Consider the following 72,089-nt stretch of genomic DNA (forward strand, 5'->3'; position numbering starts at 1 on the left):
CTCCAACGTTAAAGATCTTGGTGTGTATTTAGACCAGACATTATCTTGGTCTGTACAAATAAAAGAAGTCAGTAGGAAAATATTCGCTGCGTTGAGCTCATTACGGCTACTCAAATCTGTACTTCCAATTCCTACCAAAATTATGCTAGCAAACTCTCTCCTTTTATCAATTCTAGATTACGCAGATGCAAGCTATCCTGATCTGACCGAGGACCAACTGAACAAACTTGAGCGACTTCAAAATGTTGCTATTCGATTCATATTTTGCCTATGAAAATATGACCATGTCTCCGAATATCGTTCAAGACTCAAGTGTCTTCGCCGGAACCTGCATATTCTTTTCCTTCTGTACTGTGCGCTATTTAACTATAGTTTTCCTAAGTATTTAAGCGAAAAATTTGATTTTCTTGGGGATCCTTCTTTATTAAGATCTAAGCGGTACCTAACACTCAAAATGCCTGTTCACAAAACAAAATTCCTGAACAATTCGTTTACTGTACAGGCCATAAAGTTATGGAATGCCCTACCGATAGATTTAAAAAAAGCTCCATCAATTTCTGCTTTTAAAAAAGCCGTAAAAAACTATTACCTAAATAATAATTTAATTAATTTCCTTTATATTACATTTTTAGTATCTTAAATATGTATTAGTGTATAATAGAGATATATATTATATATATGTATGTATGTAGTATGTATAAGTATTAGTGTGTAAATATTTGCATGTAAGTTTATGACTGCACCGCCTACGACGTTGATTTTAAAAATTCTCTCTCAGATTGGGTTGTCTGGAAGAGATGGCTAATTAGCCATAAGTCCGCCCATTGTACAACACTTTTTAGTTTTTACGTTTTTTATTTTTTACTTTTATTTTACTAATTTTGTTTTACTTTTATTTCTGTGTGTTTTGTTTTGTGGTGTACAATAAAGTATATTTCAAAAGGTGGCAAACGAGCAGGAGGCTCACCTGATGGAAAGTGACTACCACCGCCCATGGACATCTGCAACACCGGGGGGCTTGCAGGTGCGTTGCCAGCCTTTTAGAAAGGAGTACGCTCTTTTCGTGAAGGTTTCCAAGTCGTATCGGTTCGGAAAAACTGCCGGCGAAAGCTGGTTCCATAGAGTGGTTGTGCGAGGCAGAAAATGTCTTAAAAATCGCACTGTTTTGGATTTTCGGACATCTAGGTGGTGCGGGTGATATTTGTAATTTTGACGAGATGTCCGAAGGTGAAATTCAGTAGCCGGGATTAATCCGAACAATTCCTCGGAACATTCCCCGTGAAAAATTCTGTAGAAGATGCAGAGCGATCCAACATCTCTACGCAAAGCCAAAGGATCGAGCAGATCGGAAAGGGCTTGATCGTCAATAATTTGAGCCGCTCTACGTTGGATACGGTCAAATGGAAGGAACTGTTACTGGAGAGCACCCGCCCAGAGGTGAGAGCAGTACTCCATGTCAGGCCGAATTTGCGCCTTGCATAGTCTTAGACGATGGGCCGATGTGAAATACTGTCTTGCCTTGCTGAGCACACCGAGCTTATTTGATGCCAATTTGGCTTTGCCTTCCAATTGACCGCGGAACTGAACGAGGCTTGAAATATCGACGCCAAGTATTCCGATACTAGCTGTGGCGGCTAACGAAATGTTCTCAAATCGTAGAGATACGACGAATGGTGTTATTTTAGCAGTTAATGCGCAAACTTGCGCCTTTTTGGGGTTGAAATGGACTTGATTTAGCCGGCCCCAGTTCGAGACTTTGTTTAACGAAGACTCGATTTCAGACACAAGTTTGTTCCGGTTTTCTTTGACGTTATCCCGAGAAATATTAGCACGCCCGGTGTATGAGGTGTCAACGGTATTGTCGTCGTTCCTGATTTGCAACAAGTCATTGATATGCAGAAGAAGCAGAGTGGGTGATAGAACGCAGCCTTGTGGAACACCAGCATTGAAGAATTTTAAGTCGAAGCATGCACCGTCGACAACAACTTTGATGCTCCGATCTGCCAAAAAACTGGTAATTCAATTGCATAATTTCCCGGGAAACCCATGGGAAGGAAGCTTCGAAAGAAGCGCTTTGTGCAACACGCGATCAAAGGTCTTCGCTATGTCCATGCTGGCTGCTAATGACTCCCCCTTGCTTTCAACTGCTTCCGCCCATTCATGAGTCATGTAAACTAGAAGAGAGAGTGCATGGTGGGTGGGGATTAGGAAATCGGTACGCTGACGGCGAGGCACTTTTACAAGCTGCCTGTGCCTTCGACCTGGCTATAACAAACACGTGGTTTAAGAAAAAAGAGGAACACCTAATAACCTACAAGAGTGGCCACCACGCGACACAGATAGACTACTTCCTAGTGAGGCGGAGGAGTCTATGCTGTGTCAAAAACTGTAAAGTGCTGCCAGGCGAAGCATTAGTCGCCCAACATAGGCTTGTGGTGATGGAGGTTAAATGAAGTGTCTCCCCCAAAAACAGCCAACACGGCCCCCTCCAAAGACAAGATGGCGTATGTTAGAGAATGATGAATTAGCTAGTAGATTTAGGAACCATATAGTGGAGAAAATGATAGAAATGAATGAGATGGAAGAGAAATTGGTAGATGAATGTTGGAATGAGATGGCCAGGTACATAAGGAAGGTCGCAAAAGACGTGTTTGGAGAGTCGAAAGGAAAAGGTCTGATGGATAGGGATATATGTCGAAGTGCGAAATGTACTGAAAGAGAAGAAAGTGGCATTTAAAGAATGGCAGGTTGTAAAAAATATGAATATAAGTTCAAAAGATGAAAAAAATGAAGTTTACAAGAAATTTCAGAGGAGAGCAAAGAAGGTAGCAGCAGTAGCGGTAGCAGTTGCCAGAGCCAAGGCCCAAGAGAAGTTGTACAACTCACTGGATAGCCCTAGAGTCCAGAAGGAACTCTACCGAATTACGAAAGAGAGAGAAAGACCATCGAGAGATGTAACACATATCAAATACATGAAAGATGAGGCTGGTAAGGTGTTATGTAGAGATGAGGAAATAAAAGAGCGATGGAAGATTTATTTTGAAAAGCTTATGAATGAAGAGAATGACTGGAATGGGATTGTCCAAGAGGCACAAGTAAATAAGGGGTTAGTAAGAGAAATAAGCATGGATGAGATAATGACAGCAGTCAAAAGCATGGAAAATGGGAAGGCTTTGGGTCCAGATGACAGAATGGACGGTGTTAAAGACTGAGGGATGTATGTGGTTGACTTTATTCTTCAATAAGTTGTTGTATGAAGAAACCATCCCTCAAGAATGGTGCAGTAGTTCGCTAATGCCCATCTTCAAAAAAAAGGGGATGTACAGGATTGCAACAACTATAGAGGGATAAAGCTCATGTCACATACTATGAAAGTATGGGAGAAGGTAATAGAGAGAAGATTGCGAGAAGAGAGTGAAATTACCCAAAATCAGTTTGAGCTTATGTCAGGTCGAGGGACAATGGACGCTATTTTTGCACTCCGCCAATTGTGCGAGAAGTACAGACGTGCTCACAAGAACCTGCACATGGTGTTCATTGATCTCGAGTAAGCCTATGATAGGGTGCCTCGTGAAGTGATGGTGGGCAATGAAAGAGAAAGGTTTGCCTGGGAAGTATGTGGAGTTAGTTCGTGCTATGTACAGGGGATCCTGTACCTACGTCCGATCGTCTGTCGGCAACACCGACCAGTTCAGTGTGGCTGTAGGGTTTTTTTTTTTTATTTATTTATTTATTTACTAAGAAAAAAATAACAAATATTTCATATAATCAGTGCAGCATAAACCACAGTCGGTTTTACTGTGCTCTGACGATTCTTAAACAGTAGTTAGTAATAATAATAATAAAAGTTTACAAAAGACAAAACACACACAATACAGCTGTTATAATTTTTTTTTTTTTGCACAAAGAAGATTTGTACTACGAATAATAAAATATACTTATTATAAATATGTGGGTAAATTGATTTTATTTTTATATAAAAACAAGTTTGACGCTGTTTTGCTCTCCTATACAGGTTGATCTAGAAAGTATTTTTTAAGTACAGTTTTATAATTTTTATGATTTATTTTTTGTTTAATATTTCCAGGTAAATTGTTTAATAAGGTAGGAACAATATATTCCAGAACTCGTTTCCCGTAAAAATTTGAATATCTAGGGATCTCCAATGTTTGATTTATAATGTTTCTAGTATTATGACATTTTTTTATTTGTAATTTTGAATTTAAGTATTGTTTTGATAATATTGTATATATCGCCGCGGATATACCAAAGCGTAACACATTAGTTCGTAAGTCTTAATTATCTTATTGTAATATTTTTATCCGAAACTACCCGTTTATTATAATAAGTAAATTTACTGAACCCTATTATTATCAAATAGCAATTAAATGATTTAAAGTTAAATTTTGTTTAGATTTAAATAGTTTTAATTTTTGAACTAACACCAACTACTTACTATTTAGTATTTATGAACTTAAATGGATGGCATTTTGACTAAGGAAGTAGGTAACTGGGTTTGCATTTTATTCAGTATGCTTTCTCAACTGTTTTAGACCTTTGTAAAATCATTTCATATTTTGAAATGATTTATTACATAGTAATTTAAATTATTTAGCTACTTAAAAACATTGTAAAAATAAATGAGTGCAATAACGAATTGACTTTTCCACCTTACAAGCTTCGAGAGTAGGGATGCGTGACACGTGCACTCATTTATTTAAGATCGAACGCCCAACGCTCCGGCACTTTTGCGTTGGGCACTCGAGCGGTAACATCTCCCCTGTTATATTGTGTTCTTGTTTTAATTATTTTAATCAGTTATAGTTTATTGTTAATTGTTAATCGTTAAAGTGTAAAAAGATTGTTATTTAATAAGTTTTAGATTTTAAGGTTAATAAATTACATCAAATTATAAGTCAATCATTATTTTTGTGATTTCATTTCATTAGTTTTAAGAAATTATTCCTTTCTATTGAGTAATTTAAAATGAATGAAAATAGCATGACCGATGGTTCCCAAGGAGCCAACGGTCATGATATTTTAAAAAATTCTATTCCTAATGAAAATCTGACATCAGAAGTGGGATCGCTCCAGCGATCCCTTTCTGCCGGCCGTTATGTTACAGATCCTGATTTCATCCCAGGACCCTCTGATGCTGAGGTTCCTGCAGCACCTACACCTCAACAATGCAGTCAAGCGATACCTACGGACCCTGTGTTACTGCCATCGACCGGTAACTTTATACCTCCCCAATTCTTTCTGCAGATGATGACGATGATGCAGAACATGAGCGATCGTCTTCTACAGAAACCGAGTGAAAGGGTAAGGATTACCGATATATTTTTGCCCTCCTTTGACCCCGATGGTAGCGTTGGTGTCCGTGAATGGTGCAACCACATCTCTACGGCTGTTAGTACGTATCAACTTACTGATTACGACATCCGGATGAAAGTGAGTAGCTTGCTTAAAGGACGTGCTCGGGTGTGGGCTGACAACTGGTTAGTCACTACTTCCACTTGGGAAGAACTTCGTGATACAATAATAACAACTTTTGAGCCGGAAAATAGGTACTCGAAAGATATTCTTAAGTTTAGAGAACATATTTATAGTCCCCATAAGGATATTTCGGAATTTTTGTCCCAAGGTTGGTTATTATGGAGACGTGTTACCAAAGACAAATTAGACAACAGTGATGCAGTGGAAGCAGTTATTGGAATGGTAAGCGATGAACGGTTGAGAATAGAATTAATGAATGTTAGAGCTAAGACTGTACCTGAACTGATTTCCGTGGCATCTTCCATCAGAGCTAAGCGCCCTACTATGCCGCCATCTCATTCAGATATACCTCAAAAACGAACTAGGTTCTCTCAGGAACATAGAAACATTCCTCGATGCAGCTTCTGTAATAAGGTAGGTCATGTCTGGCAAAACTGCCGGAACAGAAACGAATCCAACTGTCAAATAAGACCAGGTACTCCATCTAGCAGTACGACCTCAACCACTGCCATCAACACAAGTAAGTTTTGCTCATTTTGTGCTAAGCCCGGTCATACTTTTGATACCTGTTTTCGTCGTGAAAAACAAGTTACCTCCAACGTAAATTCTATAGCCAACGGTAACGAAACTAAGTTAAATACTATGTGTATGTATGTTGGCAACATTAAAATTAATACCGTTTTTGATAGTGGCGCGGAGTGTTCAGTGATGCGAGATACTATCGCTAAAAAGCTTCCAGGACGTACGAATCTGGTAGTAAATTATTTACGTGGATTAGGCCCGGTACCCGTTATATCAACAAGTACCCTACAAACTGTTTGTGTTATTAATGGCATTAATGTAGAAATACTTTTCCACGTACTTCCCGACTTTGAAATGACAACTGACGTATTGATTGGATCAGACTTATTGTACAATACCGGATTGAGGGTAATTATAACTCGCAACACAGCGACATTAGTATCTCAGCCCCAAATCATGCACGTTCGTTCAAATAGTTCAATATTTAGTAACTGTAACCATGACTTATCCGACCAATCTGAAATTGATCAATTGTTATCACTGCTGTGCAGATATTCGTATCTTTTTACCAATGGTTTTGCCAAGACTCGTGTCAATACCGGACAGCTAGAAATTCGCCTGAAAAATCCGAATAAATACGTCGAACGAAAGCCATACAGACTTACCCCCATTGAACGCCAAAAGGTTAAATCTATTGTGTCAGAGCTAATTGAGAATAACATCGTTAGAGAGAGCAGATCCCCTTACTCCAGCCCGATAATTCTAGTAAAGAAAAAGAACGGGGACGATCGAATGTGTGTTGATTACAGAGAATTAAACTCTAACACCATTCGTGATCATTATCCACTGCCTCTTATAGGAGATCAAATAGACCAATTAGCAGGTGGTAAATACTTCCATACACTCGATATGGCATCTGGTTTTCACCAAATCCCAATTTCCCCTGAATCTATAGAAAAAACGGCATTCATAACACCCGACGGATTATACGAATATTTGACTATGCCATTTTGCCTTTGTAACGCACCCGCTGTGTACCAAAGGTGTATTAACCGTGCTTTAGGACCACTTCTCAACCCTGGCAGTGCTGACAATGGTATCGATAGCATCGCACAGGTCTATATTGATGATGTTATTAGTAAAAGCTACGATTTTCCCTCTGGTCTTTTATATCTCGAAAGAATTTTTATTGCATTAAGAGATTCGGGATTCTCCATTAATGTCGAAAAATGTTCATTTTTTAAGCGATCTATTGAGTATCTTGGTAACGTAATAGAAAACGGTAAGGTTAAACCAAGTCCAAAAAAGGTTGAGGCGCTTTTAAAAGCCCCCATTCCAACCTCTGTGAAGCAAGTTCGGCAATTTAATGGCCTCGCAGGTTATTTCCGCAGATTTATTCCGGATTTTGCACGCATAATGGTTCCCTTGTACAACTTAACAAAGCAAGGAGTTAAATGGTCCTGGACACATGACCATGAAGAGGTACGTCAAAAAGTCATCCATCATTTAACTTCTAGTCCTGTACTAACGATTTTTAGGGAAGGCGAACCGATTGAACTTTATACCGACGCTAGCTGTCTCGGATTCGGAGCGGTTCTTGTGCAAATAATCAACGGTCGACAACATGTCGTGGCCTACTTTAGCATGCGGACGACGGAAATCGAAAGCAGATATCACTCCTACGAGCTGGAGACACTAGCCGTAGTGCGAGCAATCAAGCACTTTCGACACTACCTCTACGGGCGTAAGTTTAAAGTGATTACGGATTGTAATGCTCTTAAAGCTTCGGAACATAAAAAAGACCTCCTACCACGGATTCATAGATGGTGGGCTTACCTACAGAATTTCGAGTTCGAAATAGAGTACAGGAAAGGCGATCGAATGCAGCATGCTGACTTCTTCAGCAGAAATCCCAGCTCCTTAGCAGTCAACATAATGTCAAGGAATTTGGAATGGCTTGTTGTGGAGCAGCATCGAGACCCTTGGCTTAGACCAATCATAGACGCCCTGCACAACGGCGAAACAGTACCCGGGTATACTCTCGAAGACAACGCTCTTAAGTATGAAAGGACAGACCAGGTATTAGGTGCACAAAAGCTTATTGTGGTACCCAAATCTTTTCAGTGGAGTTTGATAAATACGTTTCACACCGCTTTAAAGCACACGGGCTGGGAGAAAACTCTTGCTAAAATAAGAGAAACCTATTATTTTGACAAGATGAACACCAGTATCCGAGAATTTGTCGATAATTGTGTAGTATGCAGGACATCTAAGCAGTCTTCCGGGGCAACACAGGTACAGCTGCATCCTATACCTAAGCCAACAGTACCATTCGAGGTTATCCACATGGACATTACTGGGAAGCTCGGGACATCTCAAGATCAGGAATATGTCGTGGTCACTATCGATGCCTACACCAAGTATGTATTGCTTCGTTACGCTAACGATAAAAGCCAGCACAGCGCACTTGGAGCCCTAAAACAAGTGATACACCTATTCGGAACACCGAAGCAGATAGTGGTGGACGGTGGACGTGAATTCCTTGGTGAGTACAAGAACTATTGCGATAATTATGGTATAGAAATACATGCAATAGCACCGGGTGTCAGTCGAGCTAATGGCCAGGTGGAACGCATGATGGCCACATTAAAAAATGGTTTAATAATGATAAAAAACTATGAGGTGGCTGAGTGGCATACTGCTCTGGAAGGCCTACAGTTAGCATTTAATTGTACGGTACACAAAACAACTGGTATCGCTCCAATCACACTGCTGACCCGACGTCAGAACTGCGTACCACCAGAACTATTAAACCTGGTAGATTTTGACAATCAGACACTTGACTTTGAAGCAATTCAGAGGCATATCGAACACAGGATGGTCGAAGCAGCTGGTAAAGACAAAGAAAGGTTTGGAAGAGGAAGAGCAAGGATACAGAGGTTCCAAAGAGGGGATTTCGTACTGATCAAGAATAACCCAAGGAACCAGACTTCACTTGATCTCAAGTTCAGCCTGCCTTATGAAATCCATCGAGTACTCGATAATGACCGTTATCTTGTAAAGAAAGTTATAAGCCATCACGGACGTCCTAGAAAAGTAGCTCACGACCAACTACGTCGTGCACCACAACCGGGATGCAGTAGCGAAAGGCTGATGACCGTATCGCCATCTAACGAACTTGAGCCTGTACAGAAAGAAGCCCAACCAATCGACGACCAGGAAGCTGGACCGTCGGGATTCTGCACTGGACCATCGACTCAACCAGCAGATGCTGACCGTTCCTCCCAAATTGACTAATAAACTTTTGCTGTGTGATCAAACTATCTTCTGGTCCATAAATATTTAAAAGTGGCTGAGTTATCTGGCTTAGTATATTTAAAAGTTGTATTTGGCGTGCGGATCCGACCCATAACAAAATGTTGTTGACGATGTGGAGGCGTCACACAACCAATTGATAAAATATTTAAAATAAAAGAACAACCCTACTGTTGGGCAAATATTGATAATAAGATTTAATACAAAAAGAACAACCCTACTGTCGGGCAAATATTGATAAGATTTAAAACAAAAGAACAACCCTACTGTTGGGCAAATATTGATAGTAATATTTAAAACAAAAGAACAACCCTACTGTTGGGCAAATATTGATAGTAATATTTAAAACAAAAGAACAACCCTACTGTTGGGCAAATTTTAATAAAATGAATGTTATGTGTGTTCGAGTGATACCTCAAAGCCATGCAAAATATCAAAAAGATGTTATGCTTCGTTTCGGCGACCCATAACCAAAATTAAAATTCTAGTATTGTAATAATCAAGCACATTTCAAGTGTGCTGGTTGTTATAATGTTGGAATATTGAGCAGATAACACAGATAACACATGCATTTATAATTTGAAAAACAAATGAATTAATATTGCATTACAAGTTACTAAATTATGAATTAAACATTAATCAATGATAAACGCCTAGGTTTACTGTGGAAGAACCTAGCCAAATCAAAATAAAATTGTTTCATTACGGATACACGGCGCAGAGCACGCACCGCACATCAGTATGGCCGTATCGCCGCGGATATACCAAAGCGTAACACATTAGTTCGTAAGTCTTAATTATCTTATTGTAATATTTTTATCCGAAACTACCCGTTTATTATAATAAGTAAATTTACTGAACCCTATTATTATCAAATAGCAATTAAATGATTTAAAGTTAAATTTTGTTTAGATTTAAATAGTTTTAATTTTTGAACTAACACCAACTACTTACTATTTAGTATTTATGAACTTAAATGGATGGCATTTTGACTAAGGAAGTAGGTAACTGGGTTTGCATTTTATTCAGTATGCTTTCTCAACTGTTTTAGACCTTTGTAAAATCATTTCATATTTTGAAATGATTTATTACATAGTAATTTAAATTATTAAGCTACTTAAAAACATTGTAAAAATAAATGAGTGCAATAACGAATTGACTTTTCCACCTTACAAGCTTCGAGAGTAGGGATGCGTGACACGTGCACTCATTTATTTAAGATCGAACGCCCAACGCTCCGGCACTTTTGCGTTGGGCACTCGAGCGGTAACATCTCCCCTGTTATATTGTGTTCTTGTTTTAATTATTTTAATCAGTTATAGTTTATTGTTAATTGTTAATCGTTAAAGTGTAAAAAGATTGTTATTTAATAAGTTTTAGATTTTAAGGTTAATAAATTACATCAAATTATAAGTCAATCATTATTTTTGTGATTTCATTTCATTAGTTTTAAGAAATTATTCCTTTCTATTGAGTAATTTAAAATGAATGAAAATAGCATGACCGATGGTTCCCAAGGAGCCAACGGTCATGATATTTTAAAAAATTCTATTCCTAATGAAAATCTGACATATATTTAATTTTAGTAGATATTGGCATTACTTTGCAAAAATTAAATAACTGGCTAGGGTCGTTTCGAAATTGGTTTTTAATTTTTTTGGGTACAATAGTTTTTAATAGTTTTAGTTGAAGGTTGTAAATACGTTCGATATTTGTTTTAAAGGTTAGGCCATAGCTACTTAGTCCGTATGATATTATTGATTCACCAAAAGATCTGTATAGCATTAATAAAATTGAAAAGGGAATTTTAGTTTTAATTATTGTTAATTTAGCTAATAGGGCTCTTAATTTGTCGCATATACTATTCATATGATCCTTCCAATTTAAATTACTATCAATGATTACTCCAAGATAGCGTTGACTTTTAACTGTGTCAATGCAAGAACAGTTGCAGGAATCAACGTATGGTTTGTGAAAGCATTGATGACTATGAGCAATAATTTTTATATTTCCAGTGTGTCTGTTGTGACTTGAACTTGTACATTGCTTTTGTTTTTTCTTGATTGATTACAAGACCAACGTCATGAGACCATTTCGCCAATTGATTAAAATCGTGTTGTATTTGTTTCGTTGCTTCTTTTATATCGCGATGAGCTGACAAGAGACATGTATCATCAGCGAATTGGTACATTTCGCATTGCCTGATGACATTTCCGAGGTCGTTAACATAAGTTATATAGTGAAGGGGACCTAATACTGAACCCTGCGCTGTTCCTTCTGTCACTTGTATCTCGTCACTAATAGTGTCAGAAATTTTAACTCTGTACGTTCTGTCAGTTAGATAATTACGGCACCAGTTTAACAGTGGATCTCTAATACCGTTGTCTTCCAATTTCTCAAGTAGTGTGTTATGTCGCAATGTATCAAAAGCTTTCGTATAGTCAACAAAAACTACCAAAACGTGTTTTTTATTATTTAAATGTTTATTAACGGAATTTGTAAACATTGATAGTAGTTGTGTGGTACTTTTCTTGGGCTGAAAACCGAATTGATTATTATATAATATATTATTTTCTTTATAAAATGTGTATATTTGTTGGCTAATGAACTTTTCCATAATTTTATCGATTATAGGGAGAATAGTTATTGGTCTATAATTTTCAAATTTATTACCATGTCCTCGTTTGAATATAGGTCTTACAATGCCAGATTTTAGATCTTTGGGATAAAGTCCTGATATGACACTATTATTAATAAACTTTACAAGAATAAAAGTAAATGTTTCATATAGTTTTTTTGATATCAACTGCTCTAATATTATCTATTCCAGCCGTTTTATTGATGTTAAGTGATTTTATGATTTTTGAGACTTCATATTCGTTAGCTTTAACAAATCTACACGTGACATTTACTGATTTTTTATAATTATTTATGTTTAGTAGTGGAATCTTGCACGAAGGAATTATATTTTTTACGCCGTTATCAAAAGATTTTGCGAATTGATTAGTTATATCTTGAATTGAAGTTGATTTTTTGTTAAAAGATTGTAATATTATTCTATCTAAGCTTTTTTTTATTCTACCTGTTAGTGAATTTAATAACTGCCACAATTGTCTATAATCTTTTCTATGTTTATGTATTTCTTTTTTATAGTATTTATTTTTAAAGTAATTAATTTTTTTATTTGCATAATTTCTTGCTTTATTATATTGAAGTTTTAGTATCATATTGTGAACATCCTTTTTCCATTTTTTGAATAGGTTATCTCTGAATTTACATGCCTTAATTATACTTTCATTTATCCAATTATTATTTATACGCCTAGGATTATTGATTTGATTTTGATTTTTACTTTTGATTCGTTATAACAATTATTAAATTTATTTTTAATTAATTCATATATTTCTAAAGGACATTTCAAAGATTCCACAGACGTCCAGTTAATATCGTTGAAAAGATTGTTTAGACGGTTATTATTAATTAATATTTTGTATTTTATTCGATCATTCTGTATAGGCGTTGAGCCAACGCAGGCCAATGCAATCATCCGATGGTCCGCTAGTACAGTGTACGAGCGCTGCTGTGTATAGATCTAGTGAACGGGATTTGATAAATATGTGGTCAATACATGATTTACAAATTTTATTATTACATAATTCAACTCGTGTGTAATCTGAGATCCCGCACACTAGACCTAGGCTAGACATCATATTTATATAGTTATGTTTTACAGGATTATTTGATTTTAAATCTATATTTACATCACCTATTATGAGTAAATCGTTTTTACAATGGAAACTTTTCAGGAGTTGTTCAAGTTCTTGTAGAAATGATTGTTTGGTGTAGTTAGGTGGACGATAGATTGCGCACAGTGTTGTAGTACAATTGTTTGGTGTTTTAATTTTAGCTAGAATACATTCAAAGTTATTTGTTTGTGATTTAATAATAGTAGTCTTAATTTTTTTATTTATATAGATAATAATTCCACCGCCTTTTCTCTCTTTACGCAACGCTGTGTGCATTTCATACCCTTCTAAATTATACATATTACTTATTGAGTCAGTGATGTTAGCTTCAGTTACAACTATGATATCCAGAACTTTATTACACATATTAATGCTTTGTTCTAAGGCTGAGAAATTTTAAATCATGGACCTTATATTTACATGAACACAAGACAAGGTTTATAGTATTATTATTAGGTATATTCTTTATAAAATCATACAAATTTGAACAATTATAAATTTCAGTTACCTCCTCGTTGATTTCATCCATTTAGGCACAATTTAACAAAACTAATACAAATATAGAATGATGAATAACCAAAGAAATTACTAATCTACTTATATAAGCTTATTGATATCTTCTAGTGACCTCAGTATGATTTGCTCGGAGTCGCTGTTTTTTCGTACACGAATTATTCCTCTTTTACACCATATAAACTTGTAGACGTCTTTTAATTTCTGTTTTGCATTCCATAGCAATTTTTTATTGTAAGGCGTAAGAGATTCTTTCAAGAACACAGTTTTATTACATGATTTTTCACTTTCGTTGACTATTATATCTTTAACTAAAATTTTCGTAGATTTAGATACAGACAACCATTTATGAACGGTTTCAGTATTTTTCATTTTTATTTGAATTGTTCCGGTGTTCTCTTTTCGCGTTAAACTATCGGCTATAATCTTAATTTCTTTGTCATCAGAGGTCGGAATATTAAAAACTTCTAGCTGATTATTTAATTTCTGTTTTCTATTTCATGTTGACGTTGCTCTAAAGCGTTAATTCTAGTTTCTAAATTAGAATTTTTATTCATTAATTCTGTATTTTTTCTTTTTAATTCTTGAATTGATTGCTTACAAAACTCAATATTTTCCATTATTTCATCCATTTTATCGCTCTGATATTTATTTATTTATTTATTTATTATGTTTTGCTAGCGGATGTTACATAAATTACACACCAATGAAATCATGTACAAAATAAGATACATTATGTACACCCATTCAAAAGCAAAAACTGCATGCATAGCGTTCTTGCTCCGATTACAATTATATAATTAAATATTAAAGTGCTTGATTAACATTAAGTAACAATATTTCGACATTGAAAGGAGAAAAAAAAAAGAAAAGTGAAGAACAGAAATAACAAAAACCACATTACAAAGTACTATAAGTTTACATATTTACATTTATATGCTATTGTAACATTCTTTCTGTAATAACTTATGATATATGATATTGTAATGATTTCATAAAATCCTTCATCTCCCGTTGTATAGCTTTTTCCATTTCCTTTGTCATTTCTTTCAAAAGTTGTTTGACGTTCTTGGAAACTTCCGCTGAATCTTGAGACGTTTCTTCGTCTTCGTTCTCCTCCGGTATGAAAAAGGAGCTACGCCTAAAGGAAGAGTTATGACATTCTTGGCATGTCCAGTCCAAATTTTCAGCAGCACGTAGTGCAGCAATTTGTTTGTTGGTAAGACCTGAGCATGAAGTATTGCTATGAACCACTTTCTCACATTTACTACATTCTAATCCAGGACTTCTTTTTGTAATATTTTTAGAACATTTATCGCACAAATTCATATTGAGGGTACTTCGAAGCTGAGAGCTGACTGACTGACTGTTGCACCAAGGGTCGGCTCTAAGTCCTTACCTCTTCCTGCTGATTATGGACGCTCATACAGGAGGAGGCACCCTGGTGCATACTTTTTGCCGACAACATTGCCGTACTGGTTCGTGAAGATGGACCTGAGATCCAGAGCAGATTGGAAGATTGGCATCAGAAACTGGAGAATGTTGGCTTGAAAATCAGTAGAACGAAGACTGAGTACATGTTCTGCGATTTCGGCGGTCTCTCCGGTCCTGAAGCCATAGCGCTTGATGGCGTGGCCCTTCCAGTCTGCTCCGAATTCCGGTATTTCGGTTCACTTATTCAAAGCAATGGCGAAATAGATCAAACGGTGAAGCACAGGATTAACACAGGGTGGGTGAAATGGGACAGGCTTGCTATCTTCTAAAATATTAGAGATATCGCATTTTCTCACTGCACATTTTCGCTTTACTTTTGTTTATTTTAATTTATTTTAATCGTTTATTTCATAGTTTTTCACATTTTAATTTTTCTATTATAATTTCGCTAAGTCCTATCCGTTACGTAGTACTAAATTTTTTCATATAAAATTTTTATTCGATTTTGACCGCAATTTTTCGTGAAACCTACTCGGATCCACACCCAGATTATCACCCCGCACTCGTTTTCTCGATTTCCACCCGGGAAATCGGAAAAAAAGACCCCCCACCGTCCCACCTGTCATTTGGTATATCGACTCAGAAAACCTTGTAAAGGAAATTCAAAATTTTGTTCTATTTTTTTCAAATTAGACTCTCGTTTCGGTTACACATTAGGCTAACTTTTAACTTTTAATACGGTCATTTTCTTCTCCAGCTGATGATCCTTACACAAAAATGACGCAAAAGCATAAACAGAACCTATGGACCGTACCTGTCGTGCGGGATAATCTAGTCTGGGACCAGATTTGTTAAATCCAGATGGACTCGGAGATGGAGACCGCTTCGGAGGCCTGTGTTGAAAAACATCGACCGCTGGAGACGGACGACTCCGACTCCGGAAACGAGGGACACGCTGCCCACCGCCGCGGCGAAGTTAAAGGTAACGGCCTCACCCGGGCTAAGGCCGAATTAAAGGAAAAAGAGGAGGAGGAACGGGAAGTTGCCTTCGAGAGGGCGCTCCGTAGCCGTGCCTTTAAAAAGGCACCAACCGAAAGAAAGGACGCAGTAGTGCTATCATCGTCGGTAACAAAAAACATGGCGGACCCGGTGACGCTCGGAGCGGAGGAGCTGCACGCGGAGGCGGAGCGTAACGTAGCCGCTATCCTCACGGTTGCCAAAAAATCGGGCAACCTCAAGGGTGGCTACATTAAAAGCCTGAAGGAATCGGCTGCCGCCTTACAGGCTATAGTCGAGGTCCTCTCTTCTCGCACTGAGGCGGAAGAGACACGGCGTCTGCAGGCGGACAATAGCCGCCTGCGCCGGGAGGTCGAAAACCTCAAAGAGGACCTGAAGGCTCACAGGAGGGAGTTTGCCAACATGAGGGCGACCATGACGGCTTCGAGTGGGCCTTCTGCGGCCACTCCATCCACCGATGCAATGATTGATGAACTGAGAGAGTTCATCACGATCTCGATCGGTGCGATGCTGGACGCCAGACTCCCTCCCCCGAGAGTAAGCAGTCCACCAGCTACAACCGTAGAGCTGGACATGCCGAGGCCTTCGATGCCACCCACGGCTTCTGCTCCCAAAAAGCAGAAGCAGTCCAAAAACAATAGGACAACTCCGGCTGCAACGGTACCACCGGCAGCTAGGACACCCGTCCCTTCAGCTCAGGCTGGTACGGGGCAGGAGGAAAGTTGGGCCACTGTTGTCCGGAAAGGGAAAAAGGATAAGAAACCTTCCCCACCAGTGGTAAGCAAGTTCATAACCACCCCGGCGGTAACATCGAAAAAGGGCAAAATATCCATGTCCCGCACCGCTGCCGTCATCATCTCTCTGCAGCCTGAGGTAGAGAAAAAGGGAGTGACGTACGCCCAGGTGCTAGAGAAGGCCGAGCAGAGCGTCGACCTGGCGCAGCTGGGCATAGGGGAGGGCATCAAGATCCGCCGCGCTGCCACCGGTGCTAGGGTCCTAGAGTTGCCCAAGTCGCAGAGTCAGCAGGCTGGGCGACTGGCGGATAAGCTCCGCGTCGCCCTGGACGGAGTGGCCAACGTCGTTCTACCCGTGAGGATGACCGAGTTGAGGATCACGGGGCTGGACGACTCCGTCACAAAGACCAAGTTGGCCGCAGCCATAGCCAGGGTTGGCAATTGCCCCGTTGACTCTGTCCGGGTTGGGGCTGTCGGCACAGGTCCTACGGCAGTGGGCATGGCTACAGTGAGGTGCTCAACGGCGGCGGCTAAGACTCTGGCCAATAGTGGCAGGTTCCTAGTAGGATGGAGCTCTGCTAGGGTCAGGGTACTGGAGCAGCAACCTTTTCGCTGTTTCCGGTGCTTCGGCCTTCGGGCACACGAGAGCCCTCTGCCCGTCAAAGGTTGACAGGAGCTCGCTGTGCTACAGGTGTGGAGGTGCGGGACACCTGGCACCGTCGTGTTGGTTGGCTGGGAGGCTGGGAGGCCCTCAGGGCACTCGATGGGTGGCAGGTACTACAACCCTCCCCACACAAAAGGCAAGGCGGTCCAAGGAACCAGGACCGCCCCCCAATTGAATGTAGCCGTCAGGCCTCGGAGGAAGCTCAACGAACCAAAAAATGCACGGACAACTGAGCTTCCTCCAAACGAATGTATATCACTGCGCCGGAGCGCAGGACCTGCTGCTGCAGTCCATGGCGGAGTGGCAGGTAGACCTGGCGGTGGCCTGCGAGCCCTATTTCGTCCCTCCCCTACCTCACTGGCTGGGGGACTCGGACGACACCGTGGCGGTCCTCACGAGGAGCGGAACGGGCCCCCCCTCTCACTCATCGAGAGGGGCTCGGGCTACGAAGTGGTGGGGGGGGGGGGGGTACGTCGTCGTCGGTACGTACTTCTCTCCTAACCGCAGCCTGGCTGAGTTCGAGACTTATCTCGGCTTAATCAGAGCTGCGGTGGCAGGCAGTCGCCGAAACCGATATTGGTTCTCGGCGACTTAAACGCGAAGTCGCGTGCCTGGGGCAACCCCGCCACGAATCCGCGAGGGAGGGCCGTCCAGGTGTAGGCCCTGCTCTCCGACTTTTCCCTTCTCAACAGGGGGCAGGTTCACACCTGCGTGCGACATCACAGATGACGCACGGGGTTCCGTGGTGGACGTTTCGTTCGCCACCCCTGTCGTTGCACGCAGAGTGGTCGACTGGAGAGTGGAGGAGGAGGTGGAGACTCTATCGAATCACCGTTACATCCGATTCGAGATCTCCACCTCTCGCAGGCCGGCGGAACCCCAGAGGGTGCCGACGACGCTGCAGAGGTGGTCTCTCGGCAAGGTCGATCGAGAGCTGGTCAAGGAGGCCGCCATCGGACAGAGGGCGCCAGCGCAGAGGGCGCTGCACGGTGCCCCGATCTGGGTCGACGCCCTCACCGCTGACAACCGGGCCCTGCTGCGGAAGCCGCAGAGGGTCATAGCGGTGAGAGGCATCAGAGGGTACCGTAAGGTGTCGTGGGCTGCGGCGACACTTCTCGCGGGCGATCCGCCCTGGGAGCTCCAGGTGGAGGTACTCGTGGGGTGTACCGGTTCCGGGTCGAGACGAGGAACCGCGGCGACACAGGGTCGGCGGAGGTCGGGCGGATCAGGGCTCTAGCCCAGCGAGCCCTGATCGCCCGATGGCAGGAGGATCTGGGGTCACCCACGGCGGGCCTGGCGACAATGGAGGCGATCCGCCCCCACTTGAGTCGCTGGGTCGAGAGAAAGAAGGGCACACTCACCTTCAGGATGACGCAGGTACTTACCGGGCACGGATGCTTCGGTAAGTACCTGCATGGGATAGCGCGGCGGGAGGTGTCACCCTCCTGCCACGAGTGTGGTGTGCCAGTCGACACGGCGCACCACACCCTGAGTGAGTGTGCTGCGTGGGGGCCCCAGAGGCACACCCTTGCGGCGACTATGAGCGGAGACCTCTCGCTGCCGAGCATCGTCAACGAAGTGCTCGGTAGCGAGACGTGCTGGTCGGAGATGCGCTCCTTCTGCGAAAACGTGATGTCGCAGAAGGAAGCCGCGGAGCGGGAGCGGGAAGAAGATGCCGCAGACCCGCTCCGCCGAAGAAGACCGGGGAGGAGGAAGAAGCGCTACGCGCACCTTCTCCCTCCGCCTCAATAGGCGTCGCAGGGACTAGGGGGGGTCTCAGTACCCCGAGAACTCCCTCTAGGTGTTAGAGGCCCGCATAGGTGGTCCGACCGTCAGGGCGTCACGGTAGGATGCGCAAGCCAGGGCTGGGACTTGCCACCGATGGGCATTCTGCGGTGGCAATTCCCAGCCCTGGTTTGGTCGTTTCTGCAAAACAGCCTCACGCCGAAAATGGAAACGTTACCATGACTGGGCTAACGCATCGGCGTCTCGTGATGTAAATACCAGCGCATTCAGAAAGGAATATAACTCTGCCTCTAGGTCCTTCAAATATGTGATTGGTAAGGCGAAGATGGAGTACATTGGCAGAATTGGCGAGAGACTGGTGCGTCTCCCTTCAGGAACACGTGCGTTCTCGTCACTCGCTAAGGCTGTTCTTGTGAATTTCTGTCAGCCTTCCTTTCCATGTTTTCCATCCACGCCGTGGAGTGCCGGGCTTAGAATAGCACTCCCCCATCTCTTCCCGTGGGTGTCGTAAGAGGCGACTAAGGGACGGGGAAAAGGGGGGATGGGCAGCAGCGTCTCCCCCGTAAACAACTATCCCCTACTGCGCTCGCCAACACGCCAGCCCAGCGTGGCGAGTATGGGCAAATCCTCCTAAATGGTAGATGCGTTTAAAAAAAGGCCCCCAGTTACCGGCAAGCCCGCTTGGCCCGAACAAGGTAGCGGTCGCGGTATCGGCAGGGCAGGGGGTGCAAAGAATCACCGGTTCATGGCAGGCTACCATAAAAGACGACTACATATGGCAACGTATAATGGACGCTCGATAAGGCTGGACCATCACCTCGCCGAATTAGAAGTAGAGTTAAGTCATATAAACTGGCATATACTGGGGTTATCTGAAGTCCGAAGACAGGGGGAGGACACGATAACTCTAGAGTCCGGTAACTTACTCTACTTCCGCGAAGGTGATAAACTCTCCCAGGGTGGTGTCGGTTTTCTGGTCAAAAAGGATCTCATTAGCAGCATTGTAGAAATCAATAGTGTGTCGAACCGGGTAGCGTACCTTGTCCTAAAACTTTCCGACAGGTTCTCCCTGAAGGTCGTACAGGTATATGCGCCAACTTCGGCATACTCTGATGATGTGGTAGAAGCGATGTACGAGGACATCGCAAAGGCCCTCAACAACACCTCGAAGGCCCACTGCAATGTTGTTATGGGAGACTTTAATGCTAAAGTGGGAGTACAAGATAGAGGTGAACCGAAAGTCGGACCTTACGGCTTGGGCTGCAGAAATCACAGGGGGCAAATGCTGGTAAAATTTCTCGAAGCGCAGGGGCTCTTTTTGATGAATTCTTTCTTTGAAAAGAAGCCCCAGATGAAGTGGACCTGGCGAAGCCCCGATAACGTGACAAGGAACGAGATAGACTTTATCATTTTGAATAAAAGGCACATATTTAGAGATGTCTCAGTGATCAATAGGTTTAATACTGGTAGTGATCACCGCTTGGTTAGAGGCACTCTAGGTATCGACTTCAAAGCCGAAAGATCGCGAATGATGAGGTCTACTCTCCGACCTACCATGCTCCAGGCTGCTCAAGGCTCCGAAAAGTTCCAAATGGAGCTTCAAAATCAATTCACCGCGTTGGAAACCGTAAGCAGTATTGATGAGAAAACCGACACGCTGGTCAAAATACTGCAAAACACATCCCGCAAGTGTTTTCCGCCACAGAAAAGAGACAGCGCACCAAAACTCTCTGCTGAGACACTCGAGCTCATGAGGAAACGACGAGAACTACCATCGTTTTTGTCAGATAAGGCCTTAAACCGAACAATAAAAACGCTGACGCGGCGCGATCTCCGATGCTCCAATACCCGCGCCATCAAGGCTGCGATTGAGCAAAATCGGGGATCGAAAGTGTTCGCTCGCAAGTTTGGGAGGCCGCGTCTGACGAAACTTAAAACTGAAAATGGTAAGGTCGTTACCTCAAGGCCTGAGATCGTCGGAGAAGTAGAGAGGTTTTATGGGCAGTTGTTCTCTTCAAGATCGGATAAACCTGTGGGAATCAGTATTGATGACCAGCGCGCCCCTCTTACGCGCCATTATTCCGAGGAGCTCCCGGTCGTTGACCAAGGCGAGATTAGGGCGGCTCTAGAACAGCTTAAAAACAACAAAGCTCCGGGAGATGACGGAATCACAACAGAGTTGCTTAAGGCAGGCGGGACTCCGGTCCTGAAAGAGCTAGCAAGCCTCTTTAATTCCGTCATCCAACATGGCAAGACCCCGGAAACGTGGAGCGGGAGTGAGGTGGTACTGTTCTTCAAAAAAGGTGATAAAACCCTCTTGAAGAACTACAGACCAATCTCCCTCCTGAGTCACGTGTATAAGCTGTTCTCAAGAGTCGTCACGAACCGTCTCGCCAGACGACTTGACGAGTTCCAGCCCCCAGAGCAAGCCGGCTTTCGATCAGGCTACAGCACCGTAGACCACATCCATACTGTTCGGCAGATTGTGCAGAAGACCGAAGAGTACAATCAGCCGCTGTGTATGGCTTTTGTGGATTACGAGAAAGCCTTTGACTCCATCGAAACCTGGGCAGTGCTCGACTCATTGCAGAGATGTCATATCGATTGGAGATATATCGAGGTACTGAGGTGTCTGTACAACGCCGCTACAATGACTGTCCACATCCAGGACTGTAAGACGAAGGCGATCCAACTGCGCAGAGGGGTGAGACAGGGGGATGTAATATCCCCGAAACTGTTCACCAACGCGTTGGAAGACGTCTTCAAGACGCTGGATTGGACTGGATATGGAGTCAATGTAAACGGCGAGTGCATCTCACACCTTCGATTTGCCGACGATATCGTCATCATAGCAGAGTCGCTGGAACAGCTAACCGAAATGCTGCGTAGCCTAAGCGATTCTTCCCGGCGTGTCGGTCTCGGTATGAACTTGGACAAGACCAAGGTCATGTTCAATAGGCATGTCGTGCCGGGGCCGATATACGTCGAAGGGAAACCTCTCGAAGTTGTCAGTGAATATACCTACCTAGGACAGGTCATTCAAGTCGGTAGGAACAACTTCGAGAAGGAAGCCGATCGAAGAATTCGCTTGGGATGGGCAGCATTTGGCAACCTTCGTCAAGTCCTCACGTCGTCTATACCGCAAAGTTTGAAGACGAAAGTCTTCAACCAATGCGTCTTACCTGCCATGACATACGGTGCCGAAACGTGGACACTGACTGCGGGACTAGTCCACAAATTCAAAGTCGCTCAGCGGGCTATGGAGCGAGCTATGCTCGGAGTATCTTTGAAGGATAAGATCAGAAATGAGATTATCCGGAAAAGAACCGGAGTCACCGACATAGCTTGCAAAATTAGCAGGCTGAAGTGGCAGTGGGCTGGTCACGTATGTCGTAGGACCGATGGCCGTTGGAGCAGACGAGTCCTAGAGTGGAGACCGCGAATCGGCAAACGCAGCGTAGGGCGCCCTCCAGCCAGGTGGACCGATGACCTCATGAAGGTGGCGGGGACCGACTGGATGCGGAAGGCGGAGGACCGGGAGCTGTGGCGCACCTTGGGAGAGGCCTATGTTCAGCAGTGGACAACGATTTGCTTTTGATTGATTGATTGATTGATTGATTTCTTTCCATCTCTGCACAAAGACGGTGAGTCATTGGCCCATACCGCGAAGGAGAAAGCTGATCTTTTAGGCTCTCTTTTCGCATCGAATTCGACTCTGGATGACCAAGGAAATTCACCACCAACAATCCCGCGGTGTGATACCACGATGCCGGGGGTTAAATTCCGGCAAAGTGCAGTTCGTAAAGCACTTTTTTCCTTGGACATTCATAAGTCGAGTGGACCCGATGCAATTCCTTCAATCGTGCTACGGACATGTGCTCCCGAGTTGGCACCGGTCTTAACGCGTCTTTTCCGACAATCTTACGCATAAGCCGTCGTCCCGATCTTCTGGAAGACTGCTTTGGTGCATCCGATTCCCAAAAAGGGGTACCGCTCAGATCCGTCCAATTATAGGCCTATAGCCATCACCCCCTTGTTCTCCAAGGTAATGGAGTCCATTGTAAACTGTTAGCTCCCGCGGTATCTAGAGGAGTATCAGCTGATTAGTGACCGCCAGTACGGTTTCCGTTGGGGTCGCTCAGCCGGTGATCTTCTAGTTTACCTTACTCATAAATGGGCGGAAGCACTTGAGAGCAAGGGGGAGGCATTAGCAGCCAGTCTGGACATAGCGAAGGCCTTCGATCGCGTGTATTCTTTCGAAGCTTCCTTCCTATGGGCTTCCCGGGAAATTATGCAATTGGATTACCAGCTTTTTGGCAGATCGGAGCATCAAGGTCGTTGTCGACGGTGCATGCTCCGACCAAAATTCGTCAACGCTGGTGTTCCACAAGGCTGCGAGGCTCGGGAAAACGTCGAAGAAAACCGGTTTTCTTCGACGTTTTCCCGAGAAATATTAGCACAGCCGGTGTATGAGGTGTCAACGGTACTGTCGTCTGCATAGCAGTGAATGTTCCTGATTTGCAACAAGTCATTGATATGCAGAAGAAACAGAGTGGGTGATAGAACGCAGCCTTGTGGGACACCAGCATTGTCAATTTTAAGTCAGAGCATGCACCGTCGACAACGACCTTGATGCTCCGATCTGCCAAAAAACTGGTAATCCAATTGCATAATTTCACGGGAAGCCCATAGGAAGGAAGCTTCGAAAGAAGCACTTTGTGCCACACGCGATCGAAGGCCTTCGCTATGGCCAGACTGGCTGCTAATGCCTCCCCCTTGCTCTCAACTGCTTCCGCCCATCTATGAGTAAGGTAAACTAGAAGATCACCGGCTGAGCGACTCCAACGGAAACCGTACTGGCGGTCGCTAATCAGCTGGTACTCCTCTAGGTACCGCAGGAGCTGGCAGTTTATAATGGACTCCATTATCTTGGAGAACAAGGAGGTGATTACTATAGGCCTATAATTGGACGGGTCTGAGCGGATGCCCTTTTTAGGGATCGGATGCACCAAAGCAGTCTTCCAGGAGTTCGGGACGACGCCGAATGCATAGGATTGTCGGAAAAGACGCGTTGAGACCGGCGCCAACTCGGGAGCACAAGTCCGTAGCACGATTGGAGGAATGCCATCGGGTCCACTCGACTTACGAATATCCAAGGAAAGAAGTGCTTTACGAACTGCACTTTGCCGGAATTTAACCTCCGGCATCGTGGTATCACACCGCGGGATTGTTGGTGGTGACTTTCCTCGGTCATCCAGAGTCGAGTTCGCCGCGAAGAGAGAGCCTAAAAGATCAGCCTTCTCCTTCGCTGTATGGGCCAATGACTCACCGTCCTTGTGCAGAGATGGTAAGGAAGGCTGACAGAAATTCCCTAAGACAGCCTTGATGAGAGACCAGAACGCACGTGTTCCTGAAGGGAGGCGCACCAGTTTCTCGCCAATTCTGCCAATGTACTCCGTCTTCGCTTTAGCGATCACGTTTTTGAAGGACCTAGAGGCAGAGTTATATTCCTTTCTGAATGCGCTGGTATTTACATCACGAGACGCTGATGCGTTAGCCCAGTCTTGGTAGTGTTCCCATTTTCGGCGTGAAGCCGTTTTGCAGAAACGACCAAACCAAGGCTTGGACTTGCCACCGATGGGGACCGCAGAATACGGAATGAATAGTTCCATACCCTGAAGTACCACATCGGCGACAGAGTCAGCAACAACGCTCGGATCATCTGGCGAGAAACAAACCTGTCCCCATGGGTAGGATGCAAAGAAGGACCGCATCCCATCCCAATCTGCTGACCCGTAGTGCCACACTCGGCGGCAGCCCACGAAACGAGGTCGTGAGTACCGCGCAACCGGCACTGTACTTCGGACGAGACAGTGGTCCGACGAGCCCAGAGGGGGATCGACGATAACCTGGTAGCTATCCGGATGGGAAGTCAGCAGAAGGTCCAACAGGGAATGTGTATGATCTTCCACGTCTGGTATTCGCGTTGGCGAGGGGACTAATTGTGTCAAATCATATGCTAAAGCGAAGTCGAGAACAGATCTACCCGCATGATCGGTAGCGCGCGATCCAAGCCATTCGGCATGGTGGGCATTAAAATCGCCAAGAATTACGATCTCTGCGGATGGGATCTGCTGCAGCACGGAATCTGTAGCCATTTGGACGTGCTCAACCAGTCGGTCAGTTTCAGCATTACCGCTATGGGACCTATAAAGGCACGCGTAGATTCGCGGATGGTCGTCGCAGTCTACACGCAGCCAGATAATCGATAGGTCCTGCCCTTAAGGCTCCTTAAGATCCTTTAAGGCTGCCAAGGCGTCGAGAGCAGATATCATCTCTGACGTAAATGCACACCCCAGCTCGTGGTACAAAGGAATGTTCCAATTTGTACCCGGGGTAAGAGAGAAAAGTCGTATCGGCAGGAGAGGATATCTGGGTCTCGGTAAGAAAGAGCAAGGCCGGCTTCGCCGTCTCAAGGTGAAAGTGAACGGCGTTCAAGTTGGTGTTGAGTCCCCTTATGTTGCAAAAGTCCACGGTGAGGGTGGTAGGGGTTGCCTTATGATGCCTGCTCCGCTTGCCCTGGACAGTGGCGAGCGCAAAATTGCCCCCCCCCCCCAGAATTCGGAGGGCAGCCTGGGCATCCCTGCTCAGGCTGTGTACGTCCTGAGCATGGATGCCCAGAGAGGGATTCTCCACCGCAGTCGCCAATGGTACCCTCCTGGGGTAATAAAGCCAAATTCTGCACAACCATTATGTTCTGGGGGGGTGGGGGATCGGGCCTCCGGGACTCTCATACCGGACGAAACGCAGTAGCATAGCTACCACTTCACGCCGATTTTAAGTGGTACTTCCCCGGGTGTGCCGGCCCATTCGGCTGCAACCCGAAAGTATGCAGTGTGGCACTACCACAAGAAATTTTCGCTTTTCGATTCAAAATCAATTGTTAGTGAGTTAATCTCAAACTCAAACTCAAATTCCTTTATTCAATATAGAAGTATTACACTTTCTTATTGATGGTCAAATTAAACAATACCACCGGTTCGGAAAAAGAAAACACCCTGACCTGAGAAGAACCGGCGAAAGAAACTCAGCGGGACTTTTTTTTTACGTCAAATTAATTATATACATAATTGTATATGAGTAGAAACAGCCAGGAGGAGATCGTTTCATTCCCAAGGTGTGCTATCAAACATAAACTCACTAATTGTATAGTAACTTTTCGCACACAAGCGTTCCTTAACAATTTTTTTAAATTTCGCAACAGAAGCATTTTGAACGCTTTCTGGGATCCTGTTGTAGAAGCGTATACATTGCCCCACAAAAGAGTTACTGACTCTATGCAGTCGAGTAACAGGAGTAACAAGATTGTGTTTGTTCCTTGTACCAACGTTATGAGAATCACATTTTCTCATAAAAACATTAATATTTTTCCGTACATATAAAACATTACAGAATATATATTGAGAAGCAACAGTCAATATCTTAATTTCTTTAAATTTATACCTCAAAGATTCCTTGGCTCCCAGGTTATAGATTGCGCGAATAGCCCTCTTGTATCATTGTACTCAAAACAGGTAGTTTATAAAAAAAATAAACATATATATCAAATCAACTTTATTTCCAACCCTATCTTAAGATAAAACAACAATTATAATCTAATACTGTAGGTGACTAGTAAAATTTTAACGATATAATATAACGAGTCAGTCTTCTTAGATTTCACATTCACATATAGATCAATTATTTTAATAAGTAACTTTATAAAATCTAATATCATCTAGACACGCGGTAGCGTGTCAGCCAAGTACAAGTAACAGAACTGACAAGCAGCACCGTGTGTAATATTACACGAACCATTTGGAGCCACTTTTGACCTCCTCATAAGTCAAAAACCATTTGACATAAACGTGTCAAAATTGGTGACATAAACGTGTTAAAATTGGCTCATATATTGAGACTCACGAGATGCATATGAGTTCCAAATTTCATAAATGCATCTCAAACGGTTATTTATAATAATAATAATAAACAGTTATTGAGCAAATTACACTACTTTCACACAACATAAACAACGAAACATAACAAAATATCACTTATCCTAAAATACATCAAACAAAAGAAATAAAAAATAATAATAACTAAAAATACAACTACAACAGAACAAGTTTTGAGAGTAAAAAATTAATAATTAAAATAATATAAAACAATAAATAGTGTGCAGCAGTGTAATTTAGCCAAAAGGAGATCCACTCAGTGAAAAATAGAAACATAGTTGCTTCTACACTAATTTTCAGTGGTCTCCTAATGCTATTGCGGAACTGACAGCGGTAACAATAAAAGAGCGATATTAAATCGATGCAATAAATAATAAAAGAGGAAAATATATATATAAAATTAACATAATAATAAAGGCAGCATTAAACATAATTATTACATAGGTACGAGTATATCTGTCGCACTTGCTACGCAGAGTGCGCCGGAACGCGCGGGAGCAGGGCGCAACCTCTTTCTTAATTATACGTAAAATTGTACATAATATTTTAAGTGTTTTTAATGCTCACGCGCCCAGTCGGCCCGCGCAGCCCGCAGCGTCTGACGCTTAACCGTAAGCATGTTGTTCGCTTAATTAAAAATATTCAAACGAACACAGAAAAATACATACAGCGATTTGACAATAAATTATAGTACTACGTTTTTAAGTATTTGGAAAATACAATATAAGGTAAGAAGTATTTTTATGACACTAAATATATATAAAATATATGTGATTATAGTAAAATTCAGTTTTATTCGCATATATATTTAATTACACGCTAACATAAAAACCCAATATCTTAATTTATTTCGCTTTATCTTAAAGATATGGATTGAAGAACTAAGGAATTATGAAATAGGAGCGGTTAAGATGACATCTCATAAAAAACAATGCAGCTAAGCGTGGAAGCCAAGGTCATGGGATCACCAGGCGATAACGTGATTTTTGCCTATAGCAATCGGACCGCAAACCAAACGGGTTCGTGTCGTAAAATTATAATTAATTTAATTTTGCAATATACGTATACTTGAATATTAACATAATTTATATTTAAATTTTGTCAACGACATATAAATTAATTTTGTATATAAATTTACATACCCATGTGTATAAATACAAATATAAATAGATAAAATAAATAAATAAAAAAAATAACTGCGATTGAATTAAATGAATAAAATTAAATGTCTAGTTTAAGAATTTTTTTGTTTATCTAATAAATATAATCTATACTTATAGCGGAAATTTCTTAACGATTTCAGGTCACGAATAGGAGGAGGCAGGTCATTCCAGCACCTGGTGGCGCAGTACCTGAAACTTCCTCGGAATGCCGCTGTTTTATGGATTGGCATTTTCAGCTTAAACAATGACGCTCTTGTAACATGCTCACTATTGTTATTTTTTAACCACTGTAGCTTATGATAGAGGTAAGGTGGAATCTGATATTTTATAACACCAAAAAGTAATGTAGCGAAATGTGCTTGCGTACGGTAATTCATTTTTAAGATATTAGCAGTGTTTAAATATGGTGTGACATGTGTACGCGGCGGAATATTGAAACAGTAACGAGCGCAGGCGTTCTGCACTCGTTGGATGATTTTTTTTAGTACGGGAGAGTAAACGTGGCCCAATAACAGCATCAGCATAATTAAATTTTGACAAAACTAGTGCCTCACATAATCTTATACGAACTTTAGTACTAATAGAATCCCTGATGTTATAAAGTATTTTTAATCTATAAAAGCAATTTTTTGCAATATTGTTTACATGTTTTTCAAATCGAAGGTCCTCATCAAATAGAACACCTAGGTTTCGCGCTTCGGACACTCTGAGGATGCGTTCACCGTTTATCTCCATAACAGGATCATAGCTGCTTATTATTTGAGTTTGACGCTCTGTACCAAAAATCATATACTTAGTTTTATTAGAATTAATTGATAGCGTGTTTGAGTGTGACCAGCGTGCTAATTGGTCCAAGTCATGATTAAGTTGTTGTAGGGCCGTTTGTGTGTTGCATGGTCTAAAAGAGATATATAACTGCAGATCATCAGCATACAAATGGTAGTTGCAGTATTTTATTTGCTTAATAATATCTGCTATATAGATCGTGTTCAAAATCGGTCCCAAGATTGAGCCTTGCGGAACTCCTCTTGTAACCTGACGTACATCCGATTTAGCAACATTGCCATCCTCTAGCGTTATCTCAACAGATTGGCTGCGGTCAGTCATGTAACTTTGAAACCATTGTACTGCTTTGTCGTCGAAACCATAATATGACAGCTTGGAAATTAACAGTGGAATATTTATAGTGTCAAACGCACGAGAGTAGTCCAGAAGCACCAAGATAGTACCCTCCCCCCTGTCTCGAGCAGATAGGATATCATCTACAACGTTTGCTAATGCAGTCGTAGTTCCCCTTCTTTTTCTGAACCCAGATTGTTTGTCTGGCAAAATATTGTTAAATTCTAAATAGCCCCTGAGTTGATTACATACTACTTTTTCAAGAATCTTAGACAGACACGGGAGAATGCTTATAGGACGCAAATCCTTAAACTCTAAAGGAGCATCGAACTTAGGTATAGGTCTGACAATAGCCCTACGTCAGAGATTTGGGTATATACCTGTCATAAAAGAGGTGTTGACTATTTTTGTTATCAACTTTAAGGTATATTGAAGAATGGGCAATATCATATCGAGAGAGATGCCATCTGCACCAATGGCATTTGCAGTCAAAGTTTTAATGTGTTTAAAGATCTCAGACTCTGATACTACCTTTAAGCTAAAATTTGCATCACTAAATTTATTTTGTTGATAGTATTCAATTTCTAATTGACTTGCATTGTGGCTACCAGGAACTGTAAGAAAAAAGGTATTCAGTTTATTTGGATCACGCAAATGTTCCGGTAGTATACAGTCACTTTTTCTATGAATATTAACATTAAATTTGATGTGTTTCCATAGAATCTTTGCGTTATTAAGATTTTTATTAACATAAGTTTCAAAATAAGCTTTTTTCTCATTTTTGATTGATAAGCGTACAAAGCTTTTTAAGTCTTTATAATGATTAATGTGGGCATCTACTTTCGTTTTACGAGCTCTTAAGTGTGCATTATCCCGTAGTCTCATCATAAGCTTGATAGTAGATGTAATCCAGGGATAATGACGATGTTTAACGTGCAGACATTTCAAAGGTGCAAGAGTATCATAAATCCGTCGAATCTCTATATTAAATTCGCCCACCATGTCATCTACACTTTGAAGTTCAGCAATGCAGTCCCAGTTGATAAGTGCAAGACATGTATCTAATTCATTTGGATTAATAGATTTTATGTCCCTGTAGAAAATTTTTTTTTGGAGTAAATTTATCTTTACTAACAGTAACCTCACAAGATATGAATGAGTGACTGCTTAGAGTGCAGATATAATCAACCCAGATCTGACAAACACTTGCATCGGTACAGAACAAATCTAGGAGAGTTTCGTTATGATTTGTGAAATGCGTAGGCTCACTAACGTATTGCGTTAAATTTGAATAGTTTAAAAAGTCAGTAAGTGATTTATGGTTTGTATTATTCTTATCTAAAAAAATTATATTAAAATCTCCAACAATGATAAATTGGTCACGCCATGAAAAAGCGGATAATGATTCGTACAACGCATCAAAAAAATTTTGTACGTTTAACCAAGGTGGCCTATATGCGGTTCCTATTACAATATTCTTACCTTTGCTTTTATAGCATATCCACATCTGCTCAACCGACGGAGAGGGAGGGTGGCTGAGGGTACGAACATTTAGACCTTTCCTGACGTAGAAACCTACCCCGCCACCGCGTATACGCAACTCTGGTGGCCGCGGTATATGACGTAAGCTGTATCCTGGTATACTGGGCGCACGTCCCTCTTCACCGGCTCTCAGCCAAGTCTCATTAAGGCCTAGAATGTCCACATTATGCCTTTCTACAGCGACTATTAGCTCTTTGTGATTAGTTCCAAGGGAACCCGGGTTTAGGAAACCAATTTTTAAATTTAGTGGCCTTATCATTTTATAATAAATATGCTAATAAAATGGAGATGAAGTATCGAGATAATATAATAATAATAATAATAATAATAATAATAATAATAATAATCTTTATTGGCTGAATAAATTACACTACTACAGACACAAAATGTATAGTAATTAAAACAGAACAAAAAGACACTTATTCTATGTAATACAAAAATTATACACAAAACAAAAAATGAAAAACAAAAGAGAAAAAAAAAAGAAAAAAAATAACAAATAAACAAAAATTACTTAGAAAAGAAATAGTAGTAGGTATGTATAAGTGCGCAGCAGTGTAATTCAGCCAAAAGGAGACCACTCAGTATACGTAGAAACATGTTAGCTTCTACATTGATTTTCAGTGGCCTCCTAATGTCATTACTGACAGCCGTTGCAGATAAAAGATATAATTTAAAAGGAAAAAAAACAATATAAATTTATAAAAATTGAACATGAAGGAACCAAAACATAGAAAGTAAATTTATATAATATAAAGAACTAAGGACAAAAAAATTATGTTTAATTGTCGCGCCAGCGCTCAGCGGCGCGGGGCGTATCGGGGCGCGCGGGAGGACGGCATAAGCGATATTGGGTTTTATTAAGTATGAATGCAGCGTCTGACAGCAAACACCGTATTTCCCGCGCGCCGCTCGCTTGTCCCACATTCACGAACATTACAACAAATGCAAATAGTGACACAATTAACATATTGATTCAAGGTTAAAATTGGACAGAACAATATCAGGTAAGAAATTGTATATATAGTATTCCTTGTTGTGTTTACACACATATTGACTTGGCCAATGATTAATATTCTAGACATTAGTAATTTATCTTGCCTTCTTTTTTTTTTAGGTTAGGGATTTAAAAGTTACATACAAGCAAAGGAGGATAGACGGTTACAGTAAAAAACGGGCGGTTAAAACAGTGGAAGTGTACGAGGAAGCCAAGGTCAAGGGATGAGTTCCCCAAGCGCTGACCAGACCTAGCCTATTGCTTTCGTGCCGCAAACAGACAGGTTCGCGTAATTCGATCTTTAAAAATATGTAATAATTATATATGTATATATTCATACACACATATATAGATACAAATACATACGTTATTGTTACACATACTCATTGTTAGAGAACCAAATTAAATAAATTAACAAATACATATATGAATTATATAACATTTTGATTAATAATAATAGGCAATAATTAACTACAATCTTTTTGTTTTTCTAATAAAAATAATTTATATTTATGTCTGAAATTTGTTATTGTTTTCAGGTTACGAAGAGGAGGAGGCAGGTCATTCCAGCACCTAGTGGCGCAGAACCTAAAGCTTCCTCGGAAACTCACCGTTCTATGTATTGGCATTCTAAGTTTTATCAATGACGCTCTAGTGACATGCTCACTATCATTATTTCCTAACCACTGTAATTTATGATAGAGGTAAGGTGGAACCTGGTATTTTATAGTGCCAAAAAGTAACGTAGCGAAATGTAATTGCATACGATAATTCATTTTTAAGATGTTAGCATTATTTAAATATGGTGTGATATGTGTACGTGGCGGTATTTTAAAGCAGTAGCGAGCGCAGGCGTTCTGGACTCGTTGGATGATTTTTTTTGTACGTTCAAGTAAACGGGGCCCTATAACTACATCTGCATAATTAAATTTAGAAAGAACTAACGCCTCACAAAGTCTAATGCGTACTTTGGTAGAAATGGAGTCTCTAATATTATAAAGAATTTTTAACCTATAAAAACAGTTTTTGGCAATATTATTTACATGCTTTTCAAAACGAAGTTCCTCGTCAAATAGAACACCTAGGTTGCGCGCTTCAGTCACCCTTTGTATACGTACACCTTTTATATCAATATTTGGACCACAATTACTAATAATTTGAATTTGCCGCTCTGTACCAAGTATCATGTATTTAGTTTTGTTAGGGTTCATTTCTAGCGTGTTTGAAATTGACCAACGGGCTATACGATCCAAATCTTGGTTGAGTTGTTGCAAAGCTGCTTGTACCTTACATGGCTTAAAAGAAATATACAACTGCAGATCATCAGCATACAAGTGATAGTTGCAGTGATTAATTTGTTTTACAATATCAGTTGTATAAATCGTAAATAAAATTGGTCCTAAAATAGAGCCTTGTGGTACTCCTCTAGTTACATGCCTTATGTCAGATTTAGCAACACTCCCATCTTCTGACTTAATCTCTACGTATTGGCTGCGGCAACTCATATAACTCGCAAACCATTGTACAGTTTTGTCGTCGAACCCATAATATGACAGCTTTGATATCAACAATGGAATGTTTATGGTGTCAAACGCACGAGAGTAGTCTAGGAGTACTAGTATAGTACCCTCGCCCCTGTCTCGAGCAGATAGGATATCATCGACAACGTCTGCTAAAGCAGTCGTAGTCCCTCGATTTTTCCTAAATCCTGATTGTTTATCTGGCAAAATTTTATTTAACTCCAAAAAGTCTCTTAGTTGATTGCATACAACTTTTTCAAGAATCTTGGACAAACATGGTAGAATGCTTATTGGACGTAAATCTTTAAATTCTAAGGGCGTGTCGATCTTAGGTATAGGTCTTACAATAGCTTTGCACCAAAGATCTGGGAATTTGGATGTTAATATGGAGGAGTTGACGATTGCAGTAATTACCTTTATTGTGTATTGCAGGGTTGGTAATATCATGTCCAGAGAGATCCCATCTGCCCCGATTGCATTAGAAGTTAATGTTTTAATAATTTTAAAAATTTCGGATTCTGTAACTGTTTTCAAGTAAAAGCTTGCGTCACTAAATTTATTGCGTTGAAAATATTCAATAAGTAATCGATCCGCATTTAGACTACCGGGAATTGCAAGGAAAAAATTATTAACTTCATTTGGGTCACGTAACTGTTCTGGTAGAATCAGATCACCTTTTCTATTGATGTTAACATTATATTTAATGTGTTTCCAAAGAATTTTTGCATTTTTTAAATTTTGATTAATAAAAGTTTCGAAATAAGCCTTTTTTTCATTTTTAATTGAAACACGAACTATATTTTTCAAATCTTTATAATAATTAATGTGCGCGTCTATTTTACTTTTACGTGCTCTTATATGCGCAATATCCCGTAGTCTCATCATAAACTTAATAATAGATGTGATCCAGGGATAATGACGGAACTTAGAGTGCAAGGATTTTAGAGGTGCAAGTGTGTCATAAATGCGTCGAATCTCTGTATTAAATTGCCCTACCATATCATCTACGCATTGAAGTCCGGCAATGCAGTTTCAGTTCACAAGTGCCAGACATTTGTCTAATTCACTTGGATCTATAGATGTAATGTCCCTGTAAAAAAATTTTTTTGGTGTAAATTTATCTCTAGTTATAGTGACGTCACAAGATATAAATGAGTGACTGCTTAAAGTGCATACATAATCAACCCAGACCTGACAAATATCTGCATCGGTACAAAACAAATCTAAGAGAGTTTCACTGCGATTTGTGAAATGCGTTGGCTCATTAATGTGTTGCGTCAAATTTAAACTATTTAAGAAGTCAGTGAGTAATTTACTGTTTTTGTTATTTTTATCAAAATAATTAATATTAAAATCTCCAATGATGATGAGCTGATCCCGCCACGTAAACAAGGATAAAGTCTCGTACAAAGCATCAAAAAATGTTTGTACACTTAACCATGGTGGCCTATATGCCGTTCCTATTACTAAGTTTTTACCTCGACTTTTATAGCATATCCACATCTGCTCAACGCAAGGGGAGGGAGGGTGACTGAGGGTGCGAACATTCAGGCCTTTTCTGACATAAAATCCTACGCCGCCACCGCGTGCGCGTATGTTTTGTGGGCGAGGTATATGCTGTAATTTGTAACCCGGTATAATAGGAGCACGGCCATCTTCTCCAGCCTTCAGCCAAGTCTCATTTAGGCCCAGAACGTCCACATTATGCCTTTCTACTGCGACTATGAATTCCTCATGATTAGTTCCTAGAGAACACGGATTCAGGAAACCAACTTTTAAATTGCGCGGTCTAATCATTTATAAATAAAATTGCTAACTAATGTTACCTGTTGAAATAGTAAAAATAAATTAATGATTTTAAAATATTCAATTAATAATACCAAGTAACACACAATGTAAACAATACCTCCTTGTATTTTATAGTTATATGGGCTCAGTATGTATAATGTCTGGTTGTTGTATATTACACTGCTGCGAGAACTTATTTTTAAGACCTTAAGTGAAAAAATAATCCAACTAACATTAATAGAATATAATTTTAAAAAACAAACTATAAAATAAATCTTCCTACCTATTAATTTCATTAAATATGCTATATATATTTTTACAATCATCGAGATTAAATCAGAGCTCAAACCCGTGTTGATACAAAAACCTTAGAAATATCATTTTGTGTTTTTATCCTTTGAGCCGCAGTATCTTTACTCCGCCGCGCATATATTCGCCCCTCGCGGGTCCAAATATAACGCCACCCATTGCGACGGCCTTCCTCTCGTGCATGATAGAACAAGACACGGTTTGTTTTTGTCAGACGCTCATTTATATAAAACCGCTTGGGTTCCTTGTCTATTTCAAGGCCCGTTGTATCAGCCCCGCGTCGCACGCGCGCCGCTCGCAGTAGTTGATCGCGAATCGAGCGGCGCGCTAGTCGCACTACGATAGGGCGCGGGCGAGATCGTTCACCGGTTTCATTATAAGCCGGCCGCGGTCCTGAGCGTTCAACGTAAACAACGTCGCGCTCGTCCAAGGTGACTCCGATTTTACTTGCAATAAGGCCTGTGACATGATGCAGATTTTCCTCATTCCGTTCTGTGATACCTGTAATCTCGATGTCGTTTAATAGACACGACTGTTCGCGCTCATTAAGATCCGACTTCAACTTGGCAAAATCTTCCAGTAAATGGCTCTCTGAAATGGTGCACGGTGCTTTATTCTCAAGTTGAGTCAATCGTGCTTCTACGCTGTCGACCCTTTTACCTACTTCGCTTAACGTACCTTTTAATAACGCGAGCTCCTGCCTAAACGAAGACACCTCATGCGTCACTGCGGCCAATTCAACCCGAAGGAGCTTCATTTGGTCTAAAAGTGAGCTCACGATAAGTGGATCTTCAATTCCTGACAGAGATGGGGGAAGTTCGGTGTGTGATACAAGTTCCCCTTGCGTGGAAGCTGTGTCGGTGACTAAAGCAGGAGAACACGGCTTCGGCTTACAGCCCTTACAAATCCACTTTGGTACCCTTGCATCTGGGCTGGAGTTCATTACACAAGCTCGGTGGAATAAACAGGAGCACCGTACACATTTCACACTATCGGCCGCAGCTAAAAACTTTCCGCAGCTACTGCATTTATTTGCCATTTTCGTTATGGTTATGCACGTGTAAATAACCAAATACTACGAATAGTTGTATTTTATATCGTGTTTATACGTATATATTAAATTGTTATGCAGTATGTATAAATCAGAGATGTAATCTATTTTGGAATATAAGGTAATTGTTTTTTTTTTTTTTTACACTTTTTTACCGTTTTAAAGTTATTATATTAGATCACTTGTAAATTTTTGCACTTATTGTTTCGCTAGTGAAATACGGTGAAATAAATAATAATAAATTAAGTTTGAAGTTTTATTTTATCACTGCATATACATATAACACTTGCATAAATATGTCAAACAATTCAACGACCGCCGCACGCAACGGCCCGTACGACCTGAACTAATATAAATAACATTCAATAATAATAATCGATTTGATGGCGATTTACAAGTGTACAAAACAGTTATTTGTATATTATATTTATATGAACCTATTATATATACTGTCTGGTCGCTATGTATTACACTGCTGCAAATATTTTTACTAGAATCCTTATAATTAATATGAAAACAATTAACATAAATATACAACAAAACGATCAGAAAAATTAAGAAATAAACCTTTTCAGGTGCTATTATTATAAAATAAACGTTAACGTTACGTTAAAGCCTTAGATGGAGTACATCTTATCAATTTAGATCCAAGTCAAATCACTGCACAAGAGAGCTCTATTGTAGAGTACAACCGTCTGCGCATGTTATACCGCCCCGACTTGACCAAATTAAGTATAAACAGAAAACTCAACATTTCAGAAGTACAAGAAAATATAGAACGTATTACAAAAAAGACAATTATACCCCGTAAACGTAGGAAAATAGAATAGTTTAACAAAAACCATTTTGTATCAATTTTGTTATTAATAAGTACCTATTACTCATTTATATACAAAAAGTAGTGATATCCCATCAAAAACATAAATGTAAAAATGAGAGCCAAGTCCAATATTATGATATTTATTTATTTATATATTTATATAAGGATCTCCAACAAAAGATACACATTATACAATTATAAACAAAACAATGGTAAATGTTACAAAAATTGTGCTCTTTCAATTACAGGAGACCACAGCTTGCTAATTTATGTGACTAAGCAAAACATAATAGTTAAAAACTAATATTAAAAAAAAAAAAAAAACAAGTATTAGAAAAAAAAAAAAAAAAACAGCAAATATTAAAACATTAAAGGTACCTAATAGCAATGACAAAAAACAGCAGCAATAGTTATTTATAAAAATAAAAATATCAACAAAGTGTCAAAAAAGTGCTTTTGCGAGACATGTCTTGTAATTATTCAATTTAGGGTTGAAAATATCTAACTCGGCATGTTGTTTTGAAAGAATGTTGTATAGCCTGCAGACTCTTGGCATAGCAGCATAATGCCCTAGGTTCGTTTTAGACGGGGGGATGTAAAACAGTGAATATTTATTTTTTCGAGGAACATGAGAAGGTATGTTAAACCGGAGTAATTGTAATAAATCACTACAATCGATTTTTGAATGCACAATTTTGTATAGTGCTGTTAAGTCCATCATCCTCCTACGACAGCTTAATGAAGTCATCTGATAATGTTTGAGCCATTCAGTGTAGTTAGGTAGTTTCTTCGCCAAATTGTCTCCGTAGGAAAGATGGTAGAGGAAACGCTTCTGAACGCTTTCTAATCGTTTCACGAAAATTTCGTAATGTGGGTTCCAGATTATACTATTATATTCTAGAATTGGACGGACAAGTGTATTAAATAATATTATTTTAACTGACTGCTTTTTAAATTCTTTGCTATTTCTTAGTATGAAACCCAATATTTTGAAAGCTTTGGATACAATGTTCAAGATATGAGTATTGTATTTCAGCTCCGAATCCAGAATAACACCTAAATCTCGTACATTATCTGACTGAGGAATCTGTTCGGAGTTAATATAGTATTTGTTCGGGTTGACAATTTTGCTGCGGGTAAACTGTATATAATGACATTTTTTTGTGTTGATTGTCATCTTATTTGTAGAGCACCAATTGACCAGTCTATCAAGGTCTTGTTGTAATTTATGCATGTCGTCGCTGTTTTTGATAGTTTTCATTACTTTTAGGTCGTCTGCAAATAGGAAATATTTTGAGTTTCGGAAACATTCAGTTATGTCATTTATAAAGATATTAAAAAGCAACGGACCAAGATGCGAGCCTTGCGGTACTCCCGAAAGTGCGCAGTAAGTGTACGAGCTATGGCCGCTGATGACAACTTTAGATACTCTGCCATACAGATATGATTGCAACCAGGCTAGCAACTTACCACAACCAATACAGACTTGCGAGAGTTTTTTCACCAAGATTTTGTGGTCAACTTTGTCAAAGGCTTTACTGAAGTCTGTGTAGATTGCATCAGTAGGGATACGTTTATCCAGATGATCAGATAATATGGACGTGAAGCTTAATAAATTGGATGTTGTTGACCTCGATTCAATACAACCATGCTGGTGAGAGGTTATTTGCTGCTTCATATATGAAGATAACTCCTTTCTTATCATTTTTTCAAGGACTTTTCCTAGCGACGGTAATATAGAAATTGGCCTATAGTTGGAGACAAGGTTCTTATTGCCATTTTTATAAACTGGAACAATCAGTGCTTTTTTCCACAAATTTGGGAAAACTCCATCTTTGAGAGAGCGATTAAATATTGCGCATACGGGTGAAGCTAACGATTTAGCACATTTTTTTAAAAATACTGGTGGAATATTGTCACATCCAGCACCTTTTCTAGTATCAAGAGACTTTAAGGCTTCATATACTTCTGATCTATCGAATGAAATATTCGAGATGCAATCCACGTTGGGTGTGGTTTCGTTGTCAGTAACAGTGCTTTTGTTGCGGAGAGTTACAATGGTACGGGACAGTGAGAGCAGATGGTCAGGCTGGGGCGGGCGTAAAGGCGTATTAGTATTACTACCCTTCGGTATTTTATTCAAGCAATCAGGACATTTCCAGTGTGGGGATCACCCACACATTTATATATATACACACACGCACAGACACCACATATATTATAATAATATTCACATTAATTTATGTATACATTATTATTACAGGTACTCACGTTAATATATTTTATTAAACTGTGTTTATATTATACATAGTTATTAATACACTATATATTTAATATTATTTATAAACGCGCTGTTGTTCTCCCGCGCGCCGGCCGGGGCGTTCGTCAGGGCGCCGTCTGAAGCGCCGGTATGTTTAACGGTCACCGAATACCGTTAGTCGCCGCTCGTACGATGCGCAGGCGCCGCCCATAAGGTGGAGCTACCGCGTACGGCGTATGGCTAGTCGGATACACGTCTTGACGCCATTCGCATGTCGCTCGCGCTCGCGCCGCTTAAAAACTCTGCTTTTACGTTGCCTTTGTCCTGTGCCTATACGTACTATCTGCTTTGTGTTATTTTTGTTTATTGCGTGTTACTCTTTGTGCTTGTACTCTCTATTTCCACTATATTCCTCCTTCTGACATTCTCTCTGTGCCGTGCTTTGTTTTATGAACTTTTTTTCGTGTATTTTTTCGTTTTGTGTATACCCACGTGAGTTATCATTTGCCTACCTCACACCACCAGCCGCCGGAGATTGTAAGGTAATCACTAAAACCACTATTACCTACACTGGTGACCCCATTTTGAATACCGAGTGGAATACAAGATGGCTACTGGGTGTGGCACTAAGGACGATCAGACGGGCGTAGAAAACGCCGCGTCTGAAATTTGCAAAGTGGGCGTGCGAGTTCCACCATTTTGGCCGGACGAACCTGACATCTGGTTCGCACAACTGGAAGGCCAGTTCATGATCGCAGGCATCACCAACGATGCAACAAAATTCTTTTACGTCGTCTCACAATTAGACCGGCAATACGCACGCGAAGTCAAGGATATTATTACCAATCCTCCTGCTCGGGATAAATACGAGAAGCTCAAATCAGAGCTAATCCGAAGATTGAGTGCTTCAAATGAGAAGAAGGTGCAGCAACTCCTGATGCACGAGGAACTGGGTGACCGCAGACCGTCACAATTTCATCGGCATCTCCAGGGCCTAGCAGGTCAAGAAGTGACGGACGAGTTCCTGCGCACCATCTGGACGAGCCGACTTCCTGCAAACATCCAATCGATACTAGCAGCTCAACCTCATGCGAGTCTGGACACCCTAGCCGACCTCGCGGACAGAATCCACGACATTGTGCCGACACCCACTCAACATGTCGCTGCGACGAGCAGCACTAATCCAGGATCCAGCATCGAGTCTCTGGCTCGAGAAGTCGCTGAGCTACGTAGGCAATTACAAAGCCTCACTACCAGAGACCGCAGACCCAGGTCTCTCAGCAGGACGAGGAGCCGTCCACGCTCGCGGTCAAACTCCAGGTACCGTAAGTTCCCGCTTTGCTGGTACCACTCTAAGTTCGGCAGCGGAGCCAAGAAGTGTGTCCGTCCCTGCGACTTCAAGGCGGCGGAAAACTTTTCAATTTTTTTGTTCCGTGCTCATAACTCTTAATCGTTTATCAGTAATATTCGCACAGAGTGTATCATAAAATTTATGACATTTTGAACATTCCAAGCCATCCTTATTCTTCGTTGCATTTAAACAGCCAGCGCAAGTTTTTGTTGACATTGCTTAAGCGTTCAAGTGCAATAGAATTGAAACTTAAATATAACGCTAAAAGCAGCTTCAACAGTTAACACACAAACAACGTTTAACAGTCGTGAGCATATGAAAGCGATACTTGCGCTAGTTAGTTGAAGCGACACGACACGAACGCACTAATAACAAACCGCTGCACTAAGTTTCTTTGTTCACATCAATTTATTATTTCAAACACTCTCACTTATATTTATTTGACACTGCTACAACTGAATGTATATGATTTAACTGTGTTTAATCAACTAAAGTTCACTAAAATATTGATACAAATTGTACTATAACTATTTAATTCGGAATTATAAAAGACAAACACTAGAGAACACTTGTTGCTTAGTCAACGTACGGTACGTATTTTTTATATATACCTTGGTTGTCGACTTCAACGACAAAAGAAGTGAGATTGGTGGTAGGGCTTTGTGCAAGCCCGTCTGGGTAGGTACCACCCACTCATCAGATATTCTACCGCCAAATAACAGTACTCTGTATTGTTGTGTTCCGGCTAGAAGGGTGAGTGAGCCAGTGTAATCACAGGCACAAGGGACATAACATCTTAGTTCCCGAGGTTGGTGGCGCATAGGTGATGTAAGGAATGGTTAATATTTCTTACAGCGCCTTTGTCTATGGGTGGTGGTGACCACTTAACATCAGGTGGCCCATGTGCTCGTCCGCCAACCAATGCCATAAAAAAAAAAAAATGGGTGACAAGTACAATAGTCCTTCCTGAAATTTATTTAAAACTACATAATTTGATATAGCTTAAACTAGCGCACAGAGTAGACGTGTTACAGATTTTTAAAAAATATTAAATAAAACATTCAGTGAATTGTGACCCATAATAATTAAGTTTTAAGAATATCTTTGCCTAAGCAAGTGTTACGTTCAAAGACGATAATAATTTTTTGCATCGATGCGGTAACCGCTCTTCACCTCTTCGGGTAAACGAGACGGGACCTTAAGTGTGTAACTCTTTATCTCACTCACACGAAATAACGCAAGTGTGCATACAAATCGGTAATGAGTGCACGAAGATCGCCGACTGGAAGTGGCATCGGACTTGGCGGTTCTCACCCAAATCTGTCAACTTCTAATATGGATACTGATTCCGCCAACTCCCAAATAACTTTTCGAAACAAACAAAAACAAAATGATGACAGCGACTATATTAAAAATGAATTATCTGAGATAAGAAAACAAATGACTGAAATGATGTTGGCTTTAATGTCTACAAGTAATATACAAAAAGAAAACATAAACAAACTCTGTCAAGATGTTGCTGCAATAAAAAACCAGGTAAACAACATTAGCATTACCATAGATAAAATTATTATATATCAAAACAATTTAAAAACTACAGTAGAAAACCTAGAAACTAACATGAATAACACGAAGATAAGAGTAGAAAAGTTAGAATCTCATGCCAACCAAATAAATAACAATTTCTATGCATCTAATTCCAACCATAATAAAATGTCCTGTGAAGAAATATTCTCAGAAATTCATGAGCGTCACGCACGATCTAAAAATATTATCATTGCTGGAATTCCTGAGGCCCGCATGTCTGTTCGCGACAAACAAGATAGTGATAAGCACGAAGTAGTTAAAATTCTAAAAATGATTAATAGCAATTGTCCTGAACCTTTAACAATATATCGATTCGGAAAGCAAAAGACAGATAAATCTCGAAACATAAAAATATGTTTGCCCTCCGAAAAAGCAGCAAAAGATACACATACTGCCTAATAAAAGTAATCTAAAGAATGATAGAATCAAAATATTTTCTGATCAAACACCATATAATCGGAATTACTTTAAAAAATTACATGAAGAACTTAAAACCCGCATCGATAATGGTGAAAAAAGTATTAGAATTAAATATATAAAAGGAACACCTAAAATAATTAAGACCTTAGAGACAGAATCCAATAAAAAGACAAATAACTAATAAAACCGTTAGCTGAGAAAATCACTTATCAAGCTGTTTCTAAGTAAACGGATATAGTTACAAGAAAAAAATCTCTGAAGTGTTTTTATGCCAATATACGCAGTATCACTAAGCCTGGCAAACTGGATGAATTGAGATGCTCAATTGAATCGTTTCGAACAATAATACATATAATTATTTTATCGGAGACATGGATAAAAACTGAAGATGAAGCTAGAAGAATCCAAATACCGTGCTATACACATTACTATAATTTTAGACAAGATAAAAGAGGGGGTGGAGTTTCTATATTCGTACATAACAATTTAAAGCATAGTATTATTGAAGATCACTGTATTGATGATAACCATTATTTATGGGTACATGTAAATAAATTCTCACTAGATGTTGGTGCTATATACAAAACTGAAAGAACTAATGACAATAATTTCATAGAAACATATTCCTCTCAACTTCAAAAAATGAAAAGAGCAGTAGTATTTGGAGATTTTAATTATAATTTGCTTGACGTCGAACGTGGAACTAGAAACTACAAAGATATATTAAAAGAGAATGATTTTAAAATATTGAATAAACTTGACCATCAACACTGCACGCGTGAGACAACGACAACAAAAACAATCCTCGATCACGTCTGTAGCAACTTGAAACATAATGATTTTCATTTAGCTATCATTGATTCAGCAATATCGGATCATAAACAAATATTTTGCGAGATCAAAAGATACCAACCTCCACCTTTACGAAGAGTCGAATATTCAGCTGTCAACTATGAATTTTTTTACAAATTAATTGAAAACATAAAGAACCCTGAAGAAGACTCCGAATATAGCATGTTAGAAAAGCAACTGATGGACTGCCTATTAAAAAGTAAAATAACAAAATATAAAATTCTTAACTTACCGAAACAGGATTGGATAAATAAAAACATTATAGAAGACATAAACAATAGGAATATACTATGGCAAAACTATAAAAGAAATAAAACTGATAAAAATATAGAAGAAGAGCTTAATGCAATAAAAACTAAAGTAAGAGAAAATATAGAGACAACGAAAAACGCCTACTACTATAATAACTTTATAAACTGCATAAATAATCCTAGAAAAATGTGGCAACTAATCTTTGATTTGTCTAAAAATAAATTAAATGTGTCTCCATTGGTTGATAAGCTCGTTACCGATTCGGGTACTATAACAGATGAAAGAGAAATCTGCGAATACTTTAACAGCTATTTTTCAACAATTGGATCAGTTCTGGCAAATGCAATTCCGAATAAATATCATCAAAGTCAAGTCCAAACTCAACCACTTCCCACCTACAGTACAATTCAGCTAAATAAGATGTCACCTATTACACCGACCGAAATAATTAAGATTATTGATAATCTTGATATTCATACTAGTTCTGGTATTGATGGTATTAACACAAAAGCTGTAAAATGCATTAAAAGTATTGTAGCAGATAAATTAACATTATGTCTAAATAGATGCCTTAACGAAGGAACTTTTCCAGACAGTCTTAAGGTCGCAAAAGTTACTCCGATATATAAATCTGGAAGTAAATCGAATCACAGTAACTACCGCCCCATCTCCCTACTTCCCGCTATTTTCAAAATCTTTGAAAAGGTTATCTACTCTAGATTAGAAGATCACCTAAATTCTATCGATTTCTTCTATAAACAGCAATACGGTTTTCGCAGACACTCAACCACACTATCGGCAACCATTGATCTCATTACTAAAATTAAAAACAAAATAGATAAAAAGCAAATAGGTTTGGGTATATTCGTCGATTTAACTAAGGCATTTGATACAGTCAGTCATGAAATACTATTGAGAAAAATTTCTAATATTGGTGTGACGGGGAACGCGTTTAAAATATTAAAATCTTATTTACATAATCGTAAACAGATTGTTATAATAGGGCAACACCAAAGTTCCACTAAATCTATTCAATATGGCGTCCCTCAAGGATCAATTCTGGGCCCATTGTTGTTCCTAATATACATAAATTATATTTCCCAAATTGGTCTTCATGGGGACATATCTCTATATGCAGATGATACAAGCCTTTTTTATTTTGGCAACTCTATTAACGCTATTTTGCCTAAAGTCAGAAATGATTTAAATACTCTAAGTGATTGGTTTCTAAACAATTTACTAGCAATTAATATCTCAAAAACAAAATATGTTATATTTTCCGCGAAAAACAAAAATATTTACAGTAACTTTCAACTCATGATAAACGATGAAATTATTGAGAGAAAAACGCATGAAAAATATTTGGGTCTAACTTTAGATAATCAACTGAATTGGAAACCACACTTGCAAAAAATTAAGTCAAAATTAATCTCCCTCACAGGAGCTATCCGAAGTAAAACGAAATGTTTACCGCGAAAGCCGCATATTGACTATTTGATAGAAATTTGGGGAACGGCAGCTAAGTCAAACTTAAATATAATACAAATATCTCAATATAAATTAATTAAAATATTATTTAACTATCGTTTTCGGACACCAACACAAAAGATTTACACGGACACAAAAATTATGAATATAAAACAAACATACAAATATTATACATGTATATTAGTACGAAAAATTTTAAACCGGGACATACACACTAAGATAACATTTACTAAAAAATTACAAGTGCAAAAAATTAAATTACGAAATGCTAACAATCTAATATTACGCCCATCTAGAACGGTAAAAAGAACATTGAATATGATGGTGCTCAGCTATATAACTCTTTACCAAAGGAAATAAAGGAGACTAAATCAATATTAAGTTTCAAAAAACTACTCAAATTTCATATCTTAAAACAAAAAATATAACTTATTTACACCAAAATTTAATTTAATTTTACTTTAATTCATCATCCTCCTGCCCTTATCCCAATTTTACTTGGGGTCGGCGCAGCATGTCTTCTTCTTCCATACTTCTCTGTCAGACGTCATCTCACAAGTAACATTCTTTCTAACCATATCGTCTTTCACACAATCCATCCATCGTTTCTTGGGTCGTCCCCTACCTCTATATCCATCCACATCCATACTCAAAACCTTTCTCACAACATGGTCCTCATTCCTCCGCATAACATGCCCATACCAAGACAGCCGGTTTCCAGATAGCTTCTCGGTTACCGGTGCCACTTTCAAACTTCTTCTTATGCACTCATTCCTTACTCTATCCATTCGCGTAACACCACACATTGCTCTCAGCATTCTCATCTCCGCCACATGCAATTGTCTTTCAGTCATCCCTTTTATAGCCCAACACTCTGATCCTTATAGAATAGCAGGTCTGATCATGGTCTTATAGATCTTCCCCTTAAGTCTAAGGGGAATACGGGGGTCACAAATTGTTCCCGTAACCTGCCGCCATTTCATCCACCCTGTGTTAATCCTGTGCTTTACCGTTCGATCTATTTCGCCATAGCCTTGAATGAGTGAACCGAGATACCGGAAGTCGGAGCAGACTGGAAGGGCTACGCCATCAAGCGCTATGGCTTCAGGACCGGAGAGACCGCCGAAATCGCAGAACATGTATTCAGTCTTCGTTCTACTGATTTTCAAGCCAACATTCTCCAGTTTCTGTTGCCAATCTTCCAATCTATTCTGGATCTCAGGTCCATCTTCACCAACCAGTACAATGTCGTCGGCAAAAAGCATGCACCAGGGTGCCTCCTCCTGTATGTTCGCCGTTAGAGCGTCCATAATCAGCAGGAAGAGGTAAGGACTTAGAGCCGACCCTTGGTGCAACCCTACAGCCACACTGAACTGGTCGGTGTTGCCGGCAGACGATCGGACGTAGGTACAGGATCCCCTGTACATAGCACGGACTAACTCCACATACTTCCCAGGCAAACCTTTCTCTTTCAATGCCCACCATAACACTTCACGAGGCACCCTATCATAGGCTTTCTCGAGATCAATGAATACCATGTGCAGGTTCTTGTGAGCACGTCTGTACTTCTCGCACAATTGGCGGAGTGCAAAAATAGCGTCCATTGTCCCTCGACCTGACATAAACCTAAACTGATTTTGGGCAATTTCACTCTCTTCTCGCAATCTTCTCTCTATTACCTTCTCCCATATTTTCATAGTATGTGACATGAGCTTTATCCCTCTATAGTTGTTGCAATCCTGTATATCCCCTTTATTTTTGAAGATAGGCACTAGCGAACTACTGCACCATTCTTGAGGGATGGTTTCTTCATGCAACAACTTATTGAAGAATAAAGTCAACCACATACATCCGTCAGTCTTTAACACCTTCCATACTTCAACTGGTATGTCATCTGGACCCAAAGCCTTCCCATTTTTCATACTTTTGACTGCTGTTTTTACTTTAATTAATAAACATAATAAAAAAAAAAAACTAAAAATTAAAAAATATTAAAAAAGTTAAATAGAATAAAAAATAATAATATTAATAATTTCATGCACTTACACTACAAAACATACTAACATTTATACATATACACACATATACCGGCTTAGGTAATTTATTGCAACATTATAAACTTAATTTCCATATCAACAATATCCATCAATGCCACTTCTGGTACTTTTTAATCTATGAAGTTAATAATTGAAACATGCATGTATACAGTGTTTATATTTTAATGTAAGATCTGTCTACCCTCTTTTGTGTGATATTTTATTTTATCTTTACTTTGTTATCTCTGTACGCTTCTTTTATAATTGTTTTATTTTATATAGTTTCTCAGTAAGTGAAATATATGTATTTCTTTTGAGAACTAGCCAAGACAGACCTTAGGCTACAATATGTTATCCTAAATTATAAGAAGAAATGATATTTTATGTAGTTATAAATAAATTTCAGGAAGGACCATTGTACTTGGCACCCATTTAGATCTCACTTCTTTTGTCGTTGAAGTCGACAACCAAGGTATATATCATAATATTGGACTTGGCTCTTATTTTTATATTTATGTTTTTGATGGGATTAACCTTACGTAATTTACTAATATGAGATCACAATAATTATTAAAGTATTTGAAAAAGCTAAGAAACAAGTCTTATATTTATGACAGATATAATTACGATTCACGATTTGATGAATCTGTCTAATCAGTGGCAATTTGCACAATTATCACAATAATTAGTTTGTGTTATAATTACAACTCTTTGGTTCAATCAACTTACGTTCAATAATTATTTTAAGTAGAATTTTGTGTAATCATTGTTATATTGCTTATTTATTATAAGAAAATCAATTTTGATTTTGAAAAAAGGAACGTAGAAAACAAATGGTGTTAATTGTGTCATCTGCTAGTCGACTAGAGCTGCAAATATAACCTGACGCCGAAAAGGCCCTTTCAGCTTCTACACTTGTCGGCTTTATTCAATCAATCAATCAATCAAAAGCCAATCGTTGTCCACTGCTGAACATAGGCCTCTCCCAAGGTGCGCCAAAGCTCCCGGTCCTCCGCCTTCCGCATCCAGTCGGTCCCCGCCACCTTCATGAGGTCATCGGTCCACCTGGCTGGAGGGCGCCCTACGCTGCGTTTGCCGATTCGCGGTCTCCACTCTAGGACTCGTCTGCTCCAACGGCCATCGGTCCTACGACATACGTGACCAGCCCACTGCCACTTCAGCCTGCTAATTTTGCAAGCTATATCGGTGACTCCGGTTCTTTTCCGGATAATCTCATTTCTGATCTTATCCTTCAAAGATACTCCGAGCATAGCTCGCTCCATAGCCCGCTGAGCGACTTTGAATTTGTGGACTAGTCCCGCAGTCAGTGTCCACGTTTCGGCACCGTATGTCATGGCAGGTAAGACGCATTGGTTGAAGACTTTCGTCTTCAAACTTTGCGGTATAGACGACGTGAGGACTTGACGAAGGTTGCCAAATGCTGCCCATCCCAAGCGAATTCTTCGATCGGCTTCCTTCTCGAAGTTGTTCCTACCGACTTGAATGACCTGTCCTAGGTAGGTATATTCACTGACAACTTCGAGAGGTTTCCCTTCGACGTATATCGGCCCCGGCACGACATGCCTATTGAACATGACCTTGGTCTTGTCCAAGTTCATACCGAGACCGACACGCCGGGAAGAATCGCTTAGGCTACGCAGCATTTCGGTTAGCTGTTCCAGCGACTCTGCTATGATGACGATATCGTCGGCAAATCGAAGGTGTGAGATGCACTCGCCGTTTACATTGACTCCATATCCAGTCCAATCCAGCGTCTTGAAGACGTCTTCCAACGCGTTGGTGAACAGTTTCGGGGATATTACATCCCCCTGTCTCACCCCTCTGCGCAGTTGGATCGCCTTCGTCTTACAGTCCTGGATGTGGACAGTCATTGTAGCGGCGTTGTACAGACACCTCAGTACCTCGATATATCTCCAATCGATATGACATCTCTGCAATGAGTCGAGCACTGCCCAGGTTTCGATGGAGTCAAAGGCTTTCTCGTAATCCACAAAAGCCATACACAGCGGCTGATTGTACTCTTCGGTCTTCTGCACAATCTGCCGAACAGTATGGATGTGGTCTACGGTGCTGTAGCCTGATCGAAAGCCGGCTTGCTCTGGGGGCTGGAACTCGTCAAGTCGTCTGGCGAGACGGTTCGTGACGACTCTTGAGAACAGCTTATACACGTGACTCAGGAGGGAGATTGGTCTGTAGTTCTTCAAGAGGGTTTTATCACCTTTTTTGAAGAACAGTACCACCTCACTCCCGCTCCACGTTTCCGGGGTCTTGCCATGTTGGATGACGGAATTAAAGAGGCTTGCTAGCTCTTTCAGGACCGGAGTCCCGCCTGCCTTAAGCAACTCTGTTGTGATTCCGTCATCTCCCGGAGCTTTGTTGTTTTTAAGCTGTTCTAGAGCCGCCCTAATCTCGCCTTGGTCAACGACCGGGAGCTCCTCGGAATAATGGCGCGTAAGAGGGGCGCGCTGGTCATCAATACTGATTCCCACAGGTTTATCCGATCTTGAAGAGAACAACTGCCCATAAAACCTCTCTACTTCTCCGACGATCTCAGGCCTTGAGGTAACGACCTTACCATTTTCAGTTTTAAGTTTCGTCAGACGCGGCCTCCCAAACTTGCGAGCGAACACTTTCGATCCCCGATTTTGCTCAATCGCAGCCTTGATGGCGCGGGTATTGGAGCATCGGAGATCGCGCCGCGTCAGCGTTTTTATTGTTCGGTTTAAGGCCTTATCTGACAAAAACGATGGTAGTTCTCGTCGTTTCCTCATGAGCTCGAGTGTCTCAGCAGAGAGTTTTGGTGCGCTGTCTCTTTTCTGTGGCGGAAAACACTTGCGGGATGTGTTTTGCAGTATTTTGACCAGCGTGTCGGTTTTCTCATCAATACTGCTTACGGTTTCCAACGCGGTGAATTGATTTTGAAGCTCCATTTGGAACTTTTCGGAGCCTTGAGCAGCCTGGAGCATGGTAGGTCGGAGAGTAGACCTCATCATTCGCGATCTTTCGGCTTTGAAGTCGATACCTAGAGTGCCTCTAACCAAGCGGTGATCACTACCAGTATTAAACCTATTGATCACTGAGACATCTCTAAATATGTGCCTTTTATTCAAAATGATAAAGTCTATCTCGTTCCTTGTCACGTTATCGGGGCTTCGCCAGGTCCACTTCATCTGGGGCTTCTTTTCAAAGAAAGAATTCATCAAAAAGAGCCCCTGCGCTTCGAGAAATTTTACCAGCATTTGCCCCCTGTGATTTCTGCAGCCCAAGCCGTAAGGTCCGACTTTCGGTTCACCTCTATCTTGTACTCCCACTTTAGCATTAAAGTCTCCCATAACAACATTGCAGTGGGCCTTCGAGGTGTTGTTGAGGGCCTTTGCGATGTCCTCGTACATCGCTTCTACCACATCATCAGAGTATGCCGAAGTTGGCGCATATACCTGTACGACCTTCAGGGAGAACCTGTCGGAAAGTTTTAGGACAAGGTACGCTACCCGGTTCGACACACTATTGATTTCTACAATGCTGCTAATGAGATCCTTTTTGACCAGAAAACCGACACCACCCTGGGAGAGTTTATCACCTTCGCGGAAGTAGAGTAAGTTACCGGACTCTAGAGTTATCGTGTCCTCCCCCTGTCTTCGGACTTCAGATAACCCCAGTATATGCCAGTTTATATGACTTAACTCTACTTCTAATTCGGCGAGGTGATGGTCCAGCCTTATCGAGCGTCCATTATACGTTGCCATATGTAGTCGTCTTTTATGGTAGCCTGCCATGAACCGGTGATTCTTTGCACCCCCTGCCCTGCCGATACCGCGACCGCTACCTTGTTCGGGCCAAGCGGGCTTGCCGGTAACTGGGGGCCTTTTTTTAAACGCATCTACCATTTAGGAGGATTTGCCCATACTCGCCACGCTGGGCTGGCGTGTTGGCGAGCGCAGTAGGGGATAGTTGTTTACGGGGGAGACGCTGCTGCCCATCCCCCCTTTTCCCCGTCCCTTAGTCGCCTCTTACGACACCCACGGGAAGAGATGGGGGAGTGCTATTCTAAGCCCGGCACTCCACGGCATTCGGCTTTATTGTTAGCAAATAATCATGAATAGCAGACAAGTATTCTCCTCGAACTCCGTCACTTTCAAATGTACTCATTTCTTTTTTTAGTATTTTATCAAAATCTTTCTCGTTTTTATTATGTATGCTATAACACAAGGTTTCTTGCTGGATTTGTAATTGTAATTCTTCCTGTAATGTCAAATTTTTTTTTAACGATGGTGAATCTATTTTCTCTTCTCCTATTTTCATCCATGTTTTCTTTAGAGCTATCATCTTGAATAACTCTTTCTAAGATTTTTTTTCATTTCTAATCGTATGACTTTTTTCTTTGGCATAGTAAATATGTCATCAGATCGGTTTACATTTTTATGATATTTCTTTGGATTCTGTAAGTATATTAATATTCCTGTAACTACTGTGCGGCGTTCTTTAATTATTGTACGTACTTTTTCATATAATTCAGTACTTATCACCGTATCATGAGTAAGCAGCTTCTCTAAAACAAATTTTAGTATTGTTTCAGCAGTTAAAAGGGTTGAATCTCTTCTGCATAGGGCCTCTACAGCCAATTTTAACGGCTGCAAACTGTCAATCAAGTCTTTTATGTTTGACCATTCAAGGTCGCTAAATTTAATGTCCGATTCTATATCAATCAAAGCTTTATCGATACACACTTTCACCTTATAAAATCTTTCCATCATAGATAGAAAGAAAGAAAAACTTAACACTGTTCTAAGAATATATAATTCGTTTTATTATTTTATTTCCAAGTATTCAACACTTTGTGTAACTGTTTTTTATATTTTAAAAGGTGATTTTTACTTACAAGTGTTATTTCAACTGATTTTATGGATTTAGCACTTGTTTAATCACATAAACTGCATAGTCCTGCTGGCCAACTGTATGTCAAATACATTACACTAAGCTCTAACAATATTCTGACAATATGGCAAATTATTACACAGTGATTGAGTCTCAAAAGGCACTAGAAGCATCTTTATTTAAGAAGATGTCAGAATTTGAGAAGCAGCTCAAGTCAACGGCAGTGAGTAGTGTTTCGATAGGCAGTCTTCATGAAGAATTCTGTTGCTTCAAGGAACAAGTTTGGGCAATTCTAAACATCTTACGGCAACATATTGCTGACATACACCGAGTGGTTGATAATGTTGAAATAAGGCACAGAAGAAAATATCTTCTATTCAATGAAGTACCCGAAGAAGGTAAGGAAGATCTTCCAAACACTATTCCAAACATCTGTATTAATAAGCTTGGCATAAATGCTGCTACGACTGATAAAATTATTGCCTGTCACCGCCTAGACAAAAGCACTGAGGGTAGATCTCGTCCCATGCTTGTGAGATTCAGCGACTTGAATCTTAAGGCAGCTGTGTAGAAGAAAAAGGCAGGCCTGAAGGGGACCTTATGCTATATCTGAGTTTTTAACTCATCAGCGCCAATCACTGTTTCTCCTCGCACGTAGAACTCTTGAAATGAGAAACTGTTGGACATTAGAAGACAATATTATAGTTAAGCTTCTCGATGGCTCAATACATCGTGTAGATTCTGAAGAGAATCTCTCTAATCTAACTGCCTCTATTGATATGGCCAGAGAAGTAACTCTTCCAAGTAGTAAGGAAATACCATATTTTACAGAAGCAAGCAAGACCAAGAGAGCAGCCAGAGTTAAAAAATAATACTTGATTTCTTATTATGTACTTAGTTGTAATTATTCCATGTGTCTTTCTTTCGTATTTTTGTTTGTTCGTGTAATTGCCTTCATTAATTTATTGTTAACACACAATTCCTGTATATGTATGGTCTCTTCCTAAGATTCTAGTAATATATTTAATTAATAATGAATATTTAATCTCTTTAGTTTTTTATTATATAGTTGTACTATTCATCTATTTGTATTATTATGTAATATTACTTTCTTAGGTTAGATATAGTTAACTCCAATTCCTGTATACACATGATCTGTTTCGAAATCAATTATGTAATGTTATAGTTTGTATTTCTCATCTTTTAGTAACACTCAATTTCATACATAATTAATTTTAAATTTTTCTATAATTTGTATGATCTGGTTAATATCAACCTTAAAGCTTTTGTATTATAACTTATCTAAAAGTCACTTTTTTTTTTTAATTTTTGGCTTTTTTTTGTGCCAAGAGGGCACAGATTATTTCGCCAATGTCACGTGCGATGGAGAAGACACGATGGAGATTGATCGGTGCGGTCGAGATTACAGGCTTAATTTAATTTGAAGGCATAATAGAAGTGGACTCTCTGTTAACCAACAACCTAAAACAACACAATAATAAATAATTAGATAAACATAAATTATTATTAAGATAACATATATGAACAAACACAAAAATATTTACAACTTAATTTTATTACGCTCAATATATTTACATAAAAATTTACAAAATGGACTGAACACAAACATTAACAAACATTGAACATTAATAGGGCGAGGGGCTTTAGGAGGGAGAACATCATATAAGGGATGGAGGAGTTTGGGGCAAGAAAACAGTATATGGGATAAGGAACCTTCGTCTAGGCCACATTCACACTAAGAGTGATCTCTGACTCTAATTTTACAAAGTTGTATGGGAGTACATGCATGTCCAAGGCGTAGTCGGCAGATAGTTGACCCAACGATTAGCTTGCCTGTGAAGAGAAAACCAAGATCGCCTTACGCATCTCTACAACCAGATATGCCATAAATATGATGCGTAAAATCTACCTTTAGATTTTGATGAAACTTTCCAAATAGAGTTCCAGGATTTATCCAGATAAGTTTTCGCTAGAACACACAAGTCCTGAGATAATTTTTTAAAATGTTCAAGAGAGCCAGTTGTTATAGCAGCTCTAGCGAACGAGTCTGCTGCATCATTATCGGATATACCAGAGTGGCTTGGTATCCAGACAAGCGATATTTCCAGCCCTTTTTGATGACAGGAAAACAATGCCTTCCTGATCTTGAAGATGATAAAAAATTTTCGCCTACTACGAAACGGATTTTCCTTAATTGCCAACAGACAACTCAAAGAATCTGTCCGAATTACCGTATGTCTGAGGTCATGGGAGTGGGCAAAAAGGATGGCTTCCAAAATCGCAATCGCTTCACCGGAAAAGATGGATGTTTCAGGAGGGTATTTAAATTGAAGGCCAATTTTGAATTTAGGGATAAAACAGGCTGAGTCGACGCAGCTATCAGGGGATAGTTTTGAGGCATCAGTCAATATCAGTAAATGATTTGACCAATTTTGATTAAAAAACTGTCTAATAATAAGGATGGACTTTTGGGGTTCGCCCCAACGCAGAGTTGGGACAATTCGCTTAAACGGGACCAGAGAGGATGAGAGGATAACTGTAATGATTTTACCACAAAACGGTCGCATAAAAATTGTCTTCTCAGTTGGAGTGGAGGATCAACACATTCAACTTGCAGAGCGTTAGTGGGAGAAGTTTTCATAGCTCCTATAATTATCCTAAGGCGCTTGTATTGAATTTTATTAATATTATCAGAAACGACCTTATTTAGGGGTTCTAAGACAAACAGTCCACAGTCTAAATGACTACGAACTATTGCATTGTACAGTAGTTTAAGAGAATAGGTGTGAGCTCCCCACCAGACTCCTGAGACTGCTCTAAGGACGTTAATGCCCTTTTCACATTTTTTTATAATATGCTCAGAGTGATAAATTCCGTTCAGTTTGTTGTCGAGTATTATGCCTAGAAATTTCGTCTTGTTGACAAAGTTGATTCGTTGATCCCCACAAACTAAGTCAAAGACAGGAATTAGTCTTTTTCGAGTAAAAACAACTGCCTGGGTCTTATCTATTGATAAAGATAAGCCATGGTCAGAGACCATGGAACACAAATCTGGGGGGAGAATACAATTTTGATGTTTAACGGTAATTGATCTGCAAAATAGCAGATAACATATGAAATGAGTAATCCTCGGAGGGATACTCAGCTGTTGCAGTTTCTGTCTGAGTACCGGAAGAAGAAAATTATCATATGCCGATGAAATATCTAGAAAAACACCCACAAGGTACTCTCCGTTAGAGAAGGCTATTCGAAAGTCTGTCGTGAGAATGCTGAGACTATCAAGAGTGCTCAAACCCTTTCGAAAGTCTGTCGTGAGAATGCTGAGACTATCAAGAGTGCTCAAACCCTTTCGAAAGCCGAATTCTCAATTCGGCTTTCGAAAGGGTTTGAGCGAGAGAATATTCCTGCTTTCCATTATCCATTCCAAACGGTTTTTTAGGAGATGTTCAGTAACTTTAACTAATGTAGACGATAAAGCAATGGGTCTATAAGAATTTGGATCCAAAGGGCTTTTTCCTGGTTTGAGTATGGGGATAATAATTTGGGACTTCCAAGATTCCGGGACGATTCCTGTTAAGAAAAAAGCATTAATTATATTCAGATAGACGCATTTAGCTTTATCACTGAGGTTTATTATAAAGGAGTATGGCACGCCATCTTCCCCTGGTGACGAGTTCTTAAGTCCATTTAGAGCTGTGTGTAGCTCAGAGAGTGTAAACGGACTATCCATATCATCTGGGACCGAGATTGGAGTAAAGTTTATAAAACTATCTTGGCTCTGGTACAAAGGGAGGTGCAAGTTTGGTAGTAAAATCATTAAGCCATTCGGACGGATTATAGGCGTTTAGGTTATCTGAATTGAGGGAGCGGCGAAATCTCTTAAGATTTCTGCAAACTGTTTGAGGGGAGACCGAGGACTGAGGGATTCACAGAAAATGGTCCACCCTTGCTTTTTCTTTTTAGAAAATTGTTTTTTAATTTTGGCATCTATACGCTGATATTTGATGAAATTTTGTGGAGTCATAGAGACTGTATATGACTCTTCGGCTTCAGATCTCCGTTGGACCATGACATTACATTCTTCATCCCACCAAGGAGTGGAAAGCAAAGTCTTTTTATTTATATTTTTTGGAGGAAAATGGGCATCAGCAGAGGATTTGATAGCATTAAGAAAAGGTTCGTAGTAAGCAACAATATTTTCATCATTCACAAAACCAGGGAGGGAGTCTAACATGGCATCAACAGAGTTAGAGTATGCTGACCAGTTAACATTTTTTAGTCTGTTTTTTAGAAGAGGGGATGATTTGAAGGATGTGAGGGATCTGTTCTTAAGTGAAAGAAGGATAGGTAAATGGTCGCTTCCAAATGTTGACGGGAGGATATTCCAAGATAATTGTGAGGATAGGGAGGGAGTTGATAGGGATAAATCGACGGCAGAATAAGGATTCTGATTTGGATAAACTCTACGAGTCGGCGAGCCATCGTTGAGAATGCATAAATTTACATCATCAACGATGTCCACCAACAAGGGAGCAAATCCGTCACAGTGATAGGAACCCCATAATATATGATGGGCATTAAAGTCCCCCATAACAAGAATAGGGCTTGGAAGGGAAGAGAAGATGGAGTGTAATTCAGGAGCAAGAGAAGAATTAGGATGGGGAATGTAAAGGGATAAAAAGGATATATTAAAGGCTTTTATAGCCACGGCATTGATATGCTGGCTAAAAGGAGGTAAGGGAATTTGGGAGAAAGGGAATAGAGTGCCTGATCAGGATGGCACTACCTGCATACCCATCACTTCTGTCATCCCTCAAACAGGAAAAACCCGGAATCCGAAATCGAGAACCGGGAATTAACCATGTCTCAGAGCGGGCAATAATGACGGGTTTATATGAATTAATAAGGGAGAGGAGGTCAGGTTTCTTAGGACGAATGCTTTTACAATTCCATTGAAGGAATCTGATTGGGGCCATTTTTAAGGATGTTGAAGAGTTGATGTAAATCATTGGCAACGTTGGACGGTAAAGGGATTTCATTACATGTGCTTAGAATGTTAAGGAGGATTTTGGTGAGTAATTCTAATAAGTTAGGATTGTTATTAGGAGGGGAGGGATTATCAGCATTTAGAGCACAACCATTTGGAGAGGAGGAAGGGCAATTGCCAACTATGGCTTGGTGGGCTTGTTTATCATACCCCTTCCCTTGAGGAACTCTAGGGGCAGGAGAACGGAAGATGGTCTGTCTATATGATCTATTAGGAGGTGGGGAGGATTTAGATGGACTAGGGCTTGATGGAATATATACAGGAGAGGAAAACATCTCTTTTTCAGCTGCGAACATTAGGGAAGCGAGAAGCTGCCTCCATGTAAGAGATATTGTCCTGAGACATAACAATTTTTATTGATTGCTGTCGCGAATACTCTGGACAATCCTTGTCTGTAGCAAAGTGTTTACCAGAACAGTGAAGGCATGTAGCATTATCTTTAGTAACCTAACACAACTCACCTGTATGAGATTGGGAACATTTAAAACATCTGGGAGTAGATCTACACTGAGTCTTAATGTGGCCATAACGACAACAGTTTAAACAAATTATAGTAGGGAGATTATATGTTTCAACGGGAAGAGAGGTATGGAATGAATATATTTTATTGGGAAGGATTTGGCCCTTAAACGTTATTACCACTGACTGAGTTGGAATCCAGTTCACAACTCCTTCGTTGATGGTTTTACGATTTAAACGCCTCATTTTTAATATTTCACCACAACCATGAGGAAGCTCGATAGACTCTATAAGAACCTCCATAGACTAGTCAACCGGAACACCTTTCACGAGACCCATTCTAGTTACATTGTAAGTTGGTAACGTTGCTTTGTACTTACATAGATCCAGTATCGGGTTTTTTAAAAAATCATTTGCAGATTGGGCTGAGGAAATTTGGACTTCTATTTTGTTGCGACCTACGTTTTTAACTCCATCATTAATAATACAACCAATTTCGGCTCGGATTGAGCTACCTGCAGAAGGATCAGAAACTTCCCGGGAGACATGGACAATGAAAGGACCCTTATCGTCACCAGCGTAACTTTTAGGGCCGTCAGTAAAAGCGGGATTAATATAAACAGTCTGAATGGAAGGAGTTGCGGTAGTGGGATGAACGACTGTTTTTTTTGAGGAGGAATCGGGAGTAGCGGTGGATTTATCCCCGGAACGTTTGAGAGAGGAAGATTTAATTAGGTCAATTACTTTTTCCAAACCCCCGGGATCGGGAGGTTCAGGAGGAGGATCAACATCCATTATCTAACTACTTTAACTTACCAACTAATATACTATAACTATAAAAGTAAATAAACACTTACCGTAACCGAATATGGTTAGTAAAACCCAGAAACCATATAAATTAACTATTTGCACTAAAAAAATATGGAAAGAATAACAGAAAATGATTATAATAACACAGATATCTCACTAACACGTGTGTCAACCAAAGCTAACGCAAGCGAAAAAACGTTGCACAATAAAATTAATCTTATATTGACGCACTGACAGTGACATACTCTGTCAGTGTAGCTACAACAAACGTCACAGATAGTGTTGAGTTACGTTTTGTATTATTTAACCTAGGAATATTTGCGTATCAATTTATCTACAAATATTAATAATATATATAGTTGTTAATTACTTTTACAGTAGTAAGAATTATAATGCTTACCTATTGTAATATCCTTATTTTTAGGAAATTATTATGCTAGTCCTATGTTTTTTCTTATTTAATTCAATTTTTCGTTATGCCTGAATTAAGGATTTTTTTTCTATGAAAAATATAAAATAAAAAAAAAATTATTTTATATTTCGATTCGTCTTAGTAATCCGAACGATTTTGTCTATTTTGTTTTTTTTTTGTTTTTTCTTTATAGTTTATATTTTTGATTATACTATTATGGTTTTGTGTGTATTCTAATTATTGTAACTTTCAGCTGGCAGGACAAGCAGAAATGACTTGTAGTTACTTATAGTATTAGAAAACTAGAGTAATTCATAATATCAGCATTATTTTAAATATTTGTTTTATATATATTGTTGGAAGAATAATAAGGCTACGTCATCGTGGAAGGGATGGCGAGTGGTGGCAAAGAAAACGTCCATAAAAGTCGCTGCGCACTTTATATAGGCGATTTTTTTGCCTGGTGACAACAAGTGTAAGGGGAAACTCTGCCTGTTTGGAGAGTCAAATACGCCTAATTTTGTTAATATTTGTTGGTGTTGTAAAAATCTTAGTAAAATTGTTAGCGTGTTAGAATTCTTTACATTTTTTTATTTTTGTTAAAATTCTTTTAAATAAATGATTGTGATTTGTTTTTTTTATTTAAATTCCACTACTGGTCCCTAAGAATATATATATACATATTATACATATTCTAATTTTGTCTTATTAAGTGCATTATGTTGGATGATGACGACGAGGTGTTTATGTCTGCATGCAGTAGCTGCTCTTCCAGAGAAGATGAGGACTCTTTTGATGTCCCTGAAACCCTTGGTTGTCTGTTGTGCAACTCCCTTCTCAATTGTTCTCAGACTTTTAATATTTGTCATTTAAATACTCAAAGTTTACCTTCCCATTATTCTGATGTCTTAGACACCTTTTCAAATGCCCCTGTAGATGCCATTTTGGTATCTGAGTTAGCTTAAACCTTCACTTAGTTCAAACCTTTATAGCCTTCCTGGTTTTGTCCTAATACGGAATGACCGAACAGGTAAAGGTGGTGGTGGCGTTGCTATCTATCTCCGTAGCGAAATACCTTGTACCATATTATGTACCTCTCCTTCTGCTTTTTCTTTCACTGCTGAATTCATTTTTCTTGCAGTGCAACTAAAGGACATTAAAGCTGTTCTTGGAGTTATTTATTGCCCTCCGACCTGTAATTATTTTAATTCGTTAGAACCCGTCCTTGAATCGCTGTCTTCGGATTATTCACATATTATTGTCATGGGAGATTTGAACACTGACCTTTTAAAATCTACTACCACTGGTATACAGTTCTTCGTCACTTGACGATAAAGTCTCCCATTTTAACTCGTCCATTTTATCGCTCTTCGATAAACATGCTCCACTAAGACCGATTAAGGTAAGACGGCCACCAGCACCGTGGATAACGCAATAAGTGCGTATGGCCATGAGACGACGTGTTCGCGCCTTCAGGAGATACAAAAATGAAAGAAGTGCTGAACATTGGTACATATATAAAGTTGCTCGTAACAGGTGTAATATATGATGGTGAGAACAGCAAAGCGCCACTACTGTCACAGTAACATTACAAATGCTTCCACGTCCACTGTATGGAAGTTCCTCCAAACCATGGGCTTAAACAAGCGTGAAGGAAAAGTTGTTGTCTCAACACTTTCTCTTAATGTTTTAAATCAACATTTTTCCTCAATCACGTCTTTGTGCGCAGCGCAGCTATTAAATTAACGACTATTTCTGAAATCAGCTTGTTTTGTCCGTTGCTTCAAGTGATAACTTTGTCTTTTCTCCGATAACTGATGATGAAATTCGTAAAATTGTATTTACAATTAAGTCAAATGCTACTGGTTTTGATGGTATCAATCGTCTGATGATTACATCTATTGTAAATAAAGTCCTGCCCGCTATCACTCACATTGTTAACTTTTCCATGTCATCCGGGATGTTCTCTATAATTTGGCGCAAGGCTTTTGTCATTCCTCTTCCTAAAGTCTCTAACCCTAATCAGGTAACTGATTTTAGACCTATCTCGATCCTGCTCTTTATGTCCAAAATTCTTGAACATACAGTTTACAAACAAGTGACCTCCTTCGTTTATAGTAACAATATCCTTAGTCCATTTCAGTCGGGTTTTCGGCCCGGTCATAGTACTACTACGGCTCTTCTGAAGGTCACGGAGGATGTTCGGAATGGTATGGAGAATAAAATGGTCACCATTTTAGTCTTAATCGACTTATCTAATGCTTTTAACATGATTGACCATGATATTTTCCTTGCTATACTCGAGCATCTCAAGTTTTCGCCATTAGTTTTGGAGTGGTTCTCATCATATCTTCGCGGCCGCCAGCAAGCAGTTAGATTGGATCAATCGCTCTCCGATTGGTTTGACCTTCATACTGGCGTACCACAAGGTGGCATTTTATCTCCTCTTATTTTCTCTCTTTTTATAAATCTCCTCACAACTTACATCAACTGTTTTTATCATTTTTATGCCGACGACTTGCAGCTCTACTGTCAAACCAAGTTGGATAACATAAATGATGCTGTTGCAACTATTAATAATAACTTAGCTAGTGTAAATACTTGGTCTCAAAAATTCGGTATAAAGGTAAATCCATCAAAATGTCAGGCGATCGTTATTAGGAGCTCTCGCCTTATCACCAATCTGAACCTAACATCTTTACCGCCCGTTTTGTTCAATGACATCAATATTCCTTATAAAAATATTCCTTACCGTAATCATGTAAAAGACCTTGGTCTACATATTGATTCCACATTCAGTTGGTCTGTGCATATCTCTGATATTAGTCGCTCAGTTACAGCCACGTTAAGGTGTCTGAATCGACTTCGAAATTTCCTTCCCATCAAGACTAAGATTATACTTGTGCACGCTTTGGTCTTTCCTATAATTGATTATGCAGACGTATGTTATTACGATCTCAACGAAAATCAACTGGATAAACTTGATATAGTCTCTAAAATAACTCTTTGCGTTTTATTTTCTGTCTTCGTAAGTTCGACCATATCTCTCAGTATCGTGATAAACTAAAATGGTTTACAATTCGACAAAGTAGAGACTTCCGATTACTTTCATCTCTTTTCTCTATTCTCTTTTTGATCCTCTCTCTCCCGATTAACATTATAGTACATCATACATGATGTACTATAATCACGAGTGTAGCACCTATAGGTGTTTCCCGATATGGGTTTCCCGGGAAATTATGCAATTGAATTACCAGTTTTTTGGCAGATCGGAGCATCAAAGTTGTTGTCGACGGTGCATGCTTCGACTTAAAATTCTTCAATGCTGGTGTTCCACAAGGCTGCGTTCTATCACCCACTCTGCTTCTTCTGCATATCAATGACTTGTTGCAAATCAGGAACGACGACAATACCGTTGACACCTCATACACCGGGCGTGCTAATATTTCTCGGGATAACGTCAAAGAAAACCGGAACAAACTTGTGTCTGAAATCGAGTCTTCGTTAAACAAAGTCTCGAACTGGGGCCGGCTAAATCAAGTCCATTTCAACCCCAAAAAGGCGCAAGTTTGCGCATTAACTGCTAAAATAACACCATTCGTCGTATCTCTACGATTTGAGAACATTTCGTTAGCCGCCACAGCTAGTATCGGAATACTTGGCGTCGATATTTCAAGCCTCGTTCAGTTCCGCGGTCAATTGGAAGGCAAAGCCAAATTGGCATCAAATAAGCTCGGTGTGCTCAGCAAGGCAAGACAGTATTTCACATCGGCCCATCGTCTAAGACTATGCAAGGCGCAAATTCGGCCTGACATGGAGTACTGCTCTCACCTCTGGGCGGGTGCTCTCCAGTAACAGTTCCTTCCATTTGACCGTATCCAACGTAGAGCGGCTCAAATTATTGACGATCAAGCCCTTTCCGATCTGCTCGATCCTTTGGCTTTGCGTAGAGATGTTGGATCGCTCTGCATCTTCTACAGAATTTTTCACGGGGAATGTTCCGAGGAATTGTTCGGATTAATCCCGGCTACTGAATTTCACCTTCGGACATCTCGTCAAAATTCCAAATATCACCCGCACCACCTAGATGTCCGAAAATCCAAAACAGTGCGATTTTTAAGACATTTTCTGCCTCGCACAACCACTCTATGGAACCAGCTTTCGCCGGCAGTTTTTCCGAACCGATACGACTTGGAAACCTTCACGAAAAGAGCGTACTCCTTTCTAAAAGGCTGGCAACGCACCTGCAAGCCCCCCGGTGTTGCAGATGTCCATGGGCGATGGTAGTCACTTTCCATCAGGTGAGCCTCCTGCTCGTTTGCCACCTTTTGAAATATACTTTATTGTACACCACAAAACAAAACACACAGAAATAAAAGTAAAACAAAATTAGTAAAATAAAAGTAAAAAATAAAAAACGTAAAAACTAAAAAGTGTTGTACAATGGGCGGACTTATGGCTAATTAGCCATCTCTTCCAGACAACCCAATCTGAGAGAGAATTTTTAAAATCAACGTCGTAGGCGGTGCAGTCATAAACTTACATGCAAATATTTACACACTAATACTTATACATACTACATACATACATATATATAATATATATCTCTATTATACACTAATACATATTTAAGATACTAAAAATGTAATATAAAGGAAATTAATTAAATTATTATTTAGGTAATAGTTTTTTACGGCTTTTTTAAAAGCAGAAATTGATGGAGCTTTTTTTAAATCTATCGGTAGGGCATTCCATAACTTTATGGCCTGTACAGTAAACGAATTGTTCAGGAATTTTGTTTTGTGAACAGGCATTTTGAGTGTTAGGTACCGCTTAGATCTTAATAAAGAAGGATCCCCAAGAAAATCAAATTTTTCGCTTAAATACTTAGGAAAACTATAGTTAAATAGCGCACAGTACAGAAGGAAAAGAATATGCAGGTTCCGGCGAAGACACTTGAGTCTTGAACGATATTCGGAGACATGGTCATATTTTCATAGGCAAAATATGAATCGAATAGCAACATTTTGAAGTCGCTCAAGTTTGTTCAGTTGGTCCTCGGTCAGATCAGGATAGCTTGCATCTGCGTAATCTAGAATTGATAAAAGGAGAGAGTTTGCTAGCATAATTTTGGTAGGAATTGGAAGTACAGATTTGAGTAGCCGTAATGAGCTCAACGCAGCGAATATTTTCCTACTGACTTCTTTTATTTGTACAGACCAAGATAATGTCTGGTCTAAATACACACCAAGATCTTTAACGTTGGAGTAGTAGGGTATTGTAGTGCCTCTATATTCAACGGCTGGTAAATTAAATAAATCTACCTTCGAGATTATGCCTGGACTACCAATTATGAATTATTCTTTTGACATAAAAAAAAACCATCAGATAGATTTAATATATCACCTTCCTTACTTATCATTATTTTGTTTGAGCACTACATATATATTTTTTTTAATAGACTACCCTACATTTACAACACACAAAATATCCTTGTATTGTTAGCACTGTACTGATATTATTGAGTTATTGTAATATTACTCCTATTATGTACGCCTATTCGACTTAATTTTTATACTAACTGTTTTGTAATTTTCTCTGTAAGTGATTTAAATGTAAATCTTTTGAGGAAATAAATGTCTCTAACCGTATATTCACTATTACCTGATATCGCCTTGACACTGTAGTGTTGACTTTAAGTGCTGCGGGGCACGTCAAAGAAGTCACGTCATCCAACAAACGTTTGTTTCTGCAATCAACTAATAGATCGAAATAAGATATAAAATCAACGCCCGTTATTGGTTTGTCGACTTCTGCTACTACAACATTCCAAGTGAAATCTCGCCTCAGTCCAAAGTCCGAATGCAACTTTTGTAAACCATATGTTCGTATGATTGATCCGTTAGCAGCAATAAGGGAATAATCAGTCGGTCCTTTAAAAATCTGCAAGGCAAAACACATAAATCAGATCCCGTGTCAATTAAAAATTGTGTCTTTGTAGACTTATCGGTAACAAAAAGGCGGCAAGATGAAGTTAAACAGTCTATATTTATTTAAAAACTTCTATATTTATTTAAAAACTTTATTGACCAACAACAAAAGTTGGAACAAAAGGCGGACTTAATGCCTGAAGGCATTCTCTACCAGTCAACCTTTAGGCCAAACAGAAAGTCATGAAGGCGGTAACAATAAATATTATATTGACTGTTGAGTAAGTTTTTGCATTTAAAATTGCATGGGATTGTACATTCAGTTGCCTTATTCCCAAATCTATTGTGATACCAACATATACCTGGTTCCTTGTTCCTGCTTGCAGACCGTTGACGGTGCCTCGAAATTCTACGTTGCCTCCGGGTTCCTTTGTGTGGGTAGTTAGTACGGCCACCCCCAAGGTCTAGTTGTGCGATTTGCTGGCTGATCTCCGTACGAACGCGGGTAGAAATTACTTCTTCCATCCTCTTGATGAAAGTATCAAAAACTGGAGCAGAAGTACTAGCAACCTGATTAGAAAAAGGGGTTACTGTCGGTGCTTCACATATGCCGACGACGAGAGAGGCGCGGGGCACGGGGCGCGGGCTCGCGGCCCGTTGCGCGTGCGCCGCGATTCACCGGTCACTCAGCGAGCGACAGCCAACTAGGCGGACATTTTATCGTCCTTGCGTTCAGTTTTAATACGCGAATAAATTATTATAATACAGTCCAAGTTTCATTAAACCGAAGTCCCGTTAGGGCTCCTTCATTTTCTGGTCCTTCGAAGCGAAAAACCTGAATACTTCCGTCGCATTACAATTGCAACGCAACGGTCGTTGACGTCACGTGGTGTACATTGACCGCGCCTAAGGACAAAGGACAAGAAGTCGTCTCCGTCATCTATGTGTCAGCCTTCGTCGTCTTAAGAAGCTGATGTCAGGGAGTATAATTCTGTGATTGAGTGAGTCCATCCAATTACTTATTTCCAACTTTCCCTATTGAAAACTTCTTTTTGCCGAAATTTTTATTTTTTAAATAATTCTCCATAATTAATTTTCATCTTCTAGTTAATCAAGTAATATATTGCTTAATTACTTCATTGATGCATTATTTAATTGTTTTATAATAAAAAGTACGCACGCACTTGACACGTGTTAACCTTTAAACCGGTCAAGTCTTATCGCTTTGAATAGAACCCGTTCGTCTACGCAAACAGGTGCTGCATTTTTTTATATCCATTCATTACGATTCCTTTGTTTGATTTTATTTTTTTAATACCCTTATTAAAAAACGTAGTTCAATAAAGTCTAAATTAACAATATTTAATAATTATTTAATGTTAATAAAAAGCAGTCCCGAATTATCAGAGTTACAACGTCTTGACCTCATGGAACGTTTTCGTAAATTTGAAAATTTATATAATGAATTTGACGACCTGCAGAATACGATTGAACTACTTTCCGAGGATGCCGAGTCTACGTTTACTGAGCGTGAGAACTTCGACCGTCAGTATTTCAATCTGGTGGCACTCACGCGCAGCCTGCTCGGTGCTTCGTCCAACGGTGCTGGATCTGAGGCGGACTTCAAAGATGCTGACTCAGGTGCACATATTTCCAATTCAAGGAATTTTATTCGTTTGCCTAAAATAGATTTACCGCATTTCGACGGGACCTATCAATGCTGGCTAGAATTTCGCGATACTTTTACATCGTTAATTCACAATAATACTACCATTAATGATATCAATAAATTCCATTACCTTCGAGCTTCACTCCAGGGTAATGCAGCTTTAATTATTAAAAATATTGATTTTAAAGGGGATCATTATAATATTGCATGGAAATTTTTTATGCGAACGATACAATAATAATCGCATTCTCGTCAATAACCACATACAGGCCCTTTTTGATGTCGAGTCAATAACAAATGAGTTTAGTGTTTCAATTAGAAATCTAGTTGATACGATTAATAAAAATGTTAGGGCATTAACAACATTAAATCAGCCCACTCAATATTGGGATACTTTACTCATTTATATAATGTCTAAAAAATTAGATTTAAAAACTAGTCGGGATTGGGAAGAACATAGAAACAATACTTTAAAAGATGATCCCACTCTAGCACAATTTTGTTCCTTTTTAAACAAAAAGGCAGATTGGTTGGAATCCGTCGAATCAAATATTAATCTTTCTCAAAATAATATTATTGTTGCTTTTAATAATAATCACTCAAATAAATTTGTTCCAAATAAAACTACTCAAATACCTAAAAAATCTAATAATAATTTTAATAAATGTCCGCTTTGCTCCCAAGCACATGCTTATACAAATGTGATTCATTTCGAAGTTTATCTATTGATAGTCGCATACAAAAGGCAAATGATTATAATGTTTGTCTTAATTGCTTACGGTTAGGCCATTCTGCTAAGCAATGCAAACGATCACATTGCAAATATTGTAAAATAAAACATAATACGCTTTTGCATTTAAATTCGAATGACTTCAAAGCTGTCAATTCATTGCCTTCTTCTTTGCACCCTGCTACGTCAAATGTTGCACTTTCGGCCAATTGCTTGCAGCTTGCTACTTCTGCGCATGTATTACTGTCCACAGCTCTGGTGAACGTAATCGGCGCGTCGGGTAAAAAGTACACTGCCCGTCTACTGCTGGACAACGGTAGCACGGCGAACTTTGTTACGCAGACATTCTTCCAGAAACTGGGTTTGTTACGACGCGGTACTAGCACCAGGGTAACAAGCATTAATAATCGTATTTCTACTAGTACACAGTCTTGTCACCTCCTAATAGAGTCTTTATGCTGTGCCTATACTGTAGATATAGAGTGTCATATCTTGCCTGAAATTACAAAAGCGTTACCGTCGTCTTTCGTACACATCAACCACGTCTCTATTCCTTCAGGTCTTAAACTAACGGACCCGAACTTCAACGTTTCGTCGGCCGTAGATATCCTGGTAGGGGCTGAAGTGTTCTGGGAGGTATTAAGTAAAAATTATATAGATTTAGGAAAAAACTTACCTAAATTACACGAAACTAGATTCGGATGGTTAGTATTAGGTAGTATTCCCCACCAATCTAAACAAAAATCTATTTTTAATCATTTTTGCCATCACACTAATGTCACTCCCGACCTTACTCAATTCTGGGAGTTTGACAACGTTTCTTCAAAACATTCATATTCTCTGGAAGAAAGAGCATGTGAGCAAATTTTTAAGCAAACCACTGTTCGTAACAATGATGGTGGATTTGTAGTCACCATGCCTTTAAAGGGTGACCCTAGTAATTTAGGTCAATCTTATTTACATGCTGTACGCGCCTTCATTAATTTGTGGAGCAAATATTGCCTGCGACGCATTACCGATAATGTAGATAAGGCTGTTCGCAATGCTACATACGAAGACTACATACGAAGCCCTGTCGACCAATCGTTGCAGCCCGACGTCATCAAAGGTCCGACGTCATCGACCGAGGAGAAGGGACCCTGCAACGACGACACTTTTTTTCGAGACCTCTGGGCGTTCGGCGATAATCATCTTCGTTCTTGTATTTTATATTTTGAGACCATAAGTTCCTGTAATCTTCTTTTGAGCATTAAATTGATTTGTACAGTGCTCGAAGTTTAACTGTAGTTAGGCTTCCTAATATTTCTGTGTCCGAGACATAGAAAAGTGGCGACCGTGACAGGACACTGGTTGGCTCAGAATCATTGCCTACAAGCAAGCATCTAGATCTATCCTTAGATCTTTCTAACAATCCACGAGGACGTCGCCGAGTCGCACCCGTTACATCACAGGGTCAGCACAGCAAGAAGGAACAAAGCCCAGTTTTGGTAGGCCACAGCTTCAGGTCATCACGCCGGTCAGCAATCCGCACCGCAGCGTCAGCCAATCAGCTAAGTGTTCCTTTTCTAATTTCCCATGCATTCCCTAACCCATTAAAATCCCTAGTTTAGCTCCACAATTGTGTAAAACAAATGTTAGCAAACTCCAGATCGTCATCATAATTGTTTTAAAGTCTAGACTTTACCTAGAGTAGCATATTTTACTTTATAACTAGCATAATATTATATGTAATGTAATTTAGCGTAAATATAAAAAATACTTAATCAAGCTACCCACCTTCATTATAGGTAATTATAAAATCTTTACATTATTTTTTGTTAATACTTTATTTAAAAGACATATGTATATTAATATTTTACAGTATAGTTAACGTTAGATTTGGTAGGATATAATACATTAAATTATAAAATAGAACCATTTATTTACCTCTAAACAAATTAAGTTACATTCACAAGCTACATTTCAATCCAAGTATAAGTAATATTTTATCTTGCGATTTATTCTTGTGTATTATTACCATTTACAAGTTATTTTTTGAAGATAAGCTCGACTAAGAAACTTGTGTAGTTTAAATCATTTTGTTAAAGTTTATATAGTCCATTTAGTTTCTAATATATTTTTTGTCGCATTCCCTCATCAGCTGTTTGTTTTCAAATGATTTATAAATATTTTCTGTATAGATTTACAGGTGGAGCGGACAGCTGACTTGATACTTACCGTCCCATTGTTCGCGGCTAGCGGATAGACGACCGCACGCGCCGGTTAAATGAGATAAGTAATATAAACAAAAGGGGAAGCGTAAGCCACAATATTAAGTTTTAATTACATTGCATTAGCGTTTATTTTATAGTTTCTTTCATTTAATATTTGTTTATTTCATTTAATAATTTTTGTTTACAATTTGTTTACGATTGAAGTCGAGATTTTAGTCATTTAAAGAATAATCATGTCGGACGCGAAGATAAAAGATTTGCTTACTAAACGTAGCTCAGTTAAAGGACGTTTAACCAAATTTAAAAATTATTTAAGCTACTTAGACAACCTAAGCAAGCTCGATGAGGTCGAGATATCGAAATTAAACATACAACTCGCTAAAATAGAGAATTTATCAAAATCTTTTGAGGATTTGCAAACTCAGATAGAAGTTTTGAATTCGGCACAGTTGGATGTGGAGATTGATGAGCGTGATAGCATTGAGGTCGAATTTGCTAGCCTCATTGCCACCGCTCAGCGTTTTCAAAATAAATACAATGAAGCTAATACTTCGCACGCCATCGATGCTCATAGTAACTCATCGCAATGTTGTCATGAACAATCAGGAATAGGTTTCAAACCTCCAACTCTGCAAATAGGGAAATTTGATGGAAGCTACTATAAATGGCTTGAGTTTAGGGATCTATTTTGTTCACTTGTCCACGATAACAAGCAAATTCCGGCCACCATCAAATTTTGCTATCTGAATTCCTACTTAGAGGGGGAGGCCGCTCGGGTAATAAGCAATTTGGAGGTAACCGAGTCTAACTATAACATGGCTTGGCAGTTACTGTATGAGCGGTACGATAACAAAAGAGTTTTAATAAAGAGTCATCTAAATTCTCTTTTTAACTTTGACAGCAAGGCAACAGATCGTGAAAGCGAAAGGTCGCTTAGGTCTATTATTGACAATGTAAATAAAAATTTACGTGCGTTGTCTACCCTTGGCGAACCTACTTCTAAATGGGATACAATTATAATTCATTTAGTCACTTCGCAGCTAGGGAGCGTAACTAGTATGAAATGGGAGGAGCACAGGAACAATCTTCCTGATTCACCTACTTTAGAGCAATTTAACAAGTTTCTTAAGGATCGTGCAGACATTTTAGAAACATATAACCATAGTAAGTCAAGGTTCGATTCCTTGTCTCACCCTAACACAAACAAGTCTAATAAAGGACATAAGGGGGGACAGACTCGAGGTTCATTTTCAGCACAACTTATTACTCAGGACAATATGAAAAATTGTGTAGTTTGCAATGGCCAACACCGTATTTATGATTGTTCCAATTTTAAGTCTAAGTCGGTAGTGCAACGGCAAGAGCTCGTCTCTAAATTTAAGCTTTGCCGCAATTGCTTGCGTACTGGACATACAAGCTACACATGTCGTCTTGGTTCGTGTCGCAAATGCAAAGGGCGACATAATACTTTGCTTTGTAATAATAGTTGCAAATCGTCAGATGCTACTACCCCTAACACGTCTATTCCAGCAACTTCTGTCCATCAACGGGATGTGAACGTTAATTTTGCCAGTAACAATAACAACAAATTAACTTTATTATCTACAGCTATAGTTAGGGCGTTAAATCCTATTACTAATAAAGGCGAGCTGGTGCGCGTGTTACTGGACAATGGTAGTCAATCAAGTTTAATTTCTCAAAGATTAAGAGACAAGCTATGTTTACAGTCTACTTCTACGGAACCTGTCCAAGTTATAGGTATCGGAAATGCTAGTTCTCATTGTGTCCAAGCCAACTGTACAATTCAATTACAATCGCTGCACAATGATTTTTGCGTCGATGTAACATGTCCGGTGCTACCAGAACTGACTGGCAATATTCCTAGGTTTTTTATAAATACTAAGATTCTCAATATACCTATGGATGTTCAGTTAGCCGATCCAACGTTTTACAAGCCATCGCCAATAGATGTGCTAGTCGGCGCTGATCTATTTTGGAGCATCATAGGTAGCGAGCGTAAGGATCTAGGTTCTAATAAGCCATATCTAATAAACTCTGAGTTCGGGTGGATTTTATCCGGCTCTTTATATTTGAACTCTCAATTATCTACTATTAATTGTAATTTTCAAACTTTAAGTACACAATCTAACGATCTTAATAAACTAA

General features: G+C 39.6%; 4 protein-coding genes across 4 annotated transcripts in view; all 4 read left to right on the plus strand.

Annotated features, from left to right (window-relative positions):
- Positions 1-2,759: 2,759 nt before the first annotated feature.
- Positions 2,760-3,212, plus strand: LOC125075508. Its single transcript, XM_047687222.1, has one exon. It carries the CDS (start codon positions 2,760-2,762, stop codon positions 3,210-3,212), a length of 453 nt encoding a protein of 150 aa, XP_047543178.1.
- A 12,675-nt stretch (positions 3,213-15,887) lies between these two features.
- Positions 15,888-17,447, plus strand: LOC125075509. The gene has a single exon (XM_047687223.1). It carries the CDS (start codon positions 15,888-15,890, stop codon positions 17,445-17,447), a length of 1,560 nt encoding a protein of 519 aa, XP_047543179.1.
- A 22,910-nt stretch (positions 17,448-40,357) lies between these two features.
- On the plus strand, positions 40,358-41,200 carry LOC125075510. Its single transcript, XM_047687224.1, has one exon. It carries the CDS (start codon positions 40,358-40,360, stop codon positions 41,198-41,200), a length of 843 nt encoding a protein of 280 aa, XP_047543180.1.
- A 30,887-nt stretch (positions 41,201-72,087) lies between these two features.
- The window catches only part of LOC125075520, a 3,594-nt gene continuing 3,592 nt past the window's right edge, over positions 72,088-72,089 (plus strand). Inside the window, exon 1 of the mRNA XM_047687236.1 lies at positions 72,088-72,089. This exon is cut by the window's right edge and continues 3,592 nt beyond it. The gene's annotated coding sequence lies outside the window, so the exon portion shown is untranslated.

Source organism: Vanessa atalanta, chromosome W (assembly GCF_905147765.1).
Source record: "Vanessa atalanta chromosome W, ilVanAtal1.2, whole genome shotgun sequence".
In the NCBI taxonomy this organism is placed as follows: Eukaryota; Metazoa; Arthropoda; class Insecta; order Lepidoptera; family Nymphalidae; genus Vanessa; species Vanessa atalanta.

Excerpts from the sequence above, each read along its gene's own strand:
- LOC125075509 (XM_047687223.1), top strand. The coding sequence starts at position 15,888 with ATGGACTCGGAGATGGAGACCGCTTCGGAGGCCTGTGTTGAAAAACAT.
- LOC125075508 (XM_047687222.1), top strand. The coding sequence starts at position 2,760 with ATGAATATAAGTTCAAAAGATGAAAAAAATGAAGTTTACAAGAAATTT.
- LOC125075510 (XM_047687224.1), top strand. The coding sequence starts at position 40,358 with ATGGCTACTGGGTGTGGCACTAAGGACGATCAGACGGGCGTAGAAAAC.